General features: G+C 35.3%; 1 protein-coding gene across 1 annotated transcript; it reads left to right on the top strand.

Moving 5' to 3' along the window:
* Positions 1–33,317: 33,317 nt before the first annotated feature.
* Positions 33,318–34,533, top strand: LOC309796914 (akirin-2-like). The gene has a single exon (XM_082610316.1). The coding sequence runs from the start codon at positions 33,580–33,582 to the stop codon at positions 34,189–34,191; it is 612 nt and encodes a 203-aa protein (XP_082466442.1). The 5' UTR covers positions 33,318–33,579; the 3' UTR covers positions 34,192–34,533.
* Positions 34,534–72,089: the final 37,556 nt, after the last annotated feature.

Here is a 72,089-nt window from a genome sequence, read left to right on the forward strand (position 1 = left end):
GTTCTTCTTGCTTCTGCTGTCTGCCCTGTGACAGATGAGGCTCTCTAAGAGGATTGTGCAGGTATCCTGGTGGGAGAATCTGGTTCCTGACCACTGGTGGGTGGAGCTGGGCCTTGTCCCTCCTGTGAGCTGGGCCATGCTCAGGAAGGTTTTAAGCAGCCTATCTGCTGATAGGTGGGGCTGTGTTCCTGCCCTGTTGGTTGTTTGGCCAAGCATTGGAGCTTACAGGGAGTTGGGTGGGAAAATGGTGGCTTCCAGGAAGGCTTGTGCCAATGAGGACTCACCAGAACTGCTGCTGCCAGTATCTTTGTCCCCGCAGTGAGCCACAGTCATCCCCTGCCTCTGCAGGAATCCCTCCAATACTAGCAGGTAGTCTGACTCAGTCTCTTAAGAGGTCACTTCTTTTTTCTGGGGTCCTGGTGTGCACAAGAACCTGGGTACACCCTGCAAGAGTGGAGTTTCTGTTTGCTCCAGTCCTGAGGAATTCCTGTAATCAAACCTCAGTGACCTTCAAAGCCAGAAACTCTGGGGCTCCTCCTCCCGTTGCCAGACCCCCAGGCTGGGAAGCCTGACATGGGCCTCAGGACTTTTACCCTTGTCAGAGAACTTCTGTGGTATAATTATTTTCCCGTTAGTGGGTTGCCCACCTAGTGGGTATGGGATTTAAATTTATCATTGAACTCCTCCTACTGTCTTGTGGCCTCTTTTTTGTCTTTGGATGGAGGTTATCATTTTTGGTAGGTTCCACCATTTTTTGTCCATGGTTGTTCAGCAGTTAGTTGTGACTTTAGTGTTTTTGTAAGAAGGGGTGAGCTCACATCCTTCTAAGCCACCATCTTGCAAGCCCTTCAAAACGTGTTTTAACATATGTGATTTGTTTTCAAAATTTGGGTGGTTATCCAATATAGCTGTTTAAAGACCAAAAGATTGTACAGACCTTTTACCACTTAGAGATGTTCATCATGTAATATAGCTCATTAGATATCAAAACTGAGGTTTAAGTAATGGAAAAGAGTGAATTGATAGTAAACATCATATAGTAAAACAGAACAAAATTCAAATAAAATAAACCAAAACAAAGAAAAAACAGGAAAACAAATGCAAACCCTAGTTGGATACATTTAGTCTTTTACTTTTAAGCTAAATCCAGGAGAACCTACACTGGTGAGTGAATGGCACACAGGGTTTGATGGGGAAGAATTGTAGTTGCATTCAAATTAAACACAAGGATCAAGCAAGTATAGGATAAACTTCAAAATAAGTTGAATTATTATAAGCAAATATTTATAAAGCTCTAATGGTGTTATAGAACATATTAAAGAAACAGTTCTTGCCTAAGAATTTGCTGTGCAAATAATTCAAAGAAATTTAATGTCTGAGCAAAAAAAAATCTACTTGATAATTTTTTAGCCAAGCTGTTAGATCTGAAATTATTGCTGTAATATATGGGATTATTAATATGACCCTCCTTTACACAGTTGCTTCTAGGGATCACAGTATATAAAGGAGAAAGAAATGTCATTTCTTGGGCTATTCAAATGCATGGGTAGGGCTGATTCATCTCTATATATCAATTTGTAGACCAGTGGGAAGCTCACACATGGACCCATGACATAAGCAGTCTCTTCAAGGTAGCTAGAATATGATTGGATTGAATAGACATTTTCTTTTGATAAGGCTATATCTATTGCCATCACATTCTTTCCCAGAGGCCTGACTTGAAATCCTATACTTTATTAATCATTGTTAATTTACTATTTATGCAAAAGGAGATTTCAATTAAAATTTGTTTATACTATTCTAAAAGAAATATTCAATAGTAAAACCTACATATTTAAATTACAATAGATAGATAGATAGATAGATATAAATAGATACAAACATAGAGGTATAAATTAAGAAAGGGAGAGTGAGAAGAAGAGCAAGAGAGGGAGAGAATATATTATTCAATTAAATTGGATATAGGAATTGGTGACTGATATTAAAAGTTTATTAAAATGTGAAAATGCACACACAGAAACAAATACATTTATAGCATACACATTTCAATGTACATTTTTTGCCAATCTTTTATTTAGGAACAAGACTGGAAGCCTTTTTTTAAAAAATGGAAAGAAAAATTAAATATGATTTTGAATCAATATGAGTGCAGAATATTTTTATTTTTGTTTTTCAAAGTTTTTTAAAGCATGTTATGGGGATCCTCATCCTTATCTGATCTTTTTAAAATATGCAAATTATTTTCATAATTATAACTCATACTTCATGCTCATATTTTATTAGTTTCCATAATATTAATTTAAAACAGGTAATTAGGAGACCTTCAAAATGGTGGAGGAGTAAGATGGAGATCACCTTCCTCCCCACAAATACATCAGAAATACATCTACATGTGGAACAACACCTACAGAACACCTACTGAACGCTGTCAGAAGACTCAGAGTTCCCAAAAGGCAAGAAACTCCTGATGTACCTGGGTAGGGCAAAAGAAAAAAGAAAAAAAACAGAGACAAAAGAATAGGGATGAGACCTTCACCTCTGGGAGGGAGCTGTGAAGGAGGAAAAGTTTCCACACATTTGGAAGCCCCTTCACTGGGAGAGACATGGGGTGGCAGGGGGAAGATTAGGAGCCATGGAGGAGAGTGCAACAATAGCAGTGCAGAGGGCAAAGCAGAGAGATTCCCACACTGAGGATCAGTGCCGACAAGCACTCACCAGTCTGAGAGGATTGTCTGCTAACCCACTGGGGCGGGTAGAGGCTGTGAGCTGAGGCTTCAGCTTCGGAGTTCAGATCCCAGGGAGAGGACTGAGGTTGGCTGCTTGAACACAGCCTGAAGGGAACTAGTGCACCACAGCTAACCAGGAGGGAGTCCAGGAAAAGTCTGGAATTACCTAAGAGGCAAGACACGATTGTTTCAGGGTGCACGAGGCGAGGGTATTCAGAACACCACCTAAATGACCTCTAGGGAAGGGCACGAGCCGCGGCTATCAGCATGAACACAAGATATGGGCATGATATGCTAAGGTTGCTGCTGCAGCCACCAGGAATCTTGTGTGCAAGCACATGTCACTATCCACACCTCCTCTCCCAGGAGCCTGTGCAGCCGGCCACTGCCAGGGTCCCATGATCCAGGGACAAATTCCCCATGAGAACACACTGTGCATGTCAGGCTGTTGCAATGTCACACCAGCCTCTGCTTCCACAGGCTTGCCCTGCACTCCATACCCCTACCTTTTCTCGGCCTGAGTGAGCCATAGCCCCCTAAACAGCTGCTCTTTTAACCCTGTCCTCTCTGAATGAAGAACAGATACCCTCAGGTGACCTACATGCAGAGGCAGGGCCAAATCCAAAACTGAAGCCCAGGAGCTGTGCAAACAAAGAAGAGAAAGGGAAATTTCTCCTAGCAGCCTCAATAGCAGTAAATGAAATCTCCGCAATCAAGTTGATGTACACTGCATCTCTGGAATACCTGAATAGACAACAAATCATCCCAAAACTGAAGCAGTGAACTTTGGGAGCAACTGTAGACTTGGGGTTTGCTTTCTGCACCTAATTTGTTTCTGGTTTTATGTTTATCTTAGTTTAGTATTTAAAGTTTATTATCATTGGTAGATTTGTTTATTGATTTGTTTGCTCTCTTCCTTTTTTAATATATAGATTTTTTTTTCCTTTTTGTCTTTTTGTGACTTTGCATGTGCATGCTTCTTTGTGTGATTTTGTCTGTATAACTTTGCATTTACTATTTGTCCCAGGGTTCTGTCTGTCCTTTTCTTTTTTTCTTTTTTAGTAATATAGTTTTAGCACTTGTTATCATTGGTGGATTTGTTTTTTGGTTTGCTTGTTCTCTTCTTTCATTCTTTTTTTCTTATTTATTACTTTTTATTTTTTATAATATTTTTTAATTTAATATTTTAATAACTTTATTTTATTTTATTCTTTCTTTCTCCCTTTATTTCTGAGCCATGTGGCTGACAGGTCTTAGTGTTCCAGCTGGGTGGCAGGCCTGTGCCTCTGAAATATGAGAGCCGAGTTCAGGACATTGGTCCACTAGAGACCTCCCAGCTCCACATAATATCAAACAGCAAAAGCTCTCTAACAGATCTCCATCTCAATGCTAAGACCCAGCTCCACTCAATGACAAGCAAACTACAGTGTTGGACACCCTATGTCAAACAACTAGCAAGACAGGAACACAACACCACCCATTAGCAGACAGGCTGCCTAAAATCATAATAAGGTCACAGACACCACAAAACATACAACCAGACATGGTCCTGTACCAGAAAGACAGGATCAAGACTCATCAGCCAGAACACAGCACCAGTCCACTCCACCAGGAAGCCTACACAACCCACTGAACCAACATTACCCACTAGGGGCAGACACCAAAAACAAGAACTACGAACATGCAACCTGCTAAAAGGAGACCCCAAACGCTGTATAAGTTAAGCAAAATGAGAAGACAGAGAAATATGCAGTAGATGAAGGAGTAAGGTAAAAACCCACCAGACCAAAGAAATGAAGAGCAAATAGGCAGTCTAGCTGAAAAATAATTCAGAGTAATGACACGAAAGATGATCCAAAATCTTGGAAATAGAATGGAGAAAATACAAGAAAAGTTTAACAAGGACATAGAAGAACTAAAGAGCAAACAAACAATCATGAAAAACACAATAAATGAAATTAAAATTTCTCTAGAAGGAATCAATAGAAGAATAACTGAGGCAGAAGAACGGATCAGTGACCTGGAAGATAAAATAGTGGAAATAACCACTGCAGAGCAGAATAAAGAAAAAAGAATGAAAAGAAATAAGGGCAGTCTCAGAGACTTCTGGGATAATATTAAACACACCAATATTCGAATTATAGGGGTCCCAGAAGAAGAAAAGAAAAAGAAAGGGGCTGAGAAAATATTTGTTGAGATTATAGTTGAAAACTTACCTAATATTGGAAAGGAAATAGTCAATCAAGTCTAGGAAGCACAGATAGTAACATACAGGATGAATCCAAGGAGGAACACGACAAGAAACATAATAATCAAACTATCAAAAATGAAATACAAGGAAAAAATATTAAAAGCAGCAAGGGAAAAACAACAAATAATATAAAACGGAATCCCCATAAGGTTAGCAACTGAGCTTTCAGCAGAAACTCTGCAAGCCAGAAGGGAGTGACAGGGCATATTTAAAGCAATGAAAGGGAAAAACCTACAACCAAGATTACTCTACCCAGCAAAGATATCATTCAGATTCAACAGAAATATTAAAACCTTTACAGACAAGCAAAAGCTAAGAGAATTCAGCACCATCAAACCAGCTTTACAACAAAAGCTAAAGGAACTTGTCTAGCCAGGGAACAGAAGAGAAGGAAAAGACCTACAATAACAAACCCAAAATAATTAAGAAAATGGTAATAGGAACATACATATCAATAATTACCTTAAATGTAAATGGATTAAATGCTCCAACCAAAAGAGATAGACTGGCTAAATGGATACAAAAACAAGAACCATATATATGCAGTCTACAAGAGACCCACTTCAGAACTAAGCACACATACAGACTGAAAGTGAGGGGATGGAAAAAGATAGTCTTTGCAAATGGAAATCAAAAGAAAGCTGGAGTAGCAATTCTCATATCAGACAATATAGACTTTAAAAGAATGACTATGATGAGACAAAACGACACTACATAATGATCAAAGGATCAATCCAAGAAGAAGATATAAAAATTGTAAATGTTTATGCACCCAACATAGGAGCACCTCAATACATAAGGCAAATGCTAACAGACATAAAAAGGGAAATCGACAGCAACACAATCACAGTAGCGGTCTTAAACACCCCACTTTTATGAAAAGACAGATCATCCAAAATAAAAATAAAAAAGAAAGTTCAAGCTTTCTATGATACGTTAAACATGATGGATGTAAATGATATTTATAGGACATTCCATCCAAAAACAACAGAATACTCTTTCTTCTGAAGTGCTCATGGAACATTGCCCAGGATAGATCATATCTTGGGTCACAAATCAAGCCTTGGTAAAGTTAAGAAAATTGAAATCATATCAAGTATCATTTCCATCTACAACGTTATGAGACTAGATATCAATTACAGGGAAAAAATCTGTAAAAATTACAAACACAAGGAAGCTAAACAATACACTACTAAATAAACAACAGATCACTGCAGAAATCAAGGAGGAAATCAAGAAATACCTACAAACAAATGACAATGAAAACACGATGACCCAAAACCTATGGGATGCAACAAAAGCAGTTCTAAGAGGGAAGTTTATCATAATACAATCCTACCTCAAAAAACAAGAAACATCTCAATACAAAACCTAACCTTACACCTAAAGGAATTAGAGAAACAAACAAAAAAAAAAAACCTCCAAAGTTAGCAGAAGGAAAGAAATCATAAAGATCAGATCAGAAATAAATGACAAAGAAATGAAGGAAACAATATCAGAGAGCAACAAAACTAAAAGCTGGTTCTTTGAGAAGATAAACAAAATTGCAAAACCTTTAGCCTGACTCATCAAGAAAAAAAGGCAGAAGTCTCAAAGCAATAGAATTAGAAACAAAAAAGGAAAAGTAACAACTGGTACTGCAGAAATACAAAGGATCATGAGAGCTTACTACAAGCAACTATATGCGAATAAAATGGACAATGTGGAAGAAAACTACAATAGTCCCTGACCCTTATCCAAGGGGGGTATATTCCAAGACTCCTAGTGGAGGTCTGAAACTGCAGATCTTTCTGAACCCTATATATACTGTTTTTTTCCTATACATACATACCTATGGTATAGTTTAATTTATAAATTAGACACAGTAAGAGAATATCTGAATTACCAGCATCAGCACTCTTGTACTTTGGGGTCATTATTAAGTAAAATAAGTGTTACTTGGACACAAGCAGTATGATACCACAACAGTCAATCTGATAATGAAGAGGGCTACTAAGTGAAGAAGGGGCAGTTAGCATATACATTGTGGATATGCTGGACAAAGGAGTGATTCATCATGCTATGCAGAATGTCCATGCAATTTAAAATTTATGAATTGTTTATTTCTGGAATTCTCATTTAATATTTTTGGATCATGGTTGACTGTGGGTCTGAAACTTCAGACAGCAAAACCTCAGATAAGGGAGGACAACCATACTCTTTTTTCCAAAGTGAGATTTTAAAACATTTATGAAGAGCTTGCAATGGAGGTGTCTGAAACCCAATTGTGTTGCCCTTAGCCTTTCAGTTAATTGTATAAAGGGTTAAGTCAGTAAAGTTAGAGAAGTTGGTAATCAGAGGACTTCAGATTTTTGTCAATGTGCTAAAGGGCTGGTAAGAAGAATGACTGTTGCAGAGTGTCCTACTGTATATGAATGGTGCTTCCTGTACTTATTTTAAGAGTTGGGCCAGGGTAGGGGATGATTTTTTTCTCACTTTAAGGTCAGTGAGACAGTCTTCAACTACACCATTCAGAATGCTTTATAAGCATCCTATGTCACTCGGGGAAAGACAGATTGATGCCTGATTCATACCTGAGAAATTTAAGAGTGAAAAGTTGGCTGAAGAGCCTGTGGCAGAAAAATAGAAGTCTGTAAATTCAGAAGTAATGATACTCTAACAAATAACAAATCAGAAGTCTATACATTAGTGGACAAGATATGAAACATGTATGAAAAGACCCCACAAACACAAGGTGCCTTGATGCCAATTCAACATAGCACCATTCATATAAGACATATCTTGCACCCTCATCTCTCTACTGCTTGAAAACTTGAACACTAGATATGTCAGAAACCACATTTAGTAATCTGTGAGAGAAGCATTAGGAGCTTAAAATGTGGGAAAAGGAAAGAATCAGTCATGTCTCTATATTAGTCAGATTAAGCCAACTTTTATTAAACAATCCCCAAATCTCAGTGGTTGAACATAATCCGTTTGTTTCCCACTCACACAGTCTGATGCAGATATTTTTGGTTTGGGTGTTCTGGTCAGCTCTCCTCCAGATAAGGGTTTTAAGCATCTGGGCCTCTTCTTCCTGTCACTCTGCCATTGCAAAGTCCTTTGCTTTCAGACTTAGAAAACGGCATATATCACTTTTACCCACATTTCAATGGCCAGCACTCTAGTCAGATAATTCCACCTAGATGAAGGGGGTGTGTGTAGTTGAGAAATGCAGTTTACTGAGTGTAAAGGAGTAAATTGAAATATGTGAACATATGGCACCATTACTACAAGAATCCCTTTCCCTACTGCAGCTACTAGCTGTGAGACAGGAGAAGCTTTAGCTTCAAATGAAGTTTGGAGTTTAGATAATTACACTGGTTTGTACATATAAGTTAACTAAGGTGATCAGAGGACTTACCCTTGGAGAGTGATAGTGAAAATTTTGGTCCAGTCTGAAATTTCAAGTAGAGAACAGGGGAAGAATCAGCTCCATAAGAATGTATATAAAGGAGCCATGGTAATGAAATAATAACTTTGATTTCTTCTATATCCATTGAATCCTGCTCTTTCAAACACGGTATGTGTGTATGTGGTGTGTGTGTGTGTAGTGCTCAGCACACAGCAGTATCACACTGGTTTAAATACTATGTCTTATTACTGCATTTTAATAAAGAACAGTGAACATTCTCCACCATAAACATATTTTTATAATATGTTCATAACTGCTCTTATCTATTTGCTCTTCTAGAAGAAATTTAGAATCATTTTTCCAGTATGGAAAGAAATCCTATTGAATTCTTAAATAAAATAACATTAATTGTAATAATTTGGAAAGAACTGGCATTTTTAATAATAATTCTTTCTTATAATACATAGGTATTTTATTTATTCAAGCTTTTTGTTGTTCTGTTAATATTTTCTTCATTTAGTACTGAACATTTTCAATTATATGAATTCTTAGTTATTTTGTAATTTTTGTTGCAATTGTAGAATTTAGAGGGTAGTTTCAGCTGTTCTCTGAAATATAGGAACATTATTTTAGTGTATCCATTGTGCAAATCACCATTTTATTGTACCCTCATTAGTTTTCAAATTTTTCATTTGATTCTCTGAGTTTTTAAATTGTATTCTAAATAATCAATGTTTTGTTGCTTTTCTGTTTTCCTCATAGGTCTTTGGAAGAGTTCTATTTCAACTTATAGTTTCTGGGTTTCTTCGTTTGTTTGTTTACTTAAAGTTTCAATATTAAATTCTGGTTTTATTGTACTGTGGTCAAAGAACGTTGTCTCAAAATACCTGCTTCCAAAATTTATGTATTCTTTATATGCAACTGAAAACATAATCAACTTTTGTAGTAAATGTTTCATAAAAACTTTAAAAAAGTAACTATTGAGAGATGGTGATTGGAATAGAAACAGATATTAGATCTTCCTGAATTCCAAAATAAAAACAAACAAATACTGATACAAAATATCTATAGACAATTATATAACTAAACTAAGGGAAAATTGTTCCTCTACAGTCCTGAAGTACAGGTGAGTGAGGAGAAACCCATCAACAACCATGAGATCTGAGTATTATCAGCATCTGTGTAGGAAGAAGCAGAAGGAAATAAAAGGGATTCCAATGAACTTGGGAATAGGAAAATTCAAACATAGCCTACAGGTATTCACTGAAAAGGCAGTGAGCCATTTTGAAAATAGAAGTTTAAATTGCCAGAGGTTTTGCTCACTTCAATAAAGGTTAAGTGCAATTATCCCAATGTAAATTTGGAGAGGCTACAGAACTCTAAACCCATGTACTCTCAAAACTGCTCTGCCACAGAGCAGAACTCTCTACAAAGGAGAAAATTGCTGAAAAATAAATGAAAATTCAGCCAGAAAATGATAACAAAGACATAGAATAGAGAAGGCCCAGATAAACTGAAAGAGAGGAACAAAGCCAGGAAATGTTTGAACACAACCAGGCATATTTTTAACACTTCACAAAAACAGCATAAGAAGGATCTTTGCAAATTCAAAAAAGCTATTAGGAACCATGTCTCTTATAGGTTTAAGGAAACTATCTTCACATGAGGAAGAGAAACAAGAAAGTAATGAGATGAAATACTATACAAAATTATTATCTTAAAAAAAAGAAAAAAAAATCCCTACAGATACCTAGTCTTCTGGATGACATAGAACCCAAGCCTCTGTATCACAAGGCAAGCATGAAAATAATGATCTTCTTATATTCTTTCAGGTGGGTTATATTTTCATGAGGTAAATCTTTGATATTTGTCTCCATTCAATTTCATTAGAATATGGGTAGTAGAAATTCAATCCATATTCTGCCAATAGGCTATATATTTGAGTTACATGATATTGGTATGATGTTTTATTTATCTATATCTTATTATTTATTTTATTGAAAATTTAAAGTGCATCTTTCAAGGACTACTATCCATTGTTGTAAAAACGCTTTTAGTCATTTGAAGCACAGTGGAAATAGAATTTAAGGTCATGAAGTGTTAAAAATTAGAAGTCCTTGGGCAACTGTTTTAATGACTAGATCATCAATAAGTTCATAAATTGTCAACTGTTTCTTCAAGGATGATTAAAATAAATAATATATACTAATAATATATAATTATATATGTAATAAGTAATAAAAATCTATAGCTCATTTTTAGTGGGTAAATATTATATCCATTTATACATGGTCTGAAAATGTTTTTTACTATGAATTTGAAAACATTTATTTCTAGATATAAGAAAAGATTAATTTATGAAATAGTTCAGCCCAAGAAAAATAGTTCAGCCCAATTAGAAGGATTTGATTAAATGTGTTTATTCTGAAATATCAGTCATTGAAGAAAACAAATTTAAAACATTTTCTTATAAATTACAGATTTAACCTTGTATATGTGAGTTAAATAAATAAACCATATGAAATTGGTGATTTGCCAACAATATTTCATCTTGTTGAACCCAAGTAAAATAAAATAAAATGTGAGCTATGTTAAAGAATTAGAAAGGCCAATATTCCTGACTTATTCAGAAATTAGGAATGGTAGAGAGGAAGTTTGCAGAATCACCATATTATACACGGCATGTTATCAAATATACATTTTAAAACAAATTAACACTTTAAAAACTAATCAAAGAGTCTTATTGTGGGAATTAAGAGGATAGAGAGAACTACCATCTTGAATTAATAACTGTGATAGAATTAATTGTATGTGGGATTTTCATTTTGTGAAATCTATATCTAAAATTGAAGGGGATTTTGAGAGGTTAACTTGAATTCTAAAAAAATGATGTGTTAGACTACCTAAAAATTAAGAACAACAAATTTGACAAATCTCTAAAATTGGACGCCCAGACAACTGGACATTAATGTCGTGGCATCCCACTTTTCTGGATAATTGTACATAGATATTAGGTGAAAACATTCATGCTCAATTCCAACTGAATACTTCCATAAAACAAAATGTGTAATATATTTTAGTTTATCTAATTATGAAATCATTTTCTTTAAGGGTACATTTTAATCTCCAAAAACTCTTTGTAGTCTCTCCAAAGAGAATTAACAACATGAAGGAACAGAACACTGGGACTGTCATCATAAAATAAAATAAAGTCCACCATATTTTTTTAAAACAGGGAAATCACTCCCAAGTCACATCGAACTGAAGACTTAATGGTGGAAAACTGTTCCATCTCGTATTCTGTGCAATGTTACCATGCAATTCTATGCAATGTTACCGTGCAATTTGAAAAGATTTTAATGTCTACAATTTGCTGTTGCCCTTAATTATTCTTTTTAAATGTCTAGAAGATGAATTCAGAAGAGGAAAATGTGCTCTCAAATTCTTAGGCCACTGAACTGATACACATATTCCCATGTATATCTTCCCAGCATTACTGAGAACTTGTCTTCAGTTCCCAAGAAAGAGCTAGGTAACTGGTAGGTGTAGTACATAACTACCACTCCAGCTGCCTACAACTTGGCCATCTTAAAAGAAGAAAAATAAACACTTATATATAAATGTCAAATTGTTTTCCCTCCTATCTTATTAAAGATAATCAGCCCAGACTCAGGCTAATAGCCCAACTTGGCCAAATCTGAAGATCAGGAAAGTCAGGTTTTTTATTGAAAATCCTCAAAGACAGGGAAATTCTCAATGACAGTCAAGGATGATGAGGAAATTTTGTTTTTGTCACTCCCCAGAAGAACTGTAAAGTTCCAAAAAAGGAACTTTTCCTTTTCATGATCATTTTCCTTGAAATGCAAAAAACAAAAACAACCAATGAATATAAGCAGAAAATTTTCACATGTAGCAATTTCACATAAATTGAATTATACAATTCTTTATTTAAAACAGGTGAGAGGTAATTTAATAACTGAGTTATAATACAATTTTCACATCATAGCTATTTTTAATAATTTATGTCATAAGTGTATCTATATCCATATATTATATAAATGGAATCCTGAACATTTTTAAGATCTAAATTTTGAGAATTGTAATAGAAAAGTTAAAACTCAACACTTTCTTCCACAAAATCAAAATACAGATTGAATCAACCTGGAAAATAAAGCACATGAATACAACTGTTCTTTCTACCTCCACCAAGAATTGAAACGACAACCCTGTCAATGATGAGATCACAGTGAAAGTTACAAAACTCAGTAGAATAATATCTCACATAAGTAGATCAATAAAATAAGATGTTTTATGCTAGATAAGGACTTGGTATAATGTAAAACATTCTAAATAGAATACAAAATGAGTATGTTTAAAGTGATTAAAGACAAAAGAAGAAGATGTAGAAATCATAAGTAAGGAAAGAGTAAGAGGGAAAAAGCACATTTTTTTTTCAATTAGCCAAATCATAAAAATACTGGAAATCCAGAGAGGGGTCCAGTAGTAAATACGAAGTTTAGACATTACCAGAACTAAAGGAGAAGTTAGGATATGACTGAGATTAAAAATGTGTACTATATATTTAGGTCTTTAATCCATTTGGAGTTTATTTTTGTGTATGGTGCTAGGTAGGGTTCTAATTTCATTCTTTTGCATGTAGCTGTCCAGTTTTCCCAGCACTACTTATTTAAGAGGCTGTCTTTTCTCCATTGTATGTTCTTGCTTCTTTTGTCATAAATTAGGTAACCATAGGCACTTGGGTCTATCTCTGGGTTTTCTATCCTGTACCATTGATCTATATTTCTGTTTTTTCTGCCAGTACCATACTGTCTTGATTAATGTAGCTTTGTAGTATAGTGTGAAGATGGGGAGCCTGATTTCTCCAACTGTGTTTTTCTTTCTCAAGATTGCTTTGGCTATTCGGGGTCTTTCGTGTTTCCATATAAATGGTAAATTTTTGTTGTTGTTGTAATTCTGTGAAGAATGCCACTGGTAGTTTGATAGAGATTACATTGAATCTGTAGATTGCTTTGGGTAGTATAGTCATTTTCACAAGGTTGATTCATCCAATCCAACAACATGGTATATCTCTCCATCTGTTTGTATCATCTTTAATTTCTTTCATCAGTGTCTTATAGTTTTCTGCATACAGGTCTTTTGTCCCTTTAGGTAGGTTTATTCCTAGGTATTTTATTATTTTTGTTGTGATAGTAAATGGGATTGTTTCCTTAAATTCTCTTTTGAATTTTTCATTGTTCATGTATAGGAATGCCAGAGATTTCTGTGCATTAATTTTGTGTCCTGCAGACTTACCAAATCCATTGATTAATTCTAGTAGTTTTCTGGTGGCATCTTTAGGATTTTTTATGTATAGTATCATGTCATCTGCAAACAGTGACACTTTTACTTCTTCTTTTCCAATTTGTATTCTTTTTATTTCTTTTTCTTCTCTGATTGCCATGGCTTGGACTTCCAAAATTATGTTGAACAAGAATGGTGTGAGTGGACATCCTTGTCTTGTTCCTGACCTTAGTGGAAATTCTTTCAGTCTTTCACCATTTAGTATGATGTTTGCTGTTGGTATGTCATATATGGACTGTATTATGTTGAGGTAGGTTCCCTCTATGCCCATTTTCTGGAGTGCTTTTATCATAAATCAGTGTTGAATTTTGTCAAAAGCTTTTCCTATGTCTATTTAGATGATCATATGGTTTTTATTCATTAATTTGTTAATATGGTGCATCACATTGATTGATTTGCATATATTGAAGAATCTTTGCATCCCTCGGATAAATTCCACTTGATTATGTTGTATGATCCTTTTAATATGGATCCTTTTAATATATGGATTAGATTTGCTATTATTTTGTTCATGATTTTTGCATCTATGTTCATCAGTGATATTGGTCTATAATCTTCTTTGTGATATATTTTTTCTGGTTTTGGTATCAGGGTAGCTTTATAGAATGAATTTTGTAGTATTCCTCCCTCTGCAATTTTTTGGAAGAGTTGGAGAAGGATCGGTGTTAGTTCTTCTCTAAATGTTTTGTACTCCAAATGGATTAAAGACCTAATTATAAGACCAGACACTATAAAACTCTTAGAGGAAAACATAGTAAAAACACTCTTTGACATAAAATGCAGCAAGATGTTTTTTGACCCACCTCCTAGAGTAATGAAAAAAAATCAAATGGGACCTAATTAAACTTAAAACCTTTTGCACAACAAAGGAAACCATAAGCAAGGTGGAAAGACAGCCCTCTGAATGGGAGAAAATATTTGTAAATGAAACAATGGGCAAAGGATTAATCTCTAAAATATACAAACAGCTCATAGAGCTCAATATCAAAAAAACAAACCATCCAATTAAAAAATGGGCACAACACCTAAATAGACATTTCACAAAAGAAGACATACAGATGTCCAAGAAGCACATGAAAAGATGCTCAACAAGACTAATTATTAGAGAAATGCAAATCAAAACTGCAATGAGTTATCACCTCACACCAGTCAGAATGGCCATTATCAAAAAATCTAGAAACAATATATTCTGGAAAGGGTGTGGTGAAAAGGGAACCTTGTTGCACTGTTGGTGGGAATGTAAATTGATACAGCCACTATGGAGAACAGTATGGAGGTTCCTTAAAAACTAAAAATAGAACCATCATATGACCCAGCAATCCCACTACTGAGCATATATCCTGAGAAAACAGTAATTCAAAAAGACACATGCACCCCAATATTTATTGCAGCACTATTTACAATAGCCAGGACATGGAAGCAACCTAAATGTCCATCAACAGATGAATGGATAAAGAAGATATTGCACATATATACAATAGAATATTACTCGGCCATAAAAAGAAATGAAATTGAGTTCTTTGTAGTGAAGTGGATGGACCTTGAGTCTGTCATACAGAGTGAGGTACATCAGAAAGAGAAAAACAAATACCAAATGCTAAAGCATATATATGGAATCTAGAAAAATAAATGGTTCTGTTGTACCTAGGAGCAGAACAGGAATAAAGATCCAGTCGTAGAAAATGGACTTGAGGACTCAGGGAGGGGGAAGGGTAAGCTGCGATGAAGTGAGAGAGTAACATTGACATATATACACTACCAAATGTAAAATGGATAGCTAGTGGAAGCAGCATCACAGCACAGGGAGATCATCTATGTGCTTTGTGACCACCTAGAGGGCTGGGATAGGGAGGGTGAGAGGGAGCCTCAAGAAGGAGGGTATATGGGGATATATGTATGCATATAGCTGATTCCCTGTGTTGTACAACAGAAACCAACACAGTATTGTGCAACAATTATACTCTAATGAAGATCTACAATAAATGTGTACTATATAAAACTTCAGACATAAATAAATGAGAAATTAATATCTATTCTTTCCAAGAAAGCTCCTTAATATTCCTAGTTCAAATAAACAAATGCAATGTACAATAGTAAGCAGTAGCATTCCAGTGAAAATTATAATTTTACTAGTAATATAATTAAACACATTTGTAGTATATAGGTCATTTAGATCCCTAACTCTCCCTATTTAGTAGTTTGTTACTATGCCTAAAGTAGTACTCTATCAACTGGAACTTCTGACATATAAGAGTCCAAGAATGTGTGCTAATGCCAGAGAATAAAATCAGTGCACCAGATAACTTACTCCTGCCCACACCTCACTTGACCTTTATCCCATTTCTTTCCAGCCATCAGAGGAAGTCTCCAGTTATCAGTACAAACATCCACTGAAAGGTTTACAAGAGTTAACAAATATGAACAAAATACAAGAAATCAGCCAACAGTTGATGAAAATCAACAACATAAAAGAGAGGTACTAATTTAAATAGACAACTAAAGAATTAGGGCTTCCCTGGTGGCGCAGTGGTTGAGAATCTGCCTGCCAATGCAGGGGACATGGGTTCAAGCCCTGGTCTGGGAGGATCCCACGTGCCGCGTAGCGACTAGGCCTGTGAGCCACAACTACTGAGCCTGTGCGTCTGGAGCCTGTGCTCCACAACAAGAGAGGCCACGATAGTGAGAGGCCCACGCACTGCGACGATGAAAAGTGGTCCCCGCTTGCCACAACTAGAGAAAGCCCTCACACAGAAACGAAGACCCAGCACAGCCAAAAATAAATAAATATTCTTTTTTTTAAAAAAAGAATTAATCTCCAGGCAATAAAGTTAATAGAGGAAATGTCAGAAAACATAAGTACAATTTATATTCATTGAAAAATCCAAAAGTATAATATACCCATTCAAAATGGCTGCTATGAAATAATATATGAAAATTAATTTTATAAATTATAAATGTGATAATTTAAAAAAAATTAATTACAAGAATATAGATGACTAACAAAATAGATTTAGTCAAAGATGTATAAAGTTATCTAGAAGATAAAATAGAAGAGTTCTCCCAGAATACACTACAAAAGGACAAAGAAATAGTGAGAGAAGAAAACTTTTATTCCAACACCCATATAATTAGGACTTCTGTAATAAAAGGGAGACAATTTAAAAAATAACAGCAAAAATGTTGCCATTATAATAGACATGTATAAATCTTTCACTTTGTTTCATTTCTCAACCCAGTTCTTAATGAGTCCCTTATCCAGTGTCCACCTAGCCACCAGAATGAATTGTTAAAATATAAAATGGAACCTTTGGTCTTTGATTAAGCCATCCACTGCCTTCCATTGTTTATAGAGAAAGAAAATCTAATTCCTTGATTTGATTTAGCCCCATGACTACCTCTGAAACCTCCCATCATTCTACTTTTCCTTTCCTCATTATACACCATTATCGTGACCTTCTATTAGTTCCCAGAAAACATCAAGATAGTTCCTGTCTCTTGGCCTTTGGGCTTTCTGTTCCTCTTACCTGAACTAAGCTCCCCAATTCATACCCAAGCATTTCACTAATATGCTTCCTATTTCTTATTCACACTAGTATTATGTACCATTCTCCTTAGGAAAGCTTACCTCATCAAAACGACTATTTGCCTTTTACTATTCTTTATCATAATTTGCTGTGTGTTTCCTTTATAATGCTACCAGGATCTGTATGTTAAAATTTTTACATAATTGCTGTCCCACAGAGTGAAATACAATTTCCAGGAGAATAAGGGCCTTCTCTGTCTGGTTCTCCATTTTATAACCAGCATTTAGCACGGTAAGTAGCCTAGCACAAGATAAGTACTCAATATATTTGTTAAATCAGTGAACAAATGAATTCATTTGGAAGGGTACAATAAGGGTTCAATACAGTCAATAAAAATGGTATGTATCTCTACTTAGGGTGGAATTCAGAATTCAAAGGATAAATAGAGCATATTTTAGGAGTCACAGAGAAGTGGTGTCACAGAAAATGTTCGTATGAAGCAGTCGAATAATTGGCCCCTTCACTGAAACAACTTTAAGATGGCAAATATTAAAAGAATCAATTTTTTTTCAGAACCCTGAAATCTAATCCAAAATTTACAGCAACTAGGGAGCTGCTTAATGAAGAAAAAGGCAGCTAAATTTTGGTTAGACAGCATCTACAAATTATAAATATAATTTAAAACAGTCTACAAATCATATATATATATATAATATGCTATATTTCATATATATATATGACAAACTAAAAGCAAAAAATACATACAAAGGCTAAAATCACAATTAGGAAGCGCTCACATCACATTGGAATAAAATATTCTAAAATTGGAACTATACAGAGAATAATTATCCTGTCTCAGACCAAAGGCTGCAAGCAAATTTAAGAAACATTTCATATTTAGAATAATAAGAATAAATGGAATAGCAAGGATAGGCAAACCACAATGAAAGTATGGATAAATTAATATCAGAAACAATAAGATTCAAGGTGAAAATTTTTAAAAAGTACAACTATGAATATTTTATATAGATGAAAAGCAGATTCCACCAGGAATATGTGATGAAAATGAATCTTTATGTACCCAGAAGCACAGCTTTGAAGTATATAAAGTGTAAACTGTTCAAAATACAAGAAACAGAGAATGCTTATTTTCAAACATTATTGAAATAAATTTTAATAATTCTCTATTATAATACCAAAAAAACTCAATAATTTCTAAGGAGCAAAATATAGAACACACACCCATTTATAACAGTGCAATAAAACTATAAATAAAAACAAAATGAGAATATCCCAACATAATCCAATAGAAAGTTAAGGACAAAAATAATTCTTCTAGATAATGATTTCAGTAAAAGGGAAAACAAACCTGAACTCACATTTTCTTTGTACATCAACAACCAGGATAGTCATACAAAAAGCTGTGGAATGTGGCAAAAATTACGTTCATAGAAATTGTATTAGTGTATTTATTTATGAATTTTGCATTAAACACATAATATGAGCCAATCATTATTCTAGGGGCTGGTAGAGTGCTTTTTTAATCAATATAATTCAGGTAGAATATACCAACAACAAAATGCACAGATTTTAAATGTGTAGATAGATGAGTTTTTATAACTGATTTCCATCTTGATTTCTTCTTTGACCCATTGGTTGATCAGGAATATGTTGTTTAATTTCCACATATTTGTGAACTTTCCAGCTTTCCTCCTCTTTTACACTCATCTAACCACCACCACAATCATGATAAGTAACATTTCTCTTACAGTAAAAATGTTCCATCATGTGCCTTCCCAATCACTTTTTCTTATATCTCTGGACACAGGCAACTATGGTACTGATTTCTAATACTGTACATGTTTTACAAGTTCTTTGACTCAATACAAATGGAATCAGACAATATGTACATTTTGTGTAAGATTTCTTGTCTTAATGTCTGTAAGATTCGTCCATGTTGTTGTATGAACAGTTCTGCATTTTCAACTGCTGAGAATAAAGCATACAAGAATTTGATTGTATGGATTTACTATAATATGTTTATACATTCACTTCTAATGTACATTTGGATTATTTCCAGTTTGTGGTGATTACCAATAAGGTTGCTATTAACACTCATGTATACGTCTCTGTGTGGACAGCATGTTTTTATTTCTCTTAGGTAAATACCTGGAAGTAGAATTATTGAATCATATGGCAAATTTATAAGTTACTTTATAGGAAGCTGCCAAATTGTTTCTCAAAATGGCTGCAATATATCTTCTTTCTTGGAAATTTTGAGAATAGTAGAATATATATTATGAAGAAAAGAATAAAAGAAAATTATTTTTAATAATTACAAAATAATTATTATTTTGTAATTACCCACATCCAGAGATGACTATTAGCATTTTGGTGAATTTCCATTCATTTTATTCTCTCTCTCCCTTCCTTCTCCTTCTCCCTTTCCCCTTCTTTCTCTCTTTCTCTCTCTCTCTCCCCTCATAATATACATATATATGTATATATAAACATAGGCACATATGTTTTTGTGCATATATTTATTCTGATTTTGGATCATATCATAAGAGAAATATATATCAAAATATGTATCACACTATATATACAGGTTTAAAATCCCATTGAACTTATCATGAGCTTTCTCCATATTATTAGTTTGTCTTCAAAAGCATGAAACCTTGGTCCTCTGATGTCTGTTAATTTTATTTGATACCAGATCATACTGTGATTCTCTTTCATTGAGTATTTCAGTTTTAATTATTACATAGTATTTATATTATCTGTAAGTTTCATGAGAGTTGCCTTGTTTGACACTGTTTCCCCAGTATTTAAGGGCTAGCCAGTATTAGGTTTCCAATTAACACTGTATACGATGACTTTGACATATGCACTTAGACAAACATCACACCAAGTATATTTTACTTTTTTTTAAATTCAAGGGAACCACTTGCAGTATTTCAATCAACTAGCAATATTTCAATATTTCATAGCTACCAAATCAAAAGAGGGAACTAAAATAAAGAAAAGGTAATATGAATAGCACAACATATGACACTGCCTTTACTTGACTTATTTCATCCATGCGTCCTAGCAGCTTAAGTAGTAACTCACACACAGTGTGCATGCAATAGGTATTCATTTTATAAATGAATGATTTTTCCCCAGCTTTATTAAAATATAATTGACATTTAACATTATGTAAGTTTAAGGTGTACAGCATGTTTATTTGCTACATTTATATAATGCAAAAATAATTACCACCATAGAATTAGTTAACACCCCCATCCCATCACATAATTACCATTTCTTTTTTTGTGGTGAGATGATTTAAGATCTACTCTTAGCAAGATTCAAGTGTATAATACAGTAATATTAGTTATAATCTACTGTTTCTCTGAATTAGGGAGTTTTTAGATTCCACATGTAAGTGATATCATATAGTATTTGTCTTTCTCTGTCTGACTTATTTCACTTTGCATAACGCCATAAATGTCCATCCAAGTTGTCACAAATGGAAGGATTTCTTTCTTTCTCATGGCTGAATAGCATCCCATTGTGTGTGTGTGTGTGTGTGTGTGTGTGTGTGTATACACACACACCACCTCTTCTTTATTTATTCATCTGTCAATGGTCACTTATGTTGGCTATTGTGGGTAATGCTGCAATGAACATGGAGTGCAGATATCTCTATGAGATCCTGATTTCAATTCCTTTGGATATACACTCAGAGGTGGGATTGCTGGATCATAGGGTAATTCTATTTTTAATTTTTTGAAGAAACTCAATTCTGCCTTCCATAGATTCTGTTGCCAATTTGAATTCCCACCAACAGTGCCAAAGTGTCCCCTTTTCTCCAGTTTTGCCAGTTCTTCTTATTGTTGTCTTTTTTTTTTTTTTTTTTTTTTTTTTTTCTGTACGCGGGCCTCTCACTGTTGCGGCCTCTCCCGTTGCGGAGCACAGGCTCCAGACGCACAGGCTCAGCGGCCATGGCTCACGGGCCCAGCCGCTCCGCGGCATATGGGATCCTCCCAGACCGGGGCACGAACCCGTATCCCCTGCATCGGCAGGCGGACTCTCAACCACTGCGCCACCAGGGAGGCCCTTATTGTTGTCTTTTTGATGATAGCTATTAGAACAGATGTGAAGTGATATCTCGCTTTCATTTTTATTGGAATTTCCCTGATGATTAGTGATGTGGAGCAACTTTTCATGTACCTGTTGGCCATTTGGATATCTTTGAAAAACTGTCTACTGAGTACATCTGCACATTTTTTAATTGAATTGTTGTTTTGTTGTTGTTACTGAGTTGTATCAGTTCCCATTATATCATTTATATTAACCCATTATCAGATAAGTAGATTACAAACATTTTCTCCCATTCCATAGGTTAGCTTTTAATTTTTGTTGATGGTTTCTTTTGTTGTACATAAATTTTTAGTTTGATGTAGTCCCACTTGTTTTTTTTTTTTTTTTGCATTCTTTTACTTGTACTTTTGGTGTCATATCCAGGAAATTGCTAGCAAAATCAATCAATCTCAAGAAGTTTGTTTCCTGTTTCCTTCTAAGAGTTTGATGGTTTCAGATTTTATATTTAAGTCTTTAATCCATTTTGAGTTAATCTTCATGATTTGTGTAAGATAGGGGTCCAATTTCATTTTTTGCATGTGGTTATCCAGTTTTCTCAACAAAATTTATTGAAGAGACTATCTTTTCCCCAATTGAGAATTCTTGCCTCCCTTGTCAAATATTGGTTGACCGAATGTGTGGGAGTTTGTTTCTGGGCTGTCAACTCTGTTCCATTGGTCTATGTGTCTCCATTTCAGCCAGTACCATACTGTTTTGATGACTTTATTTTTGTATTATAGTTTGAAATCATAAAGTGTGATGCCTCTGGCTTTATCCTTTCTCAGGATCACTCTGTTTATTGTAGGTTTTCTTGTGGCTCCATGCAAATTTTAGGATTATTTTCTCTTTCTATGAAAAATGTCATTGGAATTTTGATGGGGATTGTGTTGAATCTATAGATGGATTTAGGTAGTGTGGGCATTTTAACAATATTAATTCTTCTGATTCATGAACATGGGTCCTGTGTCTTCTTCAATGTCTTTTATCTAAGGTATGTAGTTTCCAGTTCACAAATATTTCACCTCCTTGGTTAAATTTATTCCTAAGTATTTTGTTCTTTCTGATGCTGTTGTGAATAGGATTATCATTATTTATTTTTCAAATGTTTTGTTGTTATCATATAAAAAGGCAGCTACTTTCTGTATGTTGATTATGTATCCTGCACCATTACTTAATTTATTGATTAATTATAGCAGGTTTTGATGGAGACTTTAAGATTTTCTATATATAAGATCATGTCATCAGCAAACAAATACAATTTTTCTTCTTTTTTCATCACTGAGTGATTTTTGCTTCCTTATTTTGCCTGGTTGCTCTGGTTAGGACTTTCAGTACTATTCTGAATAGAAATGGTGGGTGTGAGCATTCTTCTGTTGTTCCCGATTTTAGAGGAAAGTTTTCAATCTTTAACTACTGACTATGATGTTAGCTGTGTGTTTGCTATATATGGCCTTCACTGGGCTTAGGTATATTTCTTCTATACCCAACTTGTTGAGGATTTTTATCATGGACGGACATTGTATATTGTCAGATGCTTTTTCTGCATCTATTGAGATAATCATATGATTTTTATCTTTCATCCTATTAAGGTAGTGACTCACATTTGCATCTGTTGAAACATCCTTACATCCAAGGGATAAATCTCACATTATCATGGTGAATAATCCTTTTATTGTAAGCTAAATTTGTTCTACTACAATTTTGTTGATAATGTTGGCATTTATATTCATCAGGGATATTGATCTTTAATATTTTTTTTAGTGTCCTTAGCTGGTTTCGGGCATAGAGTAATGCTGGCTGAGTAAAATAAATTTAGAAGTGTTCCCTCCTCTTTAATTTTTTTCAGAGTTTGAGAAGGATTAGCATGACTTCTTTTTAAAATATCTAGTAGAATTAAGCAATGAAACCATCTGGTCATAGACTTTTCTGTGCTGGGAGTTTTTTGATTACTGATTCAATCTCCTTACTCATTATTGATCTGATTTTCTTCAGATCAGTCTTGGTAAGTTGCATGTTAATAGGAATTTATCCATTTCTTTAAGGTTATCCAGTTTGTTGACACATAATTGTTCATAGTAGTCTCTCGTGATTCTCTCTGTTTTTGTGGTATCTGTTGTAATGTCTCATCTTTCATTTAGGATTTTATACATTTGAGTCATCTCTCTTTTATTCTGAGATAGCTAATGTTTGTCAGTTTCTTTTATCTTTCCAAAGAACCAGCTCTTAGTTTCATTGACAATTTTTATTGTTTTTCCAGTCTCTATTTTATTTATTTCTGCTCTGACCTTTTTTATTTCCTTCCTTCTGCTAACTTTGGACTCACTTTATTCTTTTTTCTACTTCCTTGAGATGTAAAGTGAGGTTGTTTGTTTGAGATTTTTAAATTTCCTAATGTAAGTGTTTATCACTATAAATTTTCCACTTAAAACTGTTTTTGCAGCATTCCATAAGTTTTGATATGTTGTGCTTCCATTTTCATTTGTTTCAAGATATTTCTTTGATATATGTTTTGATTTCTTCCTTGACCCATTAGTTGTTCAGGATCATGTTCTTTAATCTCCATATATTTGTGAATTTTCCAGCTTTTATCCTGTTATTGATTTCTAGTTTCATATTTTTGTGGTCAGAAAAAATAGTTGGTATGATCTCAATCTTCTTAAAATTGCTAATATTTTTTGTGACCTATCATGTGATCTATTCTGTATAAGGTTCTATCTGCACTTAGAAGGATATATATTGGATGAAATGTTTTGTATATATATGTTGACTCCATTTGGTCTAAAGTATGGTTCAAGTCCAACATTTCCTTGTTGATTTTCTGCCTGAATGACTTAAACATTGTTGAAAGTGGGGAATTGATGTTCCCTATTATTATTGTATTGCTATCTATTTCTGCCTTCAGTCTGATAGTATTTGCTTAATATACTTAAGTGCTCCAATGTTGGGTGCATACACATTTATGGTTGTTATATCTTCTTGATGAATTGACCCCTTATCATTATATAATGACCATCTTTGTTTCTTTTTACCATTTTTAACTTAGAGTCATTTAGTCTAAGTATAGCTACTACTGATCGTGTTTTGGTTTCCACTTGCATAGAATGTCTTTTTCTGTCCCTTCATATTGATCCTATGTGTGTCCTTAAAACTGATGTGTCTCTTGTAGGCAGCATATAATTGGGTCTTGTGTTTTCATCTATCCAGGCACTCTATGCCTTTTGATTGGATAATTCAATCCATTAACATTTAGAATAATTATTGACAGGCAAAGACTTACTAATGTCATCCTATTACTTTTTTTCTGTCTGTCTTGTAGTTTCATTTTTCTTCTTTTCCTTTCTTGTTTTCTTCCATTGTAAATTTATGATTTTCCATAGTTGCATGCTGTGATTCCCTTCTTTTTATCCTTGTATATGTATTGTAGAATTTTGTGGTTCCCATGAAGCTTACATAAAGCCTGCTTCAACCCAAGGTCTAGTGGTCCAGGGCAACATCTGCAGGGGAGTATGGTGGCACTGGATGCTGGAGAAGCTTAGTGTCTATGGCTCGGTTCACCAGGGTCCACAGCATCAACAACTGTGTGGTCCTTGGCAAACACTGTGGGGAGTCTACAGGGTCTTTAAGGGCTGTAGAGATCCTATGACACCTCCAGGTATAGCTGTTAGGAGCCATGGAATGAAGCAGTGGTGACTAAATCCAGTGATGTGCATGAAGTTGTCTGTGGGAGCCAGCTGAAGGTGCCTCTGTAGTGACAGGGGCCAGTTGATGACACACTCATAATGATTGAAAGCTAGTGCAGGTGGTAAAACTATAGGCTTACTGGCAGCTGTGGAGGCTGGCCCTGGCTGTAAGGGTGCTGTCCTATAGCTTCACACTCTCCCCTCATGTATGCACACTACAGTGGACACTAGTGTCAGGGGTAGACCTGGGAGTATGCAGGTACACAGCCAGAGGCACTATCTACAGGTGGGTATGGTGGTGCTGGGCAGTAACAGAAGGAAGATCCTGACCTGGGCTCATAAGTGGTTGCAAAACCCTGGCTATTGGTGTACTTTTCTGTGGCTGCACACTCTCCCAGGCATGCACATTGTAATGGAGGCTGGTGATAGACTTCAGGTTAGGGTTATGCATGTGCACAGCTGGAGAAACTAGCTACAAGTGAAGTCAGTGGCACCAACCAGTGACAAATGGCAGGGTTTGATCTAAGCATATAAGTGCCTGTCAGAACCCTAGAAGTTGCTGTGCTTCCTGTGGCTGTATTTTCTACCCCCTCAGTGTTCACACTGAAATGGAGGTTAGTGACGGGGATCAAGCAGGGGTCATGCAGGTGCACAGCAGGAGGGGCTGGTTACAAGTGAGCACAGTGGTGCCAGCCAGTGACAGAAGATAGGACCTGATCAGGTCAAAAAGAAGCTGCAGGGGGCCCTGGCTATAAGTACATTATCTATGGCCACACACTTTATCCCCATTTCTGCACACTGCAGTGGAGGCCAATGATGGGTGTCAGGATGGTGACATGCAGGTACACTGCTGGAGATGCCATCCCCAAGCACGGGCACAGTGGCTGTGCTGGTCATTGGCTTCCTCAGTAGCAAAATCTTCTGAGTTTGTCTGCAGATCAGGTGTCTGTAAACCTGACTGCTTCCGCCATATGTCTGCTAATAATAACCTCTGCTTTTCTTCCTTGTTCATAATGAGCTCAATACATCTCAGCTTCGGCAGTCTGGGTGGGGTGAAACCAAAGTGGGGCCCCTGAACACTACACAACCAGGCTGGAGAAGCTGATTGCTCACCCTGTTCTTCATTTCCTGCAGAGAGGAACACTTTCTAGAAAGGAAGTTCCTTCTTGGCACTGAACAATGCCAGCTTGCAGGATAAGATGATGCAGGCAAAATGAAATCGTCTTCCTCCTCTTCTTGTGTGATTCCTCTGTTCTTGTTGTTGCTGTCGATGTTCCAAAGTATTGCTAGAACTTCCTAAGTGCACTCTAGAGGTCTCCCAGAGCTGTTTTTGTTCATAGGTAGCTGTGCAATCATTGATCTTTGTGGTGGAGTGGGGAAGCTGTGTTTTCCTACATTGCCATTTTCCGCTATAAATGAATGAATTTATTAAGTTAGTTATAAATGTTTGGGGGGATTAGTCTAAACCTCTTCTTATGAATCAGTTTTAACAGTTACCGTTTCCCAATTTATCTTTTCTGCAACTATACTCTTTTTCTCTCCCATACTAGTCCTTTGCTAGAGAAAAACCCAAAAGTATGGTGTGAAAAAAAATTATCATGCAAGGTCATAATTTTGGATGCTCAAAAGAGTTCTAGAATGATGCAGGACATATATACAAGGGTATATCCATGTAAAATCTTAACCCATTACTTTTAATTAGGGTTTTACAACCTTTATACAATTGCCATTTTGGAGTAGGAAATTGTATGTTTGGGGAAGTGGAAGCTGCCCTGTGCATTTTAAGATGTTTAGCAGTATCCTTGGCCTCTACTCACTAAATGCCAGTAGCACTTCCACGAGGCATTAAAATCAAATAATGACAAATTTCCAAATATTCTTGAGGGGAAAAGTTGTCCAAAGTTGAGAATCACTACTCTGAAGTAGCAAAACAGCCAGAATACACACCTCACACCATTCTTATGCAAGCAGTTAGGCAAAGAATGATGACTTAATGGAAGGAAGCCATATATGTTGTGTTTCTTGATTTTCAGAATGTCTGATTCTATCCTAATGGGCACACATAAAAAAAAAAAACTTTTAAAGTTTATAAATATAGCAAATTTGTTTAGTACTAGGTACCTAACTTTAGAAAGTTTAGAACTTAAAAAAAATCGAAGTTAAGATCTTGGGACATAAGATTATAAGTGGTATGAAAGACATAAAAGCTACATCAACTTTTATTTAAATTTTAGGATTTGTAAGTATGTATATATATATATATATATATATATATATATATATATATATTTCACAAAGTCTCTAATATTTGGAGTTATTACCAAGGGTATGAATAAGATAAAGAATATATGAATACCTAGAATTAAAATAGTGGTGAATGTCCTGGACCTCAAGTCAGAAACTTATGCACAAGTCCAAATTTGACTATCTTCTTATCCCAAGTCTTCTGACTCTCAACCCAGTGTTCTTTCCTTGATACTTCTTGTAACACTTGAAAAACAGTCAGAAATTAATACAAATAATTGAATTTATACACTAGAGAATATACAGGGAATTTATAAATTGTATATATAAGTAAAGAGTAAATCATCACTATCTTTTTGGCGTCACTAAAAGTGAGTTAGCCAAAATAGTTAAGAGAAGCATTGAAGTTGGGGCATTGTTCAAATTCTTTCTTTCTTTTTTTATTTTCTTTTTGAAAACTGACTTTACCTTTTAGAGCAGTTTTACATTCACAGCAAAATTGATCAGAAAGTACAGAAATTTCCCATACATTCTGCTGCTCCCCACTACAGACAGCCTCCCCCACTATCAACATCCCCCAGCAGAGAGGGACATTTGTTACAATTGATAAACCTACATTGACACATCATTATCACACAAAGTTGATAGTTTACATTAGGGTTCATTCTTGGTGTTGTACATTCTATAGATTTTGACAAATATATAATGTGTATCTACCATTGTAGTATCATATAGAACAGTCTTACAACCCTAAAAATCATCTGTGCTCAAATTATTCATCCCTCCGCTCCTAACTCCTGGGGACCACTGATCTTTTTGCTGTCTCCATAGTTGTGCCTTTTCCAGAATCTCACATATTTGGAATCACACAGCATGTAGCCACTTCACATTGGCTTCTTTCACTTAGGAATATGCATTGAAATTTCCTTCATGTATTTTCATGGCTTGATAGCTCATTTCCTTCTAAAACTGAATAATATTCCATTGTCTGGATATACCACAGTTTATTTATCCATTCACCTACTGAAGGACATCTTCGTTGCTTGCAGGTTTTGTCAATTATGAGTAAAGCTGCTACAAACAGCTGTGTGCAGATTTCAGCGTGGGCATAAGTTTTTGACTCCTTTGGATAAATACCAAGGAGCATGAATTCTGAATCATCTGGTTAGACAATGTCTAGTTTTTGTGTAGTGTACCTTTTGAGGACTAACTGTAACTAACTCTTATTGAGTCCCCTTGATTAAGGGTGCAGGTTCTGGAGCTAGATTGCCTGGGTTTTTATTTTGTTATTTTTTAATGTGACATTCCATTTTATTTTATTTTTTTAACATTTTATTCGAGTATAATTGCTTTATGATGGTGTGTTAGTTTATGGTTTATAACAAAGTGAATCAGTTATAAATATACATATATCCCCATATCTCTTCCCTCTTGCATCTCCCACCCTCCCACCCTCTCTATCCCAACCCTCTATGTGGTCACAAAGCACCGAGCTGATCTCCCTGTGCTATATGACTGCTTCTCACTGGCTATCTATTTTACATTTAGTAGTCTATATATGTCCATATATACAGTACCACTCTCTCATTTTGTCCCAGCTTACCCTTCCCACTACCCTGTGACATCAAGTTCATTCTCTAGTAGGTCTGCGTTTTTATTCCCAACTTGCCCCAAGGTTCTTCGTGACCATTTTTTTTCATTTTTCTTTTTTTTAGATTCCATATATATGTGTTAGCATACGGTATTTGTTTTTCTCTTTCTGACTTGACTTACTTCACTCTGTGTGACAAACTCAAGGCCCATCCACCTAATGACAAATAACTCAATTTCGTTTCTCTTTATGGCTGAGTAATATTCCATTGTATATATGTGCCACAACTTCTTTATCCATACATCTGTCAATGGACACGTAGGTTGCTTCCATGATTGGGCTATTGTAAGTAGAGCTGCAATGAACATTGTGGTACATGACTCTTTTTGAATTATGGTTTTCTCAGGGTATATGCCCAGTAGTGGGATTGTGGGGTCATATGGTAGTTCTATTTTTAGTTTTTTAAGGAACCTCCATACTGTTCTCCATAGTGGCTGTATCAATTTACATCTCACCAACAGTGTATGAAGGTTCCCTTTTCTCCACATCCTCTCCAGCATTTATTGTTTCTAGATTTTTTGATGATGGCCATTCTGAGCAGTGTCAGATGACATCAAACTGTAGGTTTGATTTGCATTTCACTAATGATTAAGGATGTTGAGCATTCTTTCATGTGTTTGTTAGGAATCTGTATATCTTCTTTGGAGAAATGGTTATTTAGCTCTTCTGCCTATTTTAGGATTGGGTTGTTTGTTTTTTTGATATTGAGCTGCATGAGCTGCTTGTAAATTTCTGAGATTAATCCTTTGTCAGTTGCTTCATTTGCAAATATTTTAACCCATTCTGAGGGCTGTCTTTTCCTCTTGTTTATGGTTTCCTTTGCTGTGCAAAAGTTTTTAAGTTACATTAGGTCCCATTTGTTTATCTTTGTTTTTATTTCCATTTCTTTAGGAGGTGTACCAAAAAAGAACTTGCTGTGATTTATGTCATAGAGTGTTCTGCCTAGGTTTTCCTCTAAGAGTTTGATAGTGTCTGGCCTTATATTTAGGTCTTTAATCGTTTTTGAGTTTATTTTTGTGTATGGTGTTAGGCAGTGTTCTTATTTCATTCTTTTACATGTAGCTGTCCAGTTTTCCCAGCACCACTTATTGAAGAGGCTGTCTTTTCTCCACTGTATATTCTTGCCTCCTTTATCAAAGATAAGGTGACCATATGTGTGTGGGTTTATCTCTTGGTTTTCTATCCTGTTCCATTGATTTATATTTCTGTTTTGTGCCAGTACCATACAGTCTTGATTACTGTAAATTTGTAGGAGAGTCTGAAGTCTGGGGGCCTGATTCCTCCAGCTCTGTTTTTCTTTCTCAAGATTACATTGGCTATTTGGGGTCTTTTGTTTTTCCATACAAATTGTGAAAAATTTTGGTCTAGTTCTGTGGAAAGTGCCAGTGGTAATTTGATAGGGATTGCATTGAATTTGTAGATTGCTTTGGGTATTATAATCATTTTCACAATATTGATTCTTCCAATCCAAGAACATTGTATATCTCTCCATCTATTTGTACAATCTTTAATTTCTTTCATCAGTGTCTTATAATTTTCTGCATACAGGTTTTTTATCTCCTCAGGTAGGTTTATTCCTAAATATTTTATACTTTTTGGTGCAATGGTAAATGGGACTGTTTTCTCGATTTCACTTTCAGGTTTTTCATCATTAGTGTCTAGGAATGCAAGAGATTTCAGTGCTTTAATTTTGTATCCTGCTATTTTACCAAATTCTTTGATTAGCTTTAGTAGTTTTCTGGTAGCATTTTTAGGATTCACTATGTGTAATATCATGTCATCTGCAAACAGTGACAGTTTTACTTCTTCTTTTCAGATTTGGATTCCTTTTATTTCTCTTTCTTTTCTGATTGCTGTGGCTACAACTTCCAAAACTATGTTGAATATTAGTTGTGAGTGTGGGCAACCTTGTCTTTTTCCTGATCTTAGTGGAAATGGTTTCACATTTTCACCATTCAGGATGAAGTTGGCTGTGGGTTTGTCATATACGTCCTTTATTATGTTAAGGTAAGTTCCCTCTATGCCTACATTCTGGAGGGATTTTATCATAAATCATTGTTGAATTTTGTTGAAAGCTTTCTCTGAATCTATTGAAATGAACATATGATTTTTCTCCTTCAATTATTAATATGGTGTATCACATTGATTGATTTGCATATATTGAAGAATCCTTGCATTCCTGGGATAAACCCAACTGGATCATGGTGTGTGATCCTTTTAATGTGCTGTTGGATTCTGCTTGCTAGTATTTTGTTGAACAATTTCACATCTATATTCACCAGTGATATTGGTCTGTAGTTTTCCTTTTTGTGGAATCTTTGTCTGGTTTGGTATCAAAGTGATGGTGGCCTCCAAGAATGGATTTCAGAATGTTCCTCCCTCTGCTATATTTTGGAAGAGTTTGAGATGGATTGGTGTTACCTCATCTCTAAATATTTGATAGAATTCCCCTGTGAAGCCACCTGGCACTGGTATTGTGTTGGAAGATTTTTAATCACAGTTTCAATTTCAGTGCTTATGATTGTTCTGATCTTATTTTCTATTTCTTCCTTGTTCAGTCTTGGAAAGTTGTGCATTTCTAAGATTTTGTCAATTTCTTCCAGGTTGTCCATTTCATTGACATATAGTTGCTTGTAGTAATCTCTCATGATCCTTTGTATTTCTGCAGTGCCTGTTGTTACTTCTCCTTTTTCATTTCTAATTCTATTCATTTGAGTCTTCTTCCTTTTTTTGTTCATGAGTCTGGGTAATGCTTTATCAATTTTGTTTATTGTCTTGAAAAAACCAGCTTTTAGTTTTATTGATCTTTGCTATTGTTTCCTTAATTTCTTTTTAATTTATTTCTGATCTGATATTTATGATTTCTTTCCTTCGTCTAATTTTGGTTTTTCTTTTCTTCTTCACTCTCTAATTGCTTTAGGTGGAAGGTTAGGTTTTTTATTTGAGATGTTTCTTGTTTATTTTTTTTCTTTTTTTTTTTTGGCTTACAACAAGAGGTTTATTCTCACAATTCTTGAGGCCTGAGGTCTGAAATCAGTATCAAGGACAAAATCAAGGTGTGAGGATGGCCATAGTGCACCAGTGGCTCAGGGGAGAATCTGTTTCTTGCCTCTCCCAGCTTCTGGTGACTTCCAACATTCCTTGGCTTGTGGCCACATCCCTCGAATCCTTGAGGCCATCATTCTGACCTCTGTACGCTCCATCTTCATACTGTCTTCTCCGTGTGTGGTAAAATTTCCCTCTGTCTCCCTCTTTTTTTTTATTAGTTTCTGCTTTATAACAAAGTGAATCAGTCATACATATACATCTGTTCCCCCATCCCTTCCCTCCTGCGTCTCCCTCCCTCCCACCCTCCCCATCCTACCCCTCCAGGTAGGATTGTATTGCTATAAACTTCCCTCTCAGAACTGCTTTTGCTGCATTACATAGGTTTTTGGTCATTGTGTTTTCATTGTTATTTGTTTCTACGTATTTTTTGATTTCCTCTTTGAATTCTTCAGTGATCTCTTGGTTATTAAGTTGTGTATTGTTTAGCCTCCATGTGTTTCTATGTTTTACAGTTTTTTCCCTATAATTGGTATCTAGTTTCATATTGCTGTGGTCAGAAAAGATACTTGATATGATTTGAATTTTCTGAAATTTACCAAGGCTTGATTTGTGACCCAAGATATGACCTATCCTGGAGAATGTTCCATGAGCACTTGAGAAGATAGTGTATTCTGTTTTTTTTTTTGTTTGGAATGTCCTATAAATATCAATTAAATCCATTCTGTTTAATGTATCATTTAAAGCTTATGTTTCCTTACTTATTTTCATTTTGGATGATCTGTCCATTGGTGAAAGTGGGGTGATAAAGTCCCCTACTATGTTTGTGTTACTGTCGATTTCCCCGTTTATAGCTGTGATTATTTTCCTTATGTATTGTGGTACTCCTATATTGGGTGCATAAATATTTACAAGTGTTATATCTTCTTTTTGAATTGATCCCTTGATCATTATGTAGCGTCATTCTTTGTCTCTTGTAATAGTCCTTGAGTTAAAGTCTATTTTGGATATTGGGGCCGGCGGCGGGTGGAAGAGTCGTACAGTGGAGGGGGAAGCGGCTGGACGTGTTCGGTGGCGCTCCTGCCGCCGCCGCCGCCGCCGCCGCCACCGCCACCTCTCAATCCTGCCGCATCGACCGATGCTCTCTAGCTTCTGACGCTGCTCGGGAGTCTTAGGAGCTGCGTTGCAGCCTCACACCTCACGGGGCTGGTTTCGACTTCTGAGGGAGCCGGTCTCCGCGCAGGAGCGCCTCACGTGCGGCTCAAAGCCCGGACGGACGGCGGGGGCGGCCGGAGCCTCTCCCGGGGGAACCGCGCCTGAGGAGGCGGAAGAGCCCCCCCTGACGCGGCTGGCGTGAGCCGCCGCCACCGCCCCTCCCGCCCTCGCCCCGGCCGGCCCGGGCCACTGCCCCTGCCGCGGAGGCAGCAGCGGCGGCGGCGGCTCTGCTCCCCTTGCCGGCGCTCCGCCACCCGCCTTTCCGCTCTTGAGCCGGTCGGTTAGGCTCTTTTCGGGGCCCCGCTCTGCCCCCCTTCCCTCGTCCTCCCCTCCCCGACCCCACACGAGCCCGGCACCCCGGCCATGGCGTGCGGAGCCACTCTGAAACGGACTCTGGATTTCGACCCGCTGCTGAGCCCGGCGTCCCCGAAGCGGAGGCGATGTGCGCCATTGTTGGCGCCCACCTCGGCCGCCGCCTCCCCGTCGTCGGCCGCCGCGGCCACCGCCGCCTCCTTCTCGGCCGCCGCCGCCTCGCTGCAGAAGTATCTCCGAATGGAGCCATCTCCCTTCGGCGACGTCTCCTCCCGCCTCACCACAGAACAAATTCTGTACAACATAAAACAAGAGTATAAGCGCATGCAGAAGAGAAGACATTTAGAAACTAGTTTCCAGCAGACAGATCCATGTTGTACTTCTGATGCACAGCCACAGGCATTTCTCCTCAGTGGACCAGCTTCACCAGGGACTCCATCAGCAGCCTCCTCACCATTAAAAAAAGAGCATCTCTTATTCACTCTACGGCAGGTTGGAATGATCTGTGAACGTTTATTGAAAGAGCATGAAGAGAAAGTTCGAGAAGAGTATGAAGAAATATTGAACACAAAACTTGCAGAACAATATGATGCATTTGTGAAGTTCACGCATGATCAAATAATGCGACGATATGGAGAACAGCCTGCTAGTTATGTTTCATGAATCATGTTTTCTGCATTTGTGGGCTGCCTTGTTCCTTGTTGAGTTGTTGCAAGAGGTCCCAGTTACGACATGCCAGCAATGCCAATACCCCCTGTGAATACAGGTTGTTTCAAGCTTTCGTCAGTGGCAACCACTCCTAGGCAGCAACCGGTTTTGGAAATTTCCTTGATGTCAGTACCACCCGGATGTGGACCTTTGCTACCTGTATTAATGCCAGTGGCCTCATTTGCTGTATCATTACAATTTGGCTTCTTATATTAATGTTTGGAAAGGATTAAAGCTGGTATTCTAAGAACATGCCCTTCACTGGTTGTGTAAATAAAACTGTAGAATGACAATTCAGATGAAGTTAGTGTGATTTTAATTGTGCACTACAACCAAGCTGTAACCAGTTATTAATAATGTAGAGTGTAATCCCAGGACATTATTACGCAAATAGCCTTCAGTGCTTCCTGTGAAATAGTGAAGGAGGAAGGCATTTCTGTACTCCAGGACTTCTTGGGGTTTCAGAATGGGTTGATATGATTTCCCCCCACCCTTTTTTGGTAGTTTTTATTTATTCTATCAGTCTTTTTAACAAATGTTTATTGCTGCATTTTTTCCCCAGTGTATCGTTGTTTTACTGCCCTTGTAGTACTGGAATTTAGTTGGAAGAATAAAACATTTACTTCTAAAAAAATAAATAAATAAAAAAATAAAGTCTATTTTGTCTGATATGAGAATTGCTACTCTAGCTTTCTGTTGATTTCCATTTTCATGGAATATCATTTTCCATCCCCTCAGTATCAGTCTGTATGTTTCCCTAGGTCTGAATTGGGTCTCATGTAGACAGCATATCTATGGGTCTTGCTTTTGTATCCAGGCAGCCAGTCTATGTCTTTTGGTTGGAGCACTTAATCCGTATACATTTAAGGTAATAATTGATATGTATGTTCTTATTACCATTTTCCTAATTGTTTTGGGTTTGTCATTGTAGGTCTTTTCCTTGTCTTGTGTTTCCTGCCTAGACAAGTTACTTTAGCATTTGTTGTAAAGCTGGTTTGGTGGTGCTGAATTCTTTTAACATTTCCTTGTCTGTAAAGGTTTTAATTTATCTGTCAAATCTGAATGAGATCCTTGCTGGGTAGAGTAATCTTGGTTGTAGGTATTACCCTTTCATCACTTTAAATATGGCCTGTCACTCCCTTCTGGCTTGCAGAGTTTCTGCTGAAAGATCAGCTGTTAACCTTATGGGGATTTCCTTGTTCATTATTTGTTGTCTTTCCCTTGCTGATTTTAATACATTTTCTTTGTATTTAATTTTTGTTAGTTTGATTCGTATGTGTCTTGGTGCATTTCTCCTTGGATTTATCCTGTATGGGACTCTCTGTGCTTCCTGAACTTGATTAACTATTTCCTTTCCCATATTAGGGTAGTTTACAACTATAATCTCTTCCAATATTTTCTCAGTCCCTTTCTTTTTCTCTTCTTCTTCTGGGACCCCTATGATTCGAATGTTGGCGCATCTAATTTTGTCTCAGATGTCTCTGAGACTGTCCTCAATTCTATTCTTTCTTTTTCCTTTATTCTGCTCTGCAATAATTATTTCTACTATTTTATCTTCCAGGTCACTTATCTGTTCTTCTGCCTCAGTTATTCTTCTACTGATCACTTCTAGAGTATTTTTAGTTTCATTTTTTGTGTTTTTCATTATTGTTTGTTTGCTCTTTAGTTCTTTAAGTCATTGTTAAACGTTTCTTTTATTTTCTTTATTCTATTTCCAAGATTATGGATCATCTTTCCTGTCATTATTCTGAATTGTTTATAGCTAGACTGACTATTTCCTCTTCATTTGTTAGCTCTGGTGGGTTTTTACCTTGCTTCTTCATCTGCTGTGTGTTTCTTTGTTTTCTCATTTTGCTTGACTAATTGTGTTTGGTGTCTCCTTTCCACAGGCTGCAGGTCATAGTTCCCATTGTTTTTGTGTCTGCCCCAAGTGGCTAAGTTTAGTTCAGTGGGTTGTGTTGGCTTCCTGGTGGGGGGCACTAGTTACTGTTCTCTAGTGGGTGAGGCTGGATCTTGTCTTTCTGGTGGGGAGGTCCACGTGTAGTGGTGTGTTTTGGGGTTTCTGTGACCTTATTATGATTAGACAGCATCTCTGCTAGTGGGTGTGTTTGTTTACTTGTCTTGCTTGTTGTTTTGCATAGGGTGTCCAGCACTGTAGCTTGCTGGTCATTGAGTGGAGCTGGGACTTGGAGTTGAGATGGAGATATCTGGGAGATTTTTACCATTTAATATTACGTTGAGCTGGGAGGTCTCTGGTGTACCAATATCCTGAACTTGGCTTTCCCACCTCAGTGGCACAGCACTGACATCTGGATGGGGAGCCAAGAGCCTTTCATCCTCATGGCTCAGAATTAAAAGGAGAAAAAAAGGCAGAAATAAAAACAAATGTAAAATAAAATAAAGTTATTAAAATAAAAAAAAATAAAAAAAATTTAAAGTAATTAAAAAGAATGGAAGAACAACCAAACCAAAAAACCAATCCACCAATGATAACAAGCTTGGAAAGCTATAGTTTAAAAAAAAAAAAAGCACTGAAAGAACCCTAGGACAAATGGTAAAAGCAAAGTTTTACAGACAAAATCACACACAGGAGCATACGCATACACACTCACAAAAAGAGAAAAAGGGAAAATATATATGTCATTTCTCCTAAAGTCCACCTCCTCAATTTGGGATGATTCTTTGTCTATTCAGGTGTTCCACAGATGTAGGGTACATCAAGTTGGCTATGAAGGTTTAATCCACTGATCCTTAGGCTGCTGAGAGAGATTTCCCTTTTTCTGCTTTCTTCTCACCCCTCCTGGGATTCAGCTTTGGATTTGACACTGCCTCTGTGTGTAGGCCACCTGAGGGCATCTTTTCTTCACTCAGACTTGATGGGGTTAAAGGAGCAGCTGATTAGGGGGCTATTGCTCACTCAGGCTGGGGAGAAGTAGGGGTACGGAGTGTGGGGAGAGCCTCCAGCGACAGAGGCCAGCGTGACATTGCACCAACCTGAGGCACGCTGTGTGTTCACCTGGGGAAGCTGTCCCTTGATCACGAGACCCTGGCAGTGGCGGGCTGCACAGCCTCCCAGAGGGCAGGTGTGGATAGTGACATGTGCTTTCACACACGTTTCTTGGTGCCTGCAGCAGCAGCCTTAGTGTCACATGCCCGTCTCTGGGGTCTGCACCGATAGCCATGGCTCATGCGCATCTCTGGAGCTCCTTTAAGCAGTGCTCTTAATCCCCTCTCCTCGTGCACCAGGAAACAAAGAGGCAAGAAAAAGTCTCTTGCCGCTTCGGCAGTTCCAGAACTTTTCCTGGACTCCCTGTTGGATAGCCGTGGTGCATTAGCCCCGTTCAGGCTGTGTTCATGCAGCCAACCCCAGTTCTCTTCCTGGGATCTGACTGAAGCTGGAGCCTCATCTCCCAGCCCCCACCTGTACTGGAGGGTGAGCAGACAAGCCTCTCGGGCTAGTGAGTGCTGGTCGGCACTGATCCTCTGTGCGGTAATCTCTCCACTTTGCCCTCTGCACTCCTCTTGCTGCACTCTCCTCCATGGCTCTGAAGCTTCTGCCCTCTGCCACCCTCAGTCTTCACCCATGAAGGGGTTTCCTAGTGTGTGGAAACCTTTCCTTCTTCACAGCTCCATCTCACTGGTGCAGGTCTCATCCCTATTCTTTTGTCTCTGTTTTTTTTTTTTTCTTTTTTCTTTTGCCCTACCTAGGTACATGAAGAGTTTCTTGCCTTTGGGGAGGTCTGAGGTCTTCTGCCAGCATTCAGTAGGTGTTCTGTAGGAGTTGTTCTACATGTGGATGTATTTCTGATGTGTTTGTGAGGAGGAAGGTTATCTCCATGTCTTACTCTTCCGCCATCTTGAAGCTCCTCCCAAATTATTTCTTTTTGACATTCAAGATGACTGTTGCTATTGTTTTCTAAAGATAATTACTTATAGCAATTTATAGTAATGTTTCAAATATTAATGTTTCCAATATTAGTGTCTATACGAATCATCTGAGGTCATAGGGCCTTAATCTCACAGATTCTGATCATTATTTCTGGTTTGAGGCCATAAAAAATGCATATTTAGCAAGTGACACAAATATTCTGGTACAGCAGCCTAAAGTCTTTAATAATGGCTCAAATGAAACAGTTTGGTGAGGTCTGACAGGAGCAGAAGAGTGTGCCTTCCTTATAATTCCATGAGTCCAAAATAATTAGTTGTAAAATTGCTGTCAGGAAACATAAAAGAAAGACTTATTAAGGTATTAATAACATATCTGAAATGCCACATATAGAAAACCTTTCAAATTCAATTTCTATTTGGCAATTTTTAAATAGATTCAAACAATTTGTAAGCAGTTTCTTATAAAAACCAAGATTGAGGATGCAAAAACAGAAATAGTAAAGAGTGCTGAAGTGAAAGGAGGCTTAGGAAACCAGGAACAGGTTTACCAATAGAATAGATGTCAGTCTGATTTAAAACAAACAAACAAACAAAGAAAAACCCAAAAAAACTTATAATAATTAAGGACCAGAGCCACAATAATATTTCTTAAAGAAAATATGTAAGAAAAATGTAATGATCTAAGAGTCTGCATTTATGTCTAAGCCCAAAATAAAATCTAATCACAGAATTCTTCAGATACAATAGATATCTCTCCAGAGAGTTCCGAAGTGAAAAATTCCTTCTCAAAAGTATCTGGTTAGGGAACAGATGTATATGTATGACTGATTCACTTTGTTATAAAGCAGAAACTAATAAAAAAAAAAGTATCTGGTTACCACATTGGGTAGTGAGTGGTACCTTAGTAAATTTCAGCTACTAGCCAGACATTCAAAATGATCAGTTATGGTGACAATCCTTAGAATGAGCAGTGATATTAACTTGAAATAAATATTATTGAGAGAATGAATATTTTAAGCAAGACTAGATACTAATTATTGCTATTTTTCTTTGTTCTCAAAATATGCAAATAAAATATCTAGATATTAAATTAAATATGATAAACCAGCTGCATCTGCATTTTTGAGATATGAGAGATTAAATAAGGTAATTACTAGACTGTATGACACAGACAAAACAAAAGTTGTTTGATAAACAACATACAGAAGAAGATAAGAGTAACTTCACTTTGTACCAAGATGAAACAACAGGGACTAGATTTGCCTACCAGCCTGAAACAACTATAAAATGGACAAAATATATAAAACAATGTTTTTCAAGACACTGGATATCAGGCATGAAAAGACAGTGATCTCTGATAAATGAGAAATGAAATGAGCCTTATAATTGCCCTTGCTTAAAGCTAGATTCTAGGCCTTGTCTCAAGAAGGGGAAATCCAGGCAGAGCCCAATGGACTCCCTAAGTTAAGGATACAGAACTGGTGTTCTAGAGAGACCAAGGCATCTATGATTTCTTGAGGCAGAGTACAAGAGAAGAGATAGGTAAAAAGAGAGAACCCCAAAGAATTGCAGAAAGTTCCCCCTCAAGTCTTCATCTGAATATTCACCAGGACATGCATGTATGGAAATAATTCAAGGCTGAGGTTGGGAAATGAGAAGTTATCGTGTCTGGTTCTCACACAGGGACAGGAATATTGCCAACTCCAATCACCGTCTGGAAAATCTCATGATTCATATAACATTGGATAGAGTATCAGAAGTGTCTTGCATCAGATGTAGAGACTAGACCTAGACAATGTATTGCTCCAATCTAGCTTCCCAACTTTAAAAAGCAGGAACAGAAAAAAATCTATTTCCACATAACTTAACTGCATCTTAGAATCATTCTGAAAGATATTTATAGACATATAAACATAGTCAGCATCCAACAAAGTAAAATCTCACAATATCTGGAATCCAATAAAAGTCACCAGCCTTCCAGGACAAAGAAGGTAGACATAGCTGATTCACTTTGTTATAAAGCAGAAACTAACACACTATTGTAAAGCAATTATACTGCAATAAAGATGTTTTTTAAAAAAGACGGTAGACAAATATCCTATAAATACATGAAAAGATACTCAACATTTTCTGCCATTAGAGAAACACAATCAAAATCACAATGAGAGACTACTTTTCACATATCAGAATGGATAAAATATAAAAGGTTGACCATACGAAGTATTGGTGATGATGTAAAAACTCTGGAAATCTCATTCATTGTTTGTGGGAATTAAACTGGCACAGAAATTTTGGAAAATATTTCAGCTATTTCTCAAAATGTTAAACATGAACCTACCATATGATCCATCCAATACACACCCAGGTATTTAGCCAAGCAATATGAAAGCATATGTTTATACGAAGACTTGTACACAAATGTTTTAGCAGCTTTATTGATAATAGTCCAAAACTGTAAGCAACTCAAATGTCCATCAACAAGTGAATGCTTAAACAAATTTTTGTACAATGGAAGACGAACCAGCAATGAAAAATAATGAATACCACTTGCCACAACATGAATGAATCTCAAAATAATTATGCTGAGTAAAAGAAGCCAGACAAAATATAGCACATACTATATGATTCCACTTATGTAAAATTCTAGAAAATCAAAGCTAGTTAATAGTGACAAAAAGCAGACCAATGATTGCTTGGAGACAGAGGTGGTGAGAAGGGTAGGTGCTGGAGAAGGGACTTGAAAATGACACAAGAAAAATTTGGGGGATGATGCATATGTTCATTATTTTGACTCTGGTTGCTTTTTCACACATGTCAAAACTTATATAAGTGTATACTTTAAACATGTGTTGTTTATTGTATGTCAATTATACCTCAATAAAGCTTTTAGAAATTTCAAAAGATAGGTAGGTGATAATTGTAATTTATAAATATGTTAGTCCAATTATTAAGATTTAGAGGGAAAAGTAGAATGTGAAAAGTCTATTTAATGAGGTATAGGAATAAGATAGACAAGTGAGGCAAAAAAAAAATCAAAATCCAGTAACAAAGATAGTAAGAAAGAAAGTATCAACAAGCTCGCAGTTATATAGGAATGGGATGCATAAATATAAATGTGCAATTTAAAAAAAATGTTTTAGCTAAGTAGTGATTCTCATATTATTATATTTACAATCAAGATAATAATAAATATTTTCCTATAAACAAAAACATCTTTAACAGAAAGAATGGTCAAGCCTAACTGTATCCTGAAAATGATGATAAATCATTACATCTAAGGGAACAGCATAAAAATGTACATATTTTTTTGTTTTCATTCATTCTTACTAACATTTTCTGCTGATCTCCTTTATATATTCAGAACAGAGTAGCTGACCATTGCTTTATGTTTCCAGCTTTATTGAGGTATAATTGACAAAATTATAAGATACTTAAAATGTACAACACAATTATTTGATATAAAAATATTTTGTGAAAGGCTTCCCCCCAAAAAGTTAAAACATCTGCCAAACACTGCTTTAAATAGAGAATTCAAAATACTGTGTGAGAAAATCTTCTTTAAAGCTTCAATTCAAAGCTTATAGTTTTAAGTAGAGGTGGTATACCTACATAAAAAGACTGCAGTAAAACTAAATATAAATTTATTACTTAGTATTTTACTATAAATAATAAGTCTCCCTACACCTTTATTAAGGATTTATTTCCTTATTTTTCTATTTATCTATTTATTGTCACTATAGAGCATTGAATTCTTATTTTATTCAGTGGGTTATACTTTCACATTGTACTAATTTTAATTGTTTTTTACCTGGCAACTAGTGACATGGTTCATCTTTTCCTGTGCTCATTGGCAATTTGGATATTTTATTTTATAAAGTGCCTGTTAATCTCTTGTGTTATTTTTTATGTCTGTGATTTGTCTTTTTGAATTTTTAAGTGTAGAAATTTTTTATATATTCTCTATATGTTCTTCTATACATTCCATCAGATATATGCATTATTATAAGTGAGGAAGGAACATAGTGCTCTAGTGATTCAGAAAAAGAAAGAGATTACTTCAAGCTAAGAGAGCATTTAGAACAATAAATTAGAATCAAAGAAGAGTTGATCAAGAGGATTAGTGGGTGCAACTTCTTTTCCAAATGGGAAAGTGGATCACCTTGAGAACATGTCATGCTGAATCTTTTCAGGTTTCTCTCACTAGAGTCAGTTTTTTGAATACTAGTTGTTATTCCCAGCTCTCATGATCTTTCCTCCCTTTAGGATTTCAAAAGCTTGTAGTGCAGAGTATGAGACTGAATTTCTTTAACAATGAGTAATTAAAATTAAAGATAGGTATAGTCTATATGAAACACTGTAGATAACTTTCCAAATCATAAAATTGAATAAAGAAAACAACATGCAGAATATTACACATAATGTGTTACAAGTTATGTAAAATACATACAAACATACAAACATAAACACACATATTTATATAGTTTTTAAAGGTCTTATAACTCAAAATAAGAAAGATGGTTTTCTTTGAGGACAGGGTAATATGGTAGTAAAAGAGACAAAGATTAGTGTTGGCAGCCAAGGTATTTTAGTTTTATTTGTAATCCTCTAATATTTACTAATGAGAATTGATTCAAAACAACTTGTTATTAAAAATTAATGTACATAAAAAAGATACAGAAAAGTGACATAATGGAAATGGCAGAGTAGGAAATACCAAGAATTGGTCATTCCACAGAAAAAAAAAAACATTAACCTCACAAAACACAGAATCAACTTTTTCAGAATTGTCCAATCTAAACAAATATTTGTATTAACCAGGGGTTTGCTTAAGGAAGAAAGATACAGCTATATTTCAATACAGCATTTTTGTAGTATTTTTGTCTATCCACCTACAAATCCCCATTCCCCAGCTCAGCAGTGGCTGTGTGGACAGTGGACCACATTCCTGGTATGATTTTCTGGTGCCAGTGGGGTAATATGGAAATTTTTTTCTCAAAATATTGTGGTTGTGCATTTTGACCTGTCTGGTAATTCTCTCAAGGATGGGTTCAGAAGCTGATTTTTGTTTCATCCCTCTCAGACTGCAGTGCCTTCTGGTCAGTGTCTTATGAAAACTTTTAAAGTCATACACTGCCCCTAGATGCCTGGGGCAAAAGACCTAAGCAAAGATAAGCATCAGTCAGACTGAAAAGTCTGAAAAGCTGGAGGCTGACAAAGAAGATTCTTCGAGTAATAAGGCTTTGAAGGCCAGCACATATCCTAAGGAATCTGGTGTGCAAAGTTTATGCCTAGGGACAGACACATGTTCAGAAATTATAGGAGAGGACCTTAAGCTTGCACATCGGGCTGATCATTGGGACCCATACTATCAAGAGGTGAAGGTTAAGGCAAAGTTGTGGTTCGACTTAGTGCTGAAGGAGTGCCTGGCTAAGTGTCAATTTGAAAAGACTGAGAGAGTATTTATTCTTATTTTTGCTACAGGAGTTTAAGGAAATCTCTGCCATGTCCCTGGCTGACCAGTAAGATAACAGAAGAGAAACATGTGTGACCACACATGACAAAGAATACAATTTTTGCAAAAATGGTTGGTTAAAGTCACTAAAGAATGGATGACTACAGTCCTGAACAATGATAGCAAACCCTGGGGAAGGAACAGAATCTGATTTCTAATATTTATTTTATCCAGCTTACAACACAAAATTACAAGGTGTAGAAAGAAATTTAACTCATTTATAGGAAAGTTTTAAAATGACATAAACCGTCCTTGAGGAGTCCCAGAGGTCGGATTTACTAAATAAAGACTCTAAATAAACTGTCTTAAATATGCTAAAATAGTTAAAGGAAACTATGGAGAAATACTAAAAGAAACAAGGAGATTGATTTATGAAAAAATAGAAAATCTCAATATGGAAATAGAAATTATAAGAAGGAATAAAATAGAAATTCTGGAACAGAAAAATACAATAGCTGAAGTAAAAAAAATAGAGGGATTCAACAGCAGATTTATCAGGCAGAAGAATGAAGAGAGAACAATTGATATTATCTTGTCTAAGGAGTGAGAGGTAAAAAAAAATGAAGAAAAGTGACCAGAACCTAAGAGACATCTGGGATACCAAAAGTATACCAACATACACATTATGGGAATCCCAAAAGGCCAAGAGAGAAAGAGAAAGGAGCAGAAAGAATGTTTAAAGAAAATATGGGCAAAATCATTCCAAATATTATCAAAGATAATAAATTACATGTCCAAAAAGCTCAACAAACTCCATGTAGGATAAATTTTAAAAAAAATCTGTACTGAGACACATTATAATTGAGCTGACAATTATCCTATCTGAGGATCAGAAAGAAAAAGAATGATGAAATCTGAACAGAGCCTAAGAGGCCTGTGAGATAGCACCAAGAATATCAACATTCACATTATGGGAGTCATGGAAGAAGACGGTTGGGAGGGAGAGAAAGAATATTTGGAGAAATAATGTCCAAAAATCTTTGCAAATTTGATGAATAAGATAAATCTACACACCAAAGCTCAACAAATTTCAAGTAGGATAAATTCAGAGACCGAGCTGGGACACTTTATAATCAAACTGATGAAAGCCCACAACAAAAAAAATCTGAAAGCAGCAAGAGAGAAACAACTCTTCACATACAAGAGATCCTCAATAACTTTCACAGCTTATTTCTCATCAGAAACCATGGAGACCAGAAGGCAGTGGGATGACATATTCAAAAAGCTAAAAGAAAAAAAAGAAAGCCTATCTACTAAGAATACTATATTCTGCAAAACTGTCTTTTAATAATGAAAGAACAATTAAGAAAATTTCCAAATAATAAAAGCTGAGGGAATCTGTCACAGGTAAGCTTCTCCTACATGAAGTGGTAAAAGGAGTACTGTACTTAAGGCTGAAATGAAATGATACCTGACAGTAACTTGAAGACATATGAAGAAATAAAGAACTCTGGTATAAATACAATATATTTATTGTAATTTTGGTGTTAAAATTGTTTTTTTATCTTCTGTATAATCCCACAATAAATGTGTAAAAATAAATATAAATTTATGTTAAAGGGTAAACAATGTATAAAGATGTAATTTGAGGCAATAACAACAAAAGTAAGATCAGAACTACATAGGAGCAGAATTTGTACATGTTATGAAAGCTAAGTTGGTAACAATTCAAACTAGATGTTTTATAAATTTAGCATGTTAATTGTGGCCTCCATTGTAAAAGCTAAAAAAATAATTAAAACATACACAGAAATGAAATGAGAAGGAAATCAAAACAGTACACTAGAAAAAAAATCAGCTAAACAGGCAGAAAGGAAGAATGAAAGAACACAAATGATATAAGACATATAGAAAATGAATATGAAAGAATATTAAAGTTCTTTCATTTCATAAATCACTTTATGTGTAAATGGATTAAATATCCCAGTTGTAATACCAAGACAAGCAAAGTGGATTTTTAAAAGCATGATTTAATTAAATGCTTTCTGCAAGGGATTCACATTAGATCCAAAACCACAAATAGGTTGAAAGGGAAAGGAAAAATATCTGATGTAAATAGAAACCAAAAGAGAGCTGAAGTATCCACACAAATAGCAGACAAAATAGACTTTAAGTAAAAAAAAAAAAAATTGTTCAAAAATCAATGAAGGATATTATATACTGATACAAGATAAATCTATCCAAAACCCCCAGATAATACAACAAGCTTCCAAATATCTGAAACAAACATTGACAAAATTAAAGGGTGTAATGCACAGTCCTATAATAATAGTTGGACATTTTAATACCCCATTTTCAATAATGGATAAAACATATATGCAATGTATCAATAAAGAAATGCAGTAAGTCCCCTACATATGAACCTTCAAGTTGCAAGCTTTCAAAGATGTGAACGTGCATTTGCATGTCCAGTCACGTAAGTTAGCTCACATGTCTGCCATACATTGTCACGTGAGGGCATCCTCTACAAGTGGTTGTGATTTTGTGTACTTTGCTGTACAGTACAGTACAGAGTACAGTAGTACAGTATCTTTATTTCAAGCTCAGGATGTCCAGAAGCAAGCATAAAAGCAGTGATGATGTAACTGGTACTGCTAAGAATTGCCAGCTGTTGTACTGTACTACTGTACTTTTCAAGGTACTGTACTGTAAGATTGAAAATGTTTTCTTTATTTTTTGTGTTTGCTTGTTTTTTATGTATTATTTGTGTGAAAAATATTATAAATCTGTTACAGTGCAGTACTATATAGCCAATTGTGTTAGTTGTGTATCTAGGCTAACTTTGTTGGACTTAGGAACAAATTGGACTTACGAATGTGCTCTTGGAACAAAACTCATTCATATGTAGGGGACTTATGGTAGGGGAAATGAACAACATATAAACAAATGGAAACTAACAGACATATATAAACACTCAAACAACGTTAGAATACGTATTCTTCTCAAGTGCATATGAAACATTCTCCAGAATAAATCGCATGTTAAGACTCTGATAAAGTCTCACTACATTTTAAAAGACTGAAATCATACAGAATAACTTCTCCAAGCACAATTGAATGAAGCTAGAAATTGATAGCAGAACAAAAACCAGAAAATTCAAAAGTATGTGAAAATTAAGCAACATATTCTTTAACAATCAATAATAGATTAAAGAAAAAATCACAATAAAAATCAGAAATTAGAGATAAAATGAAAATATAACAAAACTTATGGAGTGCAATGTAAGCAGCGATCAGAGGGAAATTTTTAGTCATAAGTGCTTATGTTTAAAAAAAGAAGTAAAATATCAAATTAATAGCCTCATTTTACAATTTAAAGAATTAGAAAAAGAAAAGTAAACTACTAGAAGCAGGAAAGAAGCAGTGAAGATTAGAGTGGAAATAAATACAATAGAGAATGGAAAAACAATACAGAGAAATCAATGAAAAGAGTTGATTCTTTTAAAATATCAACATAATTGGCAAACCCTTGCCAAAATTGACTAAGAAAAACAGACACAAGATGCAAATAACTAAAATAAAAAATTAGGTTATTACTAACATTACAGAAATAACAAGGATTTAAGAGAGTACTATGAATAATTGTGTGCCAACAAATTAGACAACCTATATCAAATGAATAAACTCCTAGAAACAGACAAATTACTAAAACTAACTCAAGAAGATAAAATATCTGATCCAACCTATATTAAGTAAATATATTGATTCAGTATTGTTTTCAAAATCACAGTGTAGAAAAAAATCCAGGACCACATGGCTTCACTGGTGAATTCTACAAAACACTTAGAAAGGAATTAACATCCCACTTTTCTCAAAGTCTTCCAAATAATAGGAGAGGAGAGGACACTTTTTAACTCATTCTATGAGACCAGTATTACCCTACTATCAAAGATAACATAAGGAAAGAAATATACACACCAATTTCCCTTAAGAACATATATGTAAAAATCCTCAACAAAATACTAGCAAACTAAATTCATTAACATATTAAAAGAATTATACGTGATGATCAATTGGGATTTATCCTACAAGTACATGAGTGGTTCAACTTAAGAAAACCAATCAACATTATATATGACATTAATAAAATCAAGAAAAAAAATGACATTTCAATTTACACCCAAAGAATATTTTAAATGCAACACCATTTCGTGATAAAAACAATCATTAAACTAGGAAGAGAATGGAACTTCCTGAACATGATAAAGGACATTTATGAAAACCAACAGGTAATATTGTGCTCAATGGTTAAAGGCTAAAAGCTTTTCCAGTAATACTAGGAGCAAAACAAGAATGTCCACTTTCAGCACTTCTATTCAACATGGTACTGGAAATTCTAGCAAGAGCAATTAGGCAAGAAAAGGAAAGAAAAGACATCCAAACTGGAAAGGATACAGTAAAACTATCTTTATTCACAGAAGGCATACTCCTATATATAGAAAATCTAAAAGAACACATACACATACACACACACACACACAAACTACTAGGCATAATAACAAATTATGCAAAGTTACAAGCTACAAGATCAACACATAAAAATCCATTCTATTTCTATAGCCAGCAGTGAGCTTTCCAAAAAGGAAATTAAGAAAACAATTTTATTTACAATAGTATCCAAAAGAATTAAACACCTATAAATAAATTTAACCAAAGGGACTGAAACCATATTCATTGAAAATTACAAAACATTGCTGAAATAAATCACAGAAGAACTAAATAAATGGGAGGAGGGAAGTATCCCATATCATAAATTAGAAAACTTGATATTGTAAAGATGTCAATACTACCTAATACAATCTTCAGATTCAATGCAACCTCTATCAAAATTTCATTGTCTATTTTAGCAGAAATGGAAAAACCTATCCTCAAACTCATATGGAATTGCAAGGTCCCCAAATAGCCAAAACAATACTGCAAAAGAGAAACAAATTTGGAGGACTTACACTTTCTGATTTCAAAACTTAACTATACAGACACAATAATCAAGAGCATGGTGCATGTGTAAGGATAGATGTATAGATCACTGGAACAGAACTGAGAGTCCAGAAATAAAACCATACATCTCTGGTCAATTGATTCTCAGCAAGGGTGCTAAGACCATTCAATGAGGAAAGAATGGTCTTTTCAACAAATAGTGCTAAGACAACTGAATACCCATGTAAAAATAATGAATTTGGACACATATCTCATACCATATACAAAAAATAACTCAAAAGAGATCAATGACTTAAATATCAGAGCTAAAATTATAATACTCTTAGAAGATAATTTAGGGGTAAATTTTTATGACCTTGGATTTGTTAGTGGCTTCTTAGATATAACATTAGAATTATGAGAAACAAAGAAAAGGTAGAAAACTTGGTTTCATCAAAAGTAAACACATTTGTGCATCAAAGTATACTATCAAGAAAGTGAAAAAACAGTCCATAGAATAGAAGAAAATATTTCTAAATCACGTATCTGGTAAGGTTCTAGTACCCAAAAAATACATAAAAGACAATTACAACTCAAAAACAAAAAGGCAAATAACTCAGTTTAAAAATAGGAAAAGTACATGAATAGACTTTTCTTCAGAAAAGATATACAAATGGGCAATAAGCACATGTAAAATATGCAACATCATTAATCATTAGGAATAGGAAATATAAATATAAACCAAAATGAGATACTACTTCACATCTACAAGGATGGCTAAAGAATATTTTTTTAATTAAAAAAAAAGAAAAATCACAAATACTGGTGAGAAGTTGGCACCCTTGTATACTGCTGGTGGGAATGTAAAATTGTTCAGCTGTTGTGGAAAACATTTGGCAGTTCTACAAAAAGATAAACATAGCATTACCATATAACCCAAATATTTCACGAACAACTACATACCCAAAAGAATTGAAAACAGGTACTCAAACAAATACTTTTACACAAATATTCATAGTAGCACTATGAACAAGAGCAAAATAGTGAAGACAACCTATCCATCAATGGATGAATGGATAAGCAAATTGTAGTATATACATGCAATGGAATAATATTTAGTCATAAAAAGCAATGAATTACTGACACATGCTACAATGTGGATGAACTTTGTAAACATTATGCCAATTGAAAGAAACCATACATGAAAGAATACACATTGTATGATTTCATTTATATGGAAATATACAGCAGAGATAAATTTATAGAGACAAAACAGATAGGTAGTTCCCTAAGACAAGGGAGAGTTGAGAATGTGTAGTGACTCTTTAATGGGTATGGAGTTTTCTTTTGGGATGAAGAAAGTGATATTGAATTAGATAAAGTGTTTGTGTAACATTGTGAGTATACTAAATGCCACTGAATTGCTCACTTTTAAATGGTTAATTTTATGTTATATGGATTTTGCCTCAATAAAAAAAAATATGAGATACAGTTATCCAAATATAGTCATTTATCATGGAGTATCTCTGGGATAATATATAAGGGACTGGAATCAGCATTTGCTTCTCAGGATCAAATGACTGTGAGTCAGAGGAGGAAGGGAGATATATGGATACTGTATGTCTTTTGTACTGCGTGAATTCTTTACTTTTTACTTATCTTTATAATAAAAACATTAAAGCTTTCTTTTTTTAATAAATAAAGGTTAAAGTACTTTAAAAGTCATAGTAGCAATATTTGCTGATAAACTTAGTCTTTGGATAAAGGAAAGGAGAAGTAGAGAAAGAAAACGACTATTTCTAGCAGTAATAAGAAGGTGGGGGAGAGGGTATGGTGAAACAGACTTTAAAAGATGTTTAGAGAATGAGAATGGAATGGAAACATGTATATTGGCTACCATGAATGGTAGAAATCTAAAGAAAGTTAAGATCAGATGTGGTACATATATACAGTGGAATATTGCTCAGCCATAATATTGAATGAAATTGGGTCATTTGCAGAGATGTGGATGGACATAGAGACTGTCATACAGAGTGAAGTAAGTCAGAAAGAGAAAAACAAATATCGTACATTAACACATATACGTGGAATCTAGAAAAGTGATACAGATGAATCTATTTGCAGGGCAGGAATAGAGACACAGACGTAGAGAATGGACTTGAGGACATGGAGGGGAAGGGGGTTGGGATAAATTGGGAGATTGGGATTTATATATATACACAACTATGTATAAAATAGATAACTAATGAGAACCTACTGTATAACACAGGGAACAATACTTAGTGCTCTGTTGTGACCTAAATGGGAAGGAAATCCAAAAAAGAGGAGATATGTGTATACATAGGGCTGATTCACTTCGCTATAGAGTAGACACTAACACAACATTGTAAAACAACTATATCCCAATAAAAATTAAAAAAAAAACTTTAAAAGGAAACAGAAAAAAAAAGATCATTTCACCTTCTATCTTTCACTGCAGCTAAATAGGGCCATGGCCCAATTATGCAAAACAAACCAAACAAAAACAATAACAGTACATCACTCACAGAGCAAAGAGAGTATAAAAGATTAACTTTAGCTAAATTTTTGAGCAACTACTAGAAACAAAGTAATGTGGACCATTAAATAAAACAATCAGGAGTATCATGATGAAGTAATAATTCATATCAGGGGTGTCCACTAAAATCAGGATACAGCAGTTGTATTTCCAAAGTTAACTCTCTTTAAATTCATCTTATTGTCTAATCTTGTAGTTTCACAAGAGTGCAGTGGTATCTAGTATTAAAAGGTGATCTTGTGCTGAAAAGAATATGTATGCTAAAAGTTGCCATCAAAATAGTATTCACAGTGCACCATCGAAATATATCTCTTAAGGGAACTTCAGTGGGATTGGCTCTTTTTGTAAAGCAAAGATTATTTTATAATGGGTCCCCTGCCTCATGGACATAATTAGAATGGGATGTAGAGTTTCTCTTCAAAGAGAGTTCACTAATTCTCCATGATTAAAACTTTTTTTTAAACTATGTGCATATTTCTACAGTGCAGTATCAGCAGAAGATTTTCCTGTTTCCCAAAATAACCATCTAACACCTATAAACATGAAAAACTATGCAGCACACACCCAGAGAAATGATAAATTGTTCAACTTCACTGTTTGGTAAGAAAAGGCTGTATTGGACTTGAATGAATTAAACAACCTTAAATTAAATAGAAGAAAAACTACCAATAACAGAGATTGTAAATGGGCAAGAGATTTTAGAACTAGATGAAGAAAAAACAAAAACCAATTGGATTCTTAGAAAAGAATTCATTTTCAGCTTGGATAACATCCATCTAAAGATTTTCCCCCTACATATTAATAGTATAAAAGTCCCAGGCTGTGATAACTCTAATTCAGAACTATTTTGTGTTTGCTAAATGGACTGTGACAGGGATCTGAAACAGTGCTATACTACAGCAAATAATTAGTTGAGAACTAAATTGATAATTTTACCACTGAGAAGAGTGAACTGAAATCAACCTTCACTTCAATTATGTGTAAAGAAGAAGTATAATTACCTGCACAGATAATAAACAGGAAAAATGAAAATACATTTCTCTCTTATCTGGTAGATAGCAAGCTATCTTCTTTAATCTGTTCACCTCTTGTACAGTAAAGATAACAAATTAGTTACTGTAATGCCATCAAAATCTCACCCCACAGTAAAAACGTGAGGAAAAAATAAGCTTTTTTTCTAATATAATAATATACATTTCTTTGTTGGTATTCAGCCTAACCAGGCAAATTTATGGAATTTCTTTATGGTAATTTTCCCAGGATATTAAGTTAACAGCATCATGGCAAATTCCAAATTACTGGAGGCTTCAATCTAGGCACAAAAGCATTGGAGGCATTATGATACTACTATGTTTTTTTTTTTTCTTTTCTTCCTGATTTAAATTCACTGACTGTTGCCTTTTTAATGCTGAAGGAATAGGACTTCTCTGGATTTTAGATATCAGTATCTACTACGGACATTTGATTTGTGCCTACACACTCTATGTCAATATTGCATTCACAGAAATTTGGGTCAACCCAATCAGCTGCAGCATGTATACACACTGGCAGAGTTGGCGGGCCCCCAGGGCTCTCAGCTGCTCCTGTCACAGGCTGGTCTGCTGAGCTGCAAGTTAACCCCGAGTTGCTGAGCCACAGATACTTCAGGCTGAAAAATCCCATACTGCTTTGTGAAACAACTGGAAATTTGGATATTCAGATGAGGTAGCAAAACTGTATGCAAGTGAAACTGCAGGAGGCCTATCTGAGAGTTGAATATTCCAATTGTCAAGCCACTGGCACAAATTTCACTCCGTTTATCTAAAGTGCTAGGGTGGATGGCCACATTCAATAATTTCACATTTCATCTGCAAGCCTGTAATTTAACTTAAGGCAGCAAAGAGCATGATGGTCTTGTTGCACAGTAAAGATGCAAAGGAACAGGCTTCTTTGCTTCCTACCACAGTAATCTTTTTTTGGATATGCTAAAATCATGCTGCTTTCACTTAATGTCTTTCATTCATGTCCCTAATCCCTCTAGATTATGAGGTGACAAGTCTATAGTTTCAGAAGAACTAGTTTGAGATGACATGCTGCTTTGTATTTTGTTCTTCACAGTTCCTCCTGATTTGCTTTGTATGACAAATACTATACAAAATAAAGCTGTATCCCATGATGAAAATACCTGAGACTTTTGTTTTATTTCCATTACTGCAGGAGGTGGGTCAAAAAGATCTCTCTGTGATTTATGTCAAAGAGTGTTTTTCCTATGTTTTCTTCTAAGAGTTTTATAGTGTCTGATCTTACATTTAAGTCTATACTCCATTTGGAGTTTATTATTGTGTATGGTGTTAGGGAGTGTTCTAATTTCATTCTTTTCATGCAGCTGTCCAGTTTTCATGGCACCACTTATTGAACAGGCTGTCTTTTCTCCATTGTATGTTCTTGCCTCCTTTGTCATAAATTAGGTGCCCATATGCACGTGGGTTTACCTCTGGGCAGTTTATCCTGTACGATTGATCTGTATCTCTGTTTTTGTACCAGTACCATACTGTCTTGATTAATATAGCTTAGTGGTATAGTTTGAAGTCTGGGAGCCTGATTCCTCCAACTCCGTTTTCCTTTCTCAAGATTGCTTTGGCTATTCGGGGTCTTTTGTGTTTCCATAAAAATTGTAAAATGTTTTGTTCTAATTCTATGAAGAATGTCATTGGTAATTTGATAGGGATTGCATTGAAACTGTAGATTGCCTTGCGTAGTACAGTCATTTTCACAATATTGATTCTTCTAATCCAAGAGCATGGTATATTTCTCCATCTGTTTATGTCATCTTTGATTTCTTTCATCACTGTTTTATAGTTTTCTGAGTACAAGGCTTTTGCTTACTTAGGCAGATTTATTCCTAGTTATTTTATTCTTTTTGTTGCAATGGTAAATGGGAGCGTTTCCTTAATTTCTCTTTCTGATTTTTCATTGTTGGTGTATAAGAATGCCAGAGATTTCTGTGCATTAATTTTGTATCCTGCAACCTTATCAAATTCATTAATTAGTTCTAGTAGTTTGCTCGTGACATCTTTAGGATTTTCTATGTATACTATCATGTCATCAGCAAACAGTGACAGATTTACTTCTTCTTTTCCAATTTTTATGCATTTATTTATTTTGTTTCTCTGATTGTTGTGACTAGGACTTCCAAAACTATGTTGGATAAGAGTGGTGAGAATGGAAATCCTTGCTTTGCTCCTGATCTTAGTGGAAATGCTTTCAGTTTTTCACCATTGAGTATGATGCTTGCTGTGAGCTTGTCATACATGGCCTTTATAAACAAATGGGACTTAATTAAACTTAAAAGGTTTTGCACAGCAAAGGAAACCAAAAACAAGACAAAAAGACAATCCTCAGAATGGGAGAAAATATTTGCAAATGAAACAACAAAGGATTAATCTCCAAAATATACAAACAGCCCATGGAGCTTAATATCAAAAAACAAACAATCTAGTTAAAACATGGGTGGAAGCCCTAAATAGACATTTCAACAAGGAAGACATACAGACGGCCAAGAGGCACATGAATAGATGCTCAACATCATTAATTATTAGAGAAAGGCAAGTCAAAACTACAATTATTACATAAAGGCAAGTCAAAATGAGGTATCAAGTCATGCCAGTTAGAATGGCCTTTATCAAAAAATCTAGAAACAATAAATGCTGGAAAAGGTGTGGTGAAAAGGGAACCCTCCTGCACTGTTGGTAGTAATGTAAATTGATACATCTAGTATGGAGAACAGTATGGAGGTTTGTTAAAAAACTAAAAATAGAACTACCATATGACCCAGCAATTCCACTACTGGGCATATACCCTGAGAAAACCATAAATCAAGAAGAGTCATGTACTACAATATTCATTGCAGCACTATTTACAATAGCCAGGACAGGGAACCAACCTAAATGTCCATCAACAGATGAATGGATAAAGAAGATGTGGCACATATATACAACGGAACATTACTCAGCTGTAAAAAGAAATGAAATTGAGCTATTTGTAGTGAGGTGGATGGACATAGAGTCTGTCATACAGAGTGAGGTAAGTCAGAAAGAGAAAAAACAAATAGTATATGCTAACAAATGTACATGGAATCCAAAAAAATAAAGGTACTGATGAACCTAGTTGCAGGGCAGGAATAAAGAGCTAGATGTAGAGAATGGACCTGAGGACATGGGGTGGGAGGGCAAAGCTGGGGCAAAGTGAGAATACATTGACATATATACACTACCGAATGTAAAATAATTGGCTGGTGGGAAGAAGCAGCATAGCACAGGGAGATCGGCTTGGTGCTTTGCGATGACCTAGAGGGGTGGGATAGGGAGGATGGGAGGGAGACTCAAGAGGGAGGGGCTATGGAGACATGTGTATGCATATTGCTGATTCACTTGGTTTTGCAACAGAAAGTAAGACAGTACTGTGAAGCAATTATACTCCAGTAAAGATCTATTAGAAAAATATGCTCAGAATATTAAATTATTTTTTAAAAGTTAAAAAAAAAGAAAACAAAATTTCCTGAGACTTAAAGTCACTGACCGAAATGGATTCGCAAGTAAGATTCCATCAGGTTTTCATAGCAATTAGGTGAATTGACAGCTGGATTAATCCACTTCCCAAGTAGGACCAAAAAGATTCTTAAGGGGGAAAAATAGAAAGTCTCCAAATATTTTGGGGGTAAGGAAATAACTTTACAACCTTGATACAATCTCCTACTTGTGGTATTTAAAAGAAAGTGTGCAAAGAGGAAAAAAAAGAGATGATTAGAGCAATGAATGGCATGAGAAAACAAAAGGAAGCAGGAGGGTAATGCTGGTGGCTAGAATCAGTAAAAACCACAGTAGATAATATCCTCTGACTGAATGTGTTATAACAACCTACCATCTTAAAAGAGATGGTAGGGAAGATTACTGCTTTAACCATGGAAACTTGGAGTTTCTTAATGACTCCTTGGAGAAAGGGGAAGTGTTTACTACCACACTAGACAAGTTTAAACTAAAAGGGAAGATGAAAATAAAAGCTCAAGAATCTAAAATTATGCACCATTTCCCCCTCTGCGTGGTAGAAAAAAATCCCAAAGATATTAATAAGGAATAAAATCACAGAAGTTTCAGGAAACTAGGGACTTGTCAAAGTAGCCAATGATTATTCAGAAATGCCACTCATTCAGATAGAATTTTTTTAGATTCAGGCTGGAAGCAAAGGCATTTTAGGATGAAGCAGGCAGAGTTGAAACCTACTCTTTAGATATGCAAAAATGGATCATATATTTCTGAAAATTCCAGGCAGAATGAATTATTTGAGAGAAAAAATTAGCTAGAGAGGACTGTGAGTATAGAGAGTGAATAGAAAGACTGGAATCTTTTTATTTTATGAGTTTTATTCTGATCCAGAGAAACGTGTTGAGTAGCAGCTGGTGGTCTCAGGTAAAGTAGGAAGGAGAAACAAATGTAATGTTAACATACAACTCTCTTTGGCAGATTATATTGGAATGTTGCAAATGCCAGGACCACAAAACAAATTAGTTTATCTAAGGTTCCAGTTCATATGCCTTCCTATGTAGCCATTTGTCTGTAACATTCTCTGCTGCTTACATTTTTCCCTTCTTAATTCTGAGTCTTGTTCCCCAATGTACAATATTAATCACTATCTCATATTAAATTGATACTCTAACAACAGAGATAGATGAATGGATCAATGAACTATTTGGAGAAAAGCCAAAGATACATAATGAAAAAGCAGGTTTAGAATTTCATATATAAACTATATTGAGAATGAAGCCAAGTATGCCTGCTGGATTCTAGACCACAATCCATGTTTGAAATGAAATGTGACAGTTTACTCATAGGATGTTATCACAAATGACTCCAAACCTAAATAAATGAAAAAAATATTAAAATAAAGAACTGCATTCAGTTCACTTCTACAAAATCAGGGTGTCAAAAACATAATTAATTATGACAAAATGCGAAATTAATAGGAACATTAATTTTACATTTGAATATCCAAGAAAACCTTTTTTTGCACCTGGATTTGTATCAACATCAAGGTGAATAAAAGTATACACCACAATCACAGGAGTGTTATAAGGAAAAGATAAAAATGATCATGCAAAATTTATATAAAAACCTAAGCATAATGAAAGTTATTTAATAATATTAATAAGTTACTTATACTACAGATTGCTTTCAACAAATATAATTAGAGAGAGAAGGGAAAGAAGAGTTGTTTCTGTGCTTTATAAACTTTCCCTTTTTAATAATTTATTCTAAAATAAACAGTTCTTTATTGAGGGAGCTATAGTTCAGGGTTAGTTGTGTCTCCCATGTGCAAATTTTGTTTTAGTTTTATTGAGATATAATTGACATATAACATTGTGTAAGTTTAAGGTGCACAACTTGTTGATTTGATACACTTATATATTGCAAAATGATTACCACCACAGCATCAGCCAACACTTCCATCATGGCACATAATTACCATTTCTATTTTTGTGGTGAGAACATTTAAGATCTACTCTCTTATATACATTTGTTTTATTTTGAAATAATTCCAAAATTACCAAAAATGTATCAAGGATAGTACAGAGAACTCCCACATAGATTTTACCTAGATTTTCCAAATTAAAATGTTTGCTTCATGTGCACCCTTTCTCCTTCCTTCCATTACCTATCTATCTATCTATCTATCTATCTATCATCTATCATGTATCTTCTGTATCCACAGCCAGAATAGTACATAATGCTCTGTCCTCATCTTCTCATTGTGTCACAATTGGAGGCATACAATGACAATCTGTGATTTATTGATGATGTTAATTTTGGTCACCTGGTCAAGGCGTTGTCAGGTTTCTCCATTATATAGTTACTAGCTTTTCCCTTGTAACTAATAATATCTCTTTGCAAAGACACGTTGATGTCATACCATAACCCTGCTCCTCATCAATCTCTCACCTCTCCTCCCCAGATTTCACAACCACTGATGATTTTTGCCTGAAACAATATTTATGATGGTGGTTATACAATGATGATTTCTGTTCCCCTCCCAACACTACCATGTCCTTCACATTTATTAGTAAGCATTCTTCTTTAAGAAAGTACTTCCCCACCTTTCTTAATATTTATTTATTAATCATCCACCTCTTTATTATCAGCATGAACTCATGGATTCCTCTTTCTGTTATATTTGGACAAAGTTTAATTCTTAGAATAGTATGCAATTCTCTGCTACAAGATGCTGCCTACTGAAGGAGGTTCATATCCTGCCACTAACCTACAAACATTCCATACTTAAAGTCATACTGAAATTCTTAAGTTCTTTAAATACAGCATGATCTCAGTTCCCCCAAGTCATTGTAAATGCTTTTCCTGGAACACAATTTCTCCCTTAACCGTGTCTCCAATTCTATCTCTTCCTTTAGGTGTCAACTAATATTTTATTACCACCAGAAAGATTTCCCTGAGTTTTAGTTTCCATACTTGTAAAATTGAAGTTAATAGTGTCTATCCAAAATAGATGCCCTTAGTAGATATGCAATAGAAGTTAATTTATCTTCCGTCCATTCTCTTCTCTCTTTTTCCTCCTAGTTTGTAAATTCCTGTAGGGCAAGAATTATCTTTTGTTTGTCTGTATGTCCACAAGGTCCTGCACATATTAAATGCTCAATAAATATTTACTGAATTAAATGGTGCAAAAGCATACTTAATACTCATTAATTATAAATTATTTTATAATAAATGTGTACTTATGTGACTGTACTCCCTGGACATCAACTAGAGCAGCTTAAATGAATTTAATGAAATGCACTATGAAATGTGAGACATAGAGATTCTTCTTCTGTAGAGGTATTACAAAATACTCATTCAGTTCTGGAAAATAAAGACACTTTAAGGAGGAAGTGAACAAGGAAAGCAGGTAATTATTTACTTCTCACAATCATGACAAAAAATCAAGTGTCCAAAATCACAAAAATAAAATCTTCCAACAAACATCTTTTAAGCAATATGTGAAAGTAATATCCTGCTTTTAGAATATTCTTATTAAACAATTTTTTTTACTTTTAATTTTATAATATTTTCAGATTTGCAAAATTTTCAAAATGCTGCAAGGATCCTTGTATGCTCTCCACCCATCTTCTCCAAACTTTATACCATCTTACATAACCATAATACACTTATCCAAATCAAGATATTATTGCTGATACAATACCTTTAATTAATCTACACACCTCATTTAAATATCACAAATTGGGCTACTAATATCCTTTTAATTTTCCAGGATCCAATCCAGTATTTCACATTGCATTTAGTTCATGTCTTTTTAGTATTCTCCATTATAGGACAATTTCTCAATCTCATTTTGTGTTTCATGACTGTATTAATTTGCTAGGGCTGCCATAAAAAAATACAACAGAGTTGGTGGCTTATATAAGAGAAATATTTTCTCACAATTCTGGAACCTAGAAGTCGGAGATCAAGGTGTTATCAGGGTTGTTTTCTTCTGAGATATCTCTCCTAGGCTTGTAGATTACCATCCTCATCCAGTGTCCTCATGTAGTCTTCCCTCTGTGCCCTCTCTGTGTCATAATCTTTTCTTTTAAGGACACCAGTCATTTAAATTAAAGCCCACTCATAAGATTTAATTTTCCCTTAATTACCTCTGTAAGGTCTTATCTCCAAACATAGTCAAATTCTAATTTACTAGGGGTTAGAACTACAACAATGAACTTTGGGGGAGGTCACAATTCAGCCTATAACAATGACTTTGACATTTTTGAAGAATACTGACTAGTTATTTTATAAAATATTAATTCAGTTCGTCTAATGTCTCCTTATGTTTATAGCCAGGTTACATGTTTTTGACAATAACACCCCAGAAGTGAAAACTGTGCCCTTTTCAGTGCCTCATATCAGAAGGTATATGATATTGATATGTCATATTATGGTACTTTTAACTTTGATTACTTAGTTAAGGTGGTGTCTCTCAGATTTGTTCACTGTAAAATTACTCCATTTTCCTTTAATAAGTAACTATCTTGTATAAACATCCCTATAGTATGCATATTTTTGTCTACTACTTTCAGCATCCACTGATGATCCTTGTCTATGGCAATTATTGCATACCAAATGACAGTTTTCCAGTTCCGTCATTTATTTTGCATTTAGCAATTAGAATACTATATTAAGAAAATGTTTTATTTTCTTTCTCATTTATTTTTATTAAATTATTCACATTTATCAATGTGGACTCCAGGATATTTCCTTTATTCACAAGTTACATTCCATTGTTTTAATTATTCATTTTATTGCTTTAATACATTGGACATTAGAAGATCCTTCAACTTGGATCCTGTGTCTTTTAGACAAGTTCCCATTAATTTTTGAGCATTTCCATACTTTCTTATATAGATAAATGTTCTAGGCTCATTAGTACTTTCAGTGACCCAATCCTGGAATCAGCCATTTCTCTAAGGAGCCCTGTTTCCTTGTAGTGAAGAATTGTATTTAAAATCTAAGACACCCATTACAACTATCAGAAATGCCCACACATCCCTGTAGCAACTGGTATATAAAGGACTTTGGCCAAATGACCAATTATTTAACAATTCATAACACTATTCTCAATATTTCTCAAATATTTCCTTTACATTAGAACAAAATTTTAAACAATATTCAAGGATCCAATTATTTTGGACTAATTTGGTCAATCATATTATTTCTTCTTCCAAAACTCCAGAAACATGTGAGTCTCTAATCAGCAAAGAATATATGTACCATTCAAAAGTTATTTTTTCAAACAAAGGGAATTATCTGTTTCCTCTAAACTAGATTTACAAGTGTGTGCACAATATACAGTTGAAGGATTTTGAAGAAGAAGTAATAATGTAGCCTAATGTGTCTCATTACTTATTTTGTCACCTGCAGGATTCTCTGCACTATTTTTTTCTTTATGAGAACTTATCCCCAATCCCCTTCACAGCTCTTTTTACAAGGCATGTTGAGTTTTGCATTACCACAACAAAAGAAAGCCGTGTGAGAAAAAAAAAAAAAAAAGGAAGAAGAGAAAAGAAAATGTTTACAGAGGAAAAAAAAATCCCTCTCCTTCATTGTGGTTTTCTGTGTATAATCTTAGTTTGGCAATCGCAGTAACATCCATTAAGTTCTTGATGAATAAAATGTGTCACTCATAAACACTTCCAGAAGTGCCCTGATAGTTGTCAGTAAAGTATTTGCCAGCTATTCAAATAAAGACAGATTACTCAGATAGCAAAGGCAATCTGGCTTTCAATACCAGCATCTGGCCACTTACTAATATCTTTATCTCCCTGAAATCTCAAGAAGATTAAAGTTTCCTGAAATGGAGTCTCAGGTGTTCATTTTTGTAACCTAGCCCAGATACAAGCCTTTCATTCTCCAGCCCAGGAAATATTCTACAGAAAAAAAATTGTTTTTTGTGTTCAAAAGAGCTCAATGGCATTCTCACAAATAGATGTGTTTCCAACCAAGCATAAACTTCCAATTTTCTGTTGAATTTAACCTATCTCCCTTTTGGTAAAAGAATAAAAATTATCATCTTTGACAACACTACATTATGTGGCCTCCACACAGGCTGTGAAATAATTTATCTAATGTCTTAATTAATGGGTTTATTTTTCTTGCAGAATGTGTGTAAAGAAACCGCCATGTTTCTCCTTCATCCATCTGTATAGAATACTGCAGTGTTTTGGACTCTGTATCAGAAATATAAACATTACTTTTAAAAGAGTGTTGGAAACTCTTAGACGATTCTCAATTGTTCTCACTTTCACTTTCTATTTTTTCAAAATCAAACATAGTATGATTTCCCGGACAATGCATTTAGGAATGATGGAGGAAGATAGGAAAGAATGAGCTATGGTGTTTGGTCTCTTTGGAATTAATTTTTAACTTTTTTTCATCTTATCTTTCTCTTCATTACACTGGAGTTCTGCTTCTATCAGTGTGTCTCTTTCTCTCACAGATGACTTCCCTTTAATATACATACCTCTCTAGTGGCTGGCCAAATCTTCTGTAACTGTTCAAATATTTTCAAATGTAACACAGATTTTATGAGTCCACAGTATATAGACAAAGAGAATGAGAATATGAACTAAAATTTTCCTTTGTATTAAGTTTGTCTATTATTTAGTCTTCAGTAAATATCATTATAACCCTGGGCTTGCAACCACTGTTATTTTGTATAGTTAATAATAAATTTATATATTTCTTAAAATGGTGTGGAAGATACGAGTAGTAGATGAGATTGTGTTGGTTGACCAACTAGACATGCTTTTTTAAAATAATGTATGAGAACTTTGCACTAGATTTGGGAGCATGGGAGGAATTCAATTACCTGTCCCTTTTCCCTCAGCCTTCAAAGGTCAAATCTTAAGAGTAATTAATAACCTCCAGTAGTGTGGTACAAATGCTTGAGGTAATAGTGCCAGATGTGAGAAAACCCTTGCTGAGAAGCCCATAGAGGGAGCTGGAAACAAGGGTGAAGCCATGAATCCAGACTGTGGGAGCCTGTTTATTACCAGATACTCTCTGTTTTGCCAAAGAAAAAGGACAGGTACCAATATCCTATGAAGAGAGCTAACTGCTCAAAACGGCAGAAAAGAAATAGTGGTTCTTCTTTAGCTTAGAACTCTGCTAGAGTTAGTTACTTCTATAGTAAATCCTCTGTGATTACTGTAGTTTACATTAGAATTTATGGAACAGTTCATAACTTAAACCATATCATAGTTCTCCCTCATATGTGTCCTAACTAAAGGACACCCTGCAGAGATATCCTTTGCAGGATACCTAGGATAAAATACACCTAGAGCCAATGTAAAATATTAAGTTTTATCAATTACCTGTGTAATTAGAGATAAAATAATGAAAAAGAAATGCCCCTTACTGTTACTGCTTTCTTGGGTGAGGAAAGGGGGAAAAGAAGAAATGTACTCCCTTGTAAAGCTTAATGCCTTTTCCTATGGAAGGAATACTTTTAGAGTCTCATTAATAATAGTTCTCCAAATATGCAACAGCTTATGGGTAACATACCTTTGTAAAAAAAAATAAAAGAAACAAAAGAAAAAAAGAAAAAACAACAACAACAAAACAAACAAAACACCCTTCAATTTACAAAAATAAAGAGAACTACTAAGCTCTCCTCACCTCATTTGCAATAACACTCATCGGCTTTCTTCTTTCCCTACTTTCTCTCTTACCTCCTTCGTTATATTTTTGAAGTCTCCCTAACTGTTTTTATTTTTCTTTTTTTTTAATGGCTCTATAACTTTCACAGATGTACTGGAAATACTGTGTCCTGATTTTTCATGCTTACCATTAGTAGAAATTCTGCAAAATTGTGTGCCACTAACAGAGGGAGTATATTGTAGAGGTGAAAAAAACAGGCTCCAGAATCAGACTGCCTGGGTTTAAGTTCTGGCTCTGCCACTCACATCTCTATGTCTCAATTCTCTTATCTGTAAAATGAGGATAATTATAGCACATGTAAAACCTTTAGAAGAGGACTTAACACATACATGGTCACTATATATTAACTTTTTATTGGTATCTCCACATTGCAACAAAGAGCATGGGGTTTCTCAAAGGGAAGCAGTTATATAGATAGATAGATAGATAGATAGATATAGATATAGATATAGATAGATAGATAGATATAGATAGATAGATAGATAATTGAATTTTAATAAAACCACCTATAGATTATTTATATAATGTATTTACTCAACTACTTCTTATTAAAAAATATCCCAATCACTTCAAACTACTTTGGAGGCAGTATGGTAAAAGAGGAAGAACACCATTTTTATTTAGAAAACCTGCATTCAAATCCCAGTTTTAACATTTACTTGCTGTGTAACTATATGCAAGTTTCTTAGTCTCTCTAAGTCTCACTCTCTTTATTTGTAAAATAAGGATAATAATAGTACTGACCTCATAGATTGTTATGAGTCTTAAATAGCACATAGGAAATACTTAATAATAGACATTTTCATGTTAAATGCTCAAAAATATGAAGAGTTCTGTAATCAAACTTCCTGGGTTCATATCTGTGCTGGTTATTTTTATGTGTGAGCCTGGAGGGTGTTTCTGGATGAAAGTAACATTTAAATCAGTGGCCTTTGAGTAAGTACATCATCTTTCATAATGTGGATGGACCTCATTTAATCAATTGAAGGCCTGAAGAGAACAAACGAAAACAAACCCTCGCAGAGCAAGAGAGAATTATCCAGCAGCCTGTCTTTGGACTTCATCTGCACCATTGGTTCTCCTGAGTCTCAAGCCTGCTGGTCCACAATGCAGACTTGGACTAGCCAGCCATCATAATTGTCTGAGCCAATTCCTTATAATAAATCTCTTTCTATTAATAAGCACATATTATTGGTTCTGTTTCTCTAGAGTACCCTCACTAATACAATGTCTCAGCTCTGCAACTCACTGCCTCTGTGATCTTATACAATTTTTTTCATCACTCTGAGCCTCATTTTTTCATCTCCAAAATGGAAATAACAATGCCTTCCTCACTTGCTTGTTGTAAGAATCAAGTGAGTTAAAGTCTATACAGTGCCTAGTAGGTGATTTGGGAACTAGGAAGCACTCAGGATATGAGCTTTATGGAGTACCTGAAAACAAGAGTCACTTTTTCCCCAGATGAGAATATGGATGTTTTCAGTTCTTTATTTTGTTCAAGAATTAAAATGGCAATATGCATTGATTGTCAGTATAAATTATTTCAGAAAGTTAAGGCAGGGCCAAAAGATTAAAAACTTTGGAATATGGGAAAATTTTCACTATTTTTTCCAGATCTAGCAGAGCTCCATCATGTGAGGACAATGCAATTTTAGTGTACAATATTACCTTAAGGAACTGGAGCCATGCTTCTGACAAGTTTCTGTATATTAATTTTGTGTATCGTTTTCTGAGCTGGCATTCATGGGGTTCTTTTTCCCCCAGGAAAATGTCCCCAAGAAATCTTCTCAGTTTATTTTGTAAAAGATCATATAAAACAAAACAGAACAGAACATGAGGTTTCCTGCTTTGACAAAACCTGTTTTGATATTGTGGAAATTAAAAAAAATAATATATTATTTCTCCAGTGAGCCAAGACCTTCACAGGATGGCAAAAATATCCAGACTCTAACACACAGGGAAACAAACAGACAATGCTGACATTTTCCTGCATTAATGGTGGGTGGTCAGAGCAAGCTGCACGTTCACCTTGATCGAGTCTCAGGGTGGAATGTTGGGTCACCAGCGGAGCTGGCTGCCAAAGTGAGGACAGGGACACAATGTGCATTGGCTTTAGGGACATTGGTACTTCACTGAGGAAGTCTTGGATGGAGAAAATGGAGGATGAGGAGCTCTCAACCCTAGTTTGGGGGGTGGTGAGGTGAGGGAATGTCACAGAGCTGCTGGGTTGCACTCAGTTCTTGACCTCATCTTTGGTTTTCCATATTGAGCAGAACCTCTGTGTTGGAAACACTGTTACTTCCACAGAGGGCATAATCCTGGATTCAGCCATACAGGTCCTGAGCCCCATTATCTTAAGTCCTGGAGTATGGAGAACTTGAATCTGAAACTATGTATGTGTGGTCCTATGGCGTCTTCCCAAATAATCTGTAATGGTTCTAAAATCACTGTATAGATTAAACACAAGTACTTGTTTACTGCACTGTTACTCTGTGCTACAAATTGGGCTATGTTCTCCATTTCACTCTATAACTCTATAACACCTCTATGAGGTAGGTACTATATTTACCCGATTTTACAAATGTGGAAACAGGGGCTTTTTAAAGAGTATGCACTTTACCCAAGTATACAAAATCCCATGATCTAATCCAGTAGTTCTCAAATTCCACTGCAATCAAAATCTCTTTTTTTAGAAAAATATAAATAACTGGTCCAATTCCCAGAGATTTCAATTAAATTTGTGGTTGGGCCGAGGTATCAATCATAAAACAAAAAAACAAAACTAACTTCCCCAAATTATTCTAATGTGCAGCCAGAGTTGAGAAGCCCTGTTCTAAGCCATTACACTATATCAGTGCTTTCCAAAATTGTTTTAACTCTTCAGTAAGAGACTTATTTTACATTATAGCTCAGTAGATAGATATAAAACTGAAACAAAAATTCACAAAACAATATTTATGCTTACTACCTGCAAGCATTTGTTGATTTTCTATTCTAGTCTAGTCTATAACAGTTTTCATTGCTGGTTGCAACCTACTGAATTGATTTTACAACGCATTGACTGGTTGCCAATCAGGGTTTGAAAATTACTGCTCTTTACACTGCTTAATAAAAATGTGCCTCATTTTGCTACCTCTCCCTGCTGTATATTCTAGTTGAGCCTCACTCTCCACATGGAAGACCACTCATTCCTTGAGTGCTGGGAGACCATTCCCATCTACTTCCATCCCAGCATACTCCACTCATTCTGCATCCTCCTCTTACAGATGGTTGCCTACACATGGCAATTGACTCTGTCACATTTTCTTCAAGCATATGATTCTTACAGCCAATAAGGTTATGACTCAATAAAAATGACACTTTTAGGTCCAAGAACTGGTGACAAGTTCATAAAATTTATTTCATTCTGGAGCAGAAAAAAACCCCAATACTCTTAGTTTTCTAGTGTTGTGTAACAAATTACCACAAATTTGAAACAACAGGTTCCACAGGTCAGATATGGAGGAACAGGTTAGTTAGATCATCTGCTCAAGGTCTCACCAGGATGAAATCAAGTTGTTGGCTGCAGCTGTGATCTCATCTGGGACTCAAGTTCTTCCTCCAATCTCACTGGTTTTTGGAAGAGTTCAGTTATTTGGGGCTGTGGCTGTAGAACTCATGGTGGTTGGCTTCTTCAAGGTCAGCAGGAGGACTCTCTTTACAGGAATGTTTCAGCCCCTCTTTTAATGGCCAATCTGATCAGGCCACACCCACCCATGATGATTTCCCTTGTGATTAAGTATTAAAAATCAACTAGTTAGTAATCTAGTCATGAGAGTGATATCCCATTCACAGTTCCTGCCCATACTCAAGGAGTGGGAATCATATGGGGTGTGTACATCGAAGTCTTAAGGATCGTCTTAGAATTCAGCCTGCCACACCAATGATCTCTTTTTTTTCCAAGATCTATCCTGGTTGTAGCACAGAAAGTCCCACATCCCCAGGGAAAATGCTTGGTCACAGGAAAACTGGTACAGTTGGTTACCTTACCAGTAGAAACTGAAGTCTCTCAGCTAGCACTTTTTAAGTTCCATACCTAATGAAAGTCCAATTACAGGGAACCTGGATATGGAGTTTGTTCCTGTTCTCCTCTAATAAAATTTTTGTAAAGATGGATTATTAAGTAATATTCCTATGGTTAGATGCCTCAGAGTCAGCATCACAGAAACACTTGACCAAAATTTTATATTTCTCTTGTGGCATATCCCACCTACTGTGCACACCAAACAATGTACACAAATGGAACACTATGGAGAGGAAAGGATTATCACATTTTTATGGTTCCTTTTGAATGCACTGTGTGTAAACTAATAAATGCAGTTTTTTCTCAGTAGTGTAAGTAAAATTCTAAGTGTAGGCAACAATGGCTAAAGTTACCAGTGCTTTCAGATCAAGTCTAATTTAAATTTCAAACATCACTAATTAACATAAATCTTCTTTTTTCTCCCTCAATATTTGTTTTACACATTCCCACCTAAATTCAACAAACATGGTAGCTTAATAAAATAACACAAGAATTTTAGAATAGTAAATGTGGTACTGCAACAACATTGAATTACAGTTTACTAACACTTTTAATGTCTTCTTGCTCCCCCCCCCTTTTGAATATTTTAAGGCAAATAAAAACAAAAGGAAAAGGTGAGCTTCCGATTAAAAGCAAACCTTAATTTTATATTTCATTATGCACTATGCATTTTTCCCATGATTGGAAAATTATTTTCTAAATCAAAAACTTAAACCAAGACAATTGGTTCCTATTTATTTCTATACAGATTATTTTATATCATTTAAAAATGGAACGCAAATTCCAAGGTAAAAACCTAGAATATTTCCTCCCACAGTAGAATATAAGTTTTCAGCTTTTATAGGATATTAGTTCCCTGGAATTCTTGACGCTGGGATGTGATTCTTTGTATTGCCTTTGTCTATTTGGAAGGATAGATCAATGGCCATTGTTCTTTTTATTATTTGATTCTAGCTTGATTTTCTCTCTCTGTTTCATCTGCTTTGGAACAAATTCAGTTGCAAAGAAACACAGTCCTTAGACACCCACTTATTATAAATGACTTCTCATCCTACTTTACATAGGTTTTACCATCAGCTCAAGAAATATCCTCAGAATAATAACAGACTTAAAAAATTCCACTCAAAATGACATTTGACTTTTCATTTAAAATTTCAGATGCTTTTCTTTTTCATATGAATATTCACTTCCCATATTTCCTCTCATTTCCTTTCCAAAAGTCGACTTCAGCATGTAAGTGACAATCATTTGTTGCTTCATGTCAAACATTTCTAATATAATGAGTTTATGTGTTGAATTTTAGTTTTTGTTTTGTTTTCTCCTGTGGAAGAAGAATCTGTTGAGCTTCCTAGTCCAACCAGTAATCAAACCTCAGCAAGACAGTACTTCACTGTCCTGATGCCTTGCCGTCATAAGCAAGGAGGCCATGTCACCACCCCAAACCTGGAAAATCTGTTTTCTCACTTCCCAGCTTTTAGACATTAGAGTTGATTTATTTGAAGAAGCACTTAGAAGGAAAGAGGGCAAGGATTTAATACACATCATGGGATTCTGTACTCTATGGCTCACTGTATCTTAGTAAAACATATTTTAACATAATTGGTTATTCTGGAATCCTTCCCAGAAGCATAGAAGTGCCTACAATGGGGATAAAACCGAACTGCCAATGCTAAATCCAGACACTTATTTCAGACTTTTAATTCCACCATATGCAAATGTCTTTCCAGGCCTTAAAAATAAAGAAAAATGCTTCATTCAGAATGTTTAACTATATCAAAGAGCACTGTTTCCTGGTTACTGCCAATGTTCACTGTTAAACACAGGGGGCCTCGAAGGAAACACAGACTCTTTAGAAATAGAATATTCATCAAGATATAATGGTTGATAATTATATTGCTTCATTCCCAAGTTGTTTCCCAAAGAAAATGTAAAACAACACTTACATGTTGGCATCATATCACCACCAACTGGTCGAAAGTGCTTACTAGGAAGAAAATCAGCCTTTAAAAGGAAAACAAAAAGGAATAGACAATAAACATCCAGTATTTGATAAACTCATGGAGAAGCCAAATACTCCTCAAGTTGCCTTTAATTTATTTATTATTTATTTATTTATTTATTTATTTACAACTGAGATTAAATTTCAAATCTAAGGAATGCTGGCAGATGAGATTCTGGTAACTTTGTAAACAAGTCCACCATGTGTAAATCTATCTTTTAGCCTTGACAAATTTTGAAGGATTGGTTCACTAAGTTTGTTCACTCCTTTATGAACCTTGTCCAAATAGACTATTTTATGTATTCATTTGGTGACATTATCTGAACATCCCAACATTTTTAAAGAGACTTCTGCTTCCTGGTGGCTTATTAAACTTCATTTAGAACATCCAGATATATTTAGGGATATGCCTAATGGCATATGGTTTAGATAATGTATATACACTGACTTAGACAATTTCATTTGGCAGTGAGAAATTCCAGCACCTGTCTTCCCAGAGAAACTATCAACGTATAAAACTGGAAACCTGGTTGGAGTTATTAACCCAAAGCACTTAGGGTTTTACAACTAACACATAACACTTTTAAAGATTAGTTCTAACAATATTCAGCAGTCTACAGTACTTATCAAAAAATTATATATTTCTAGTTCTTATGAAACCCTCAGGTTCACTTTCTCACCTACAGAACTCATCATAAAGCACAGCATGTATCTTGTAAATATTACTGTTTGTGTATGTGTGATCAAAGGTTATTGCACTCTATCCTATAGATATGTATATGGAAAACTATACTTCTTTCCTTGGTGATGATCCTTGTAGCTTTTTTTAGATGGTTATGTCAGCTTTTTCCTCTTAATTTTTACCTCATTCCCTATGCAATTATTTGGCTCTGGCCAGGGAAAATGAGGCTTCTGAGTGTTTAACAATTTAGTAGAGATGGACATGTAAAAATTGCACATCCTATTTGGTTAACTGCACCCTTACTTACCTTTTAACTTTTTTCAGTTCTCATTCTCTAGTATGGAAGCATGGTTTGCAATAGCAATCAGATTTTGCCCTTTATTTCTATTCTGGCTTCCACTACTCTGGATTATTTGCAAGACCACAACAATCTCCAAACTAAATTCCTTGTCTCAAGTATTTTTGCCCTCTAATCCACTCTTCATACCACTGCCAAATTTATCTCTTTCAAGCACCACTTACAATTTGTAATCCTTTATTTCCACATTCCTACAAAGGTATCCTGCTGTTTACTGGATCAAATGCAAACTCATCATTTGACAGATCAAACCCCATAATCTAATACAACACTCCCTCTCCCTAGCCAGTGATACTGACCTTCAGTTCTGGTTAGGTCACATTCTTGTCAACCCATTCACACTCCCCACAAAAGTCATGACACATTTATATGATTCAGCTATTCATTTATATTGTAAAATGAATATTATATTAATATAACAAAAATATTCAAGACAAAACTGCCCACAAGCTCATAGCAATCAGATATGTTCACTTGTCTTTTCTTCACATAATAATAACAGCAAATAATGCTATAGTATTTATCATGTGTCAGCCATATTCTAATAGCTTTAAAAATATGATCTGTATAACCAGCATCTGTAACCAGCATCTACTCTGATTGGTTGATGCTTGTGCCACACTACTTGTTAAATATAGTGACTATCATTCTTGGTAACAGTAGTGGTCAGAGAAAGCTTTTATCTGTGCTGAATTAAGGGAGGGAGTACTGAAAAGCGTTTCAAGAAAAGGAAGTGATATGCTATGGGTCACCAACGTCTAAGAAAACATAGGAAATTGAAAGTATGCTGGGGCATCTGGAGTGAAAAAGTAGTAGGAGATTGAGAACAGATGCCAGAAAGGCATGCTCCAGAAAGATCATTATTGACCTTGAAAATCATTAAAGTAAAGAAAAAAACAAAGTAGAGAAGTGACATGTTCAGATTAGTATTTTAGAAACTTTAGTCTGTCAGCAGTGTGGGGAATAGATTTAAGAGGTTAGGTTGTAAGTAGGGTTACTTGTGTGGGGGAACTCTTTTCTGACTCTGTCACACTTGTCTATCTCAGGTTCTATTCTGTGAACAGTATTGAGGTTTTTGTTTGTTTGTTTTTGGTTTTGTGGGGTTTTTTTTGTATTGAGTTTTAAACTTCTTTCCCACATGAAAGTGGGATACAGCATTTTACCTATTCTCCCAAAAACTGTATGTCAGTGCAACAGGAATGCCCATGTCTGTTCTGTATCCACGTCACTCTCTAGTTCAATTGTTTCTAAGGACTTGCTGTGAAACAAAATAGAATCCAAAGACTTTCTTTTGGTTTACAATGTCCTCTATGATCTTTTCTCTGTCCAAGTCCATGAACTGATCTCATATCATTCTCAGCTTCACTCACCGTAGTCCAGCCACACTGGCCTTGTTTTATTATTTGAATAAATGAAGGGCTTGACGTTAGTTGTTTACTTCTGCTTGGAATGTACCAACAACCTTCCATTCTCTATCTCCAATGCTACTACAGCTAGATCTTTTTTCTTCATATCTCAGCTTAGATATCACCTCAAAGAGGCCTTTCCTAGCCACTAAATCTAAAGAAGCCAAAGAGTGTTCTGCCTATTTTTTCCTCTAGTTTTACGGTTTCCAGTCTTACATTTAGAATTTTAATCA

This window comes from Mesoplodon mirus, assembly GCF_964341445.2.
Source record: "Mesoplodon mirus genome assembly, chromosome: X".
Lineage (NCBI taxonomy): Eukaryota > Metazoa > Chordata > Mammalia > Artiodactyla > Ziphiidae > Mesoplodon > Mesoplodon mirus.

Coding starts and splice junctions, on each gene's coding strand:
- LOC309796914 (XM_082610316.1), top strand. CDS start 33,580: ATGGCGTGCGGAGCCACTCTGAAACGGACTCTGGATTTCGACCCGCTG.